At 45.0% G+C, this 72,089-nt stretch overlaps 1 protein-coding gene across 3 annotated transcripts; it reads left to right on the plus strand.

Moving 5' to 3' along the window:
• Positions 1-26,377: 26,377 nt before the first annotated feature.
• On the plus strand, positions 26,378-42,345 carry LOC123407247 (AUGMIN subunit 3). 3 transcript variants are annotated; one of them, XM_045100339.1, is made up of 19 exons: positions 26,378-26,699; positions 27,466-27,502; positions 27,949-28,052; positions 28,665-28,860; positions 29,471-29,537; positions 29,630-29,733; positions 30,380-30,464; positions 30,578-30,638; positions 31,473-31,604; positions 31,749-31,818; positions 39,220-39,277; positions 39,361-39,416; positions 39,999-40,151; positions 40,296-40,407; positions 40,490-40,631; positions 41,063-41,138; positions 41,213-41,308; positions 41,680-41,826; positions 41,917-42,345. In XM_045100339.1, exons 1-18 carry the CDS (start codon positions 26,524-26,526, stop codon positions 41,806-41,808), a joined length of 1,854 nt encoding a protein of 617 aa, XP_044956274.1. In that variant the 5' UTR covers positions 26,378-26,523; the 3' UTR covers positions 41,809-41,826; positions 41,917-42,345. The 3 variants fall into 3 exon arrangements, with proteins under 3 accessions (XP_044956274.1, XP_044956275.1, XP_044956273.1); XM_045100340.1 differs by having other exon boundaries at positions 41,990-42,345; XM_045100338.1 differs by having other exon boundaries at positions 26,379-26,699; positions 41,922-42,345.
• The last annotated feature ends 29,744 nt before the right edge of the window (positions 42,346-72,089 follow it).

Consider the following 72,089-nt stretch of genomic DNA (forward strand, 5'->3'; position numbering starts at 1 on the left):
CTACCTATGGTTTGAGTACCAAAGATGACTATACGTGATTCCATCACTTTCGCCTAGCTAAGGGCGTTAAACAAAAGCAGTTGTTGGGAGGCAACCCAACATATTTATCCTTTTTCTTTCTGTTTTGTGTTTTCCACACTTTCATAATTCTGTTATGATTGTGTTTTTTGTGTTTCTTTTTGCGTTTGTGCCAAGCAAAACCGTTATGATTAGTCTTGAGGATGATCGTTTGGTCATGCTGGGAAAGACAGAAACTTTCTGCTCATGAAAAGAATTTTCATTTTTTTCTGTAAGAGCTTTTGAGTTGACTCTTTCTGCTGCTGACTTCTATGCAAATTCTTCAGACTGTCGCAATTTTTCATAATTTGTGAAGTACCAGAGGTATACGAAACAGACATATTGCTACAGACTGGTCTGCTGTTAACAGATTCTGTTTTTGTTGTGTTGGTTGCTTATTTTGATGAAACTATGGATAGTATCGGGGGGGTATTAGCCATGGAAGATTGAAAGTACTGTAACCCAACATCAGCACAAGTAGAATTTAAGTTAGCTACAGTACCTAAGGAAGTGGTGGTTTGCTTTCTTGTACTAATGTTATCACGAGTTTCTGTTTAAGTTTCGTGTTGTGAAGTTTTTCAAGTTTTGGGTGAAGTTCTTATGGACAAAAAGATAAAGAGTGGCAAGATCTCAAGCTTGGGGATGCCCAAGGCACCCCAAGAGATTCAAGGATGTCGTAAAAGCCTAAGCTTGGGGATGCCCCGGGAAGGCATCCCCTCTCTCGTCTTCAATCCATCGATAACGTTACTTGGGGCTATATTTTTATTCACCACATGTTATGTGTTTTTGCTTGGAGCGTCTTTGTATCATAGGAGTATTTTATTTTTGTTGTGTCACAATCATCCTTGCTGCACACCTAGAGAGAGAGACATGCACACACCGTGATTTTGTCGAGCTTCACTTATATCTTTTGGTAGACAATTCAGCTCACATATGCTTCACTTATATCTTTTGAGCTAGATACTTTTGCTCTATGTGCTTCACTTATATCTTTTAGAGCACAGTGGTGCGTGGCTTGGTAGCTGATCTATGCTTTGAAAGTAGTCTCAAAAGGGGTAATTATCCAAAGGGATACGAAAACTTCCACCTTCATGTGCATTGAATAGTTAGAGAAGTTTGATTCATCTCAATTAGTTTTGAGTTGTGGTTATGGTAATATTGAAGTCATGCTAGTAAGGTGTTGTGGATCTAGAAATACTTGTGTTGAAGTTAGTGATTCTCGTAGCATGCACGTATGGTGAACCACTATGTGATGAAATCTGAGCATGATTAGTATATTGATTGTCATCCTTCGCGTGGCGGTCGGGATCGCGCGATGGTTTATACCTACCAACCCTTCCCCTAGGAGTATGCGTTGAATGCTTTGTTTCGATTACTAATAAAACTTTTGCAACAAGTATATGAGTTCTCCATGACTAATGTTTAGTCCATGGTTTAGATGCACTTCCACCTTCCACCATCACTATCTTCTTAGTATCATGCAATTTTCGCGGGTGCACAAAACCCACCATTAGCCACCCTCAAAACACCCACCATACCTACCTATTATGGCTTTTTCAAAGTCATTCCAAGATATATTGCCATGCAACTACCACCATGACATGTGCCACCATGTCTACATTGACATTGCATGATGTTTCCATTGATGTCCATGCCATGCTAGATCACTGCCACGGTACACTACCGAAGGCATTCCATAAAGAGTCATAGTTGCTCTAAGTTTTGAGTTGAAAGTGTGATGATCATCATTATTGGAGCATTGTCCCATGTGAGGAAATAAAAGAGGCGAAAGAAGCCCATAAAAAAAGAGGCCAAAGAGCCCACCAAAAAAAAGAGAGAGAAAAAGAGAGAAGGGACAATGCTACCACTTTTTCCACACTTGTGCATATTAAGCACCATGATCTTCATGATTGAGAGTCTCTCGTTTTGTCACCACCATATAGCTAGTGGGAAATTTTCATTATATAACTTGGCTTGTATATTCCAATGATAGGCTTCCTCAAAATTGCCTTATGTCTTCATGAGCAAGCAAGTTGGATGCACACCCACTAGTTTTTTTTAAGAGCTTTCACATACTCGTAGCTCTAGTGCATCATTTGTATGGCAATCCCTACTCATTCACATTCATATCTATTGATGAGCATATCCACAGCTCATTGATATGCCTAGTTAATGTGACTATCTTCTCCTTTTTGTCTTGCAACCTCCACCACATTCCACACCATCTATAGTGCTATAACCATGGCTCACGCTCATGTATTGCGTGAGAGTTGAAAATGTTTGAGAAAGTAAAGGTGTGAAACAATTACTTGGCCAATACCGGGGTTGTGCATGATTTAAATTCGTTGTGCAATGATGATAGAGCATAGCCAGACTATATGCTTTTGTAGGGATAACTTTCTTTTGGCCTTGTTATTTTGAAAGTTCATGATTACTTTGCTAGATTGCTTGAATTATTATTGTTTCCACGTCAATAGCAAACTATTGTTTTGAATCTAATGGATCTGAACATTCACGTCATATAAGAGGAATTACAAAGGACACCTATGCTAGGTAGCATGAAAGCATCAAAAATTCATTCTTATCACTTCCCTACTCGAGGACGAGCAGGAGTTAAGCTTGGGGGTGCTTGATACGTCTCAAACGTATCTATAATTTTTGATGGTTTCACTTTGTTATCTTGCCTTCTTTGTATGTTTTATGTACCTTTTTATATCTTTTTGGGACTAACTTATTAATTCAGTGCTAAGTGCCAGTTCCTGTTTTTTCCGTGTTTTTGACTCTTTTCAGATCTGATTTTGGAACGGAGTCCAAACGAAAGAAAAACCCCGAAATGATTTTTTCCCGAATGGAAGAAGTCGAGGGGGCTTTTGGGCCAAGCCAGGTGGGCTCCAGGGAGCCCACAAGCACCCACTCCGCCACCAGGGGGAGGCGGCGGTGGGCAGGCTTGTGGCCTCCCTGGCCGCCCCCTGACCTAGGTCTTTGGCCTATAAATTCCCAAATATTCCGCAAAAAAATGAGGGGAGCCTCGAAAATACTTTTCGGCCGCCGCAAGCTTCCGTTTCCGCGAGATCTCATCTGGAGAACCTTCCCGGCGCCCTGCCGGAGGGGACTTTGGAGTTGGAGGGCTTCTTCATCATCATCATCGCCCCTCCAATGACTCGTGAGTAGTTCACTTTAGACCTACGGGTCCGTAGTTAGTAGCTAGATGGCTTCTTATCTCTCTTGGATCTTCAATACAAAGTTCTCCATGATCTTCATGGAGATCTATCCGATGTAATCTTCTTTGGCGGTGTGTTTGTCGAGATCCGATGAATTGTAGACTTGTGATCAGATTATCTATGATATATATTTGAGTCTTTGCTGATTTCTTATATCCATGATTTGATATCCTTGTAAGTCTCTCCGAGTCTTGGGTTTTGTTTGGCCTACTAGATCTATGATTCTTATAAAGGGAGAAGTGATTGGTTTTGGGTTCTGCCATGTGGTGACCTTTCCTAGTGACAGTAGGGGCAGCAAGGCACACATCAAGCAGTTGCCATCAAGGGTAAAAAGATGGGGTTTTTATCATTGGTTTGAGATTATCCCTCTACATGATGTCATCTTGCTTAAGGCGTTACTCTGTTCTTACTGACTTAATACACTAGATGCATGCTGGATAGCGGTCGACGTGTGGAGTAATAGTAGTAGATGCAGAAAGTATCGGTCTACTTGTTTCGGACGTGATGCCTATAGAAATAATCATTGCATAGATATCGTCACGACTCTGCACAGTTCTATCAATTGCTCGACAGTAATTTGTTCACCCACCGTCTACTTGCTTTCGTGAGAGAAGCCAGTAATAAACACTACGGCCCCCGGGTCTATTCACATCCATCGTTTACAACTCCGCTTTTACTTTGCTTTGTTACTTTGTTGCTTTCAGTTCTCACTTGGCAAACAATCTATAAGGGATTGACAAGCCCTTCATAGCGTTGGGTGCAAGCTTTTGTGTTTGTGCAGGATCTTGAGATACTCCTCCGCTGGATTGATACCTTGGTTCTCAAACTCAGGGAAATGCTTACCTCCGCTGTGCTACATCATCCTCTCCGCTTCGAGGAAACACCAACGCAAAAGGATTCCTGGTGTCGTCAACATGCCCATTTCTCGCGCGAGTGGAAGGTCTTTTGTGCAGTAGCATAACGTACATCAGAAGCATTCCTGCGCCATTGCCGGGGATCCCTTTTGAAACATCAAATGTCTAGTGATGTTGATGCTTTGAAAGTTAGATGTGCTCCTCCCAAAATCAACATGGATGAAACTTTGAAAGCTATGCGTGTTTCCATGATTGAGAGCCAAGAAAGAACCACCCACATTCGTGCTAGACATGAATGGCTTAAAAAGGCGTGTTCTCGTGATAAGAATCACGAAGATCTTAAAGTGCTTGGTGTGACTCCAATTGAATCTTTGTTTTCTTGTGTCAAACCTAATGATTATGGGGCTGGATATGAATCCACTTTGGTTGAAAAGTGTCCCAATGATTCGGAGTCCATCTATCTTGATGCTAAAAGCATTGAAAGTGGAGTAGAAGATGTTAAAACTTTGAGTAGTAATGAAATTACTAGCGTGGATTTCAAGGAATTCAATTATGATAGTTGCTCCTTGATTGAATGCATTTCTTTGATGCAATCCATGTTAAACTCTCCACACGCTTATAGCCAAAACAAGGCCTTTACCGATCATATCGTCGAAGCTATGATAAAATCTCTTGAAGAGAAACTTGAATTGGAAGTCTCTATCCCTAAAAAGCTCCATGATGAGTGGGAACCTACCATAAAAATCAAAATCAAAAACTATGAATGCAATGCTTTGTGTGATTTGGGTGGTAGTGTTTCTGCGATTCCAAAGTCTTTATGTGATGTTCTGGGTTTTAATGAGATTGAAGAGTGTTCTCTTAATTTGCATCTTGCTGATTCTACTGTCAAGAAACCCATGGGAAGGATCAATGATGTTCTTATTATTGCAAATAGGAACTATGTACCCGTGGATTTCATTGTGCTTGACATTGATTGCAATCCTGCATGCCCTATTATTCTTGGTAGACCTTTCCTAAGGACTATCAGTGCTATCATCGATATGAAGGAAGGGAATATTAGATTTTCAACTTCCTTTAAGGAAGGGCATGGAACACTTTCCTAGAAAGAAAATAAGATTGCCTTATGAATCCATGATGAGGGACACTTATGGTTTGAGCACCAAAGACGACGATACGTGATTATATCGCTTTTATGCCTAGCTAAGGGCGTTAAACAATAGCGCTTGTTGGGAGGCAACCCAATGAATTTATCTTTTTCTTTCTGTTTTGTTGCGTACGCACCATCACAATTCTGTCGTGATTGTGATTTTTGTGTTTATTTTTGTGTTTGAGCCAAGAAAAACCTTTATGACTAGTCTTGGTGATGGTTGTTTGATCCTGCTGGAAAAAGACAGAAACTTTTCGCTCACGATATGATTTTTCATTTTTATTCAGAAAGAGATTTTGAGTTAATTCTTTTTGCTGCTCGTTGATATGACTTTTTCCCAGGAAGTCGTAAGTTTTCGGAATTTTTTAGGTACCACAAGTATATGAAGTATACAGATTGCTACAGACTGGTCTGTTTTTGACAGATTCTGTTTTTGTTGAGTTGGTTGCTTGTTTTGATGAAACTATGGTTAGTTTCGGGGGGTACTAGCCATGGAAAAGTGAGAATACAGCAACCCAACACCAATATAGATAGAATTCAAGTTTGCTATAGTACCAAAAGAGGTGGTAGTTTGTTTTCTTGTGCTAATGTTATCACAAGTTTCTGTTTAAGTTTTGTGTTGTGAAGTTTTCAAGTTTTGGGTGATGTTCTCATGGACGGTGAGATAAGGAGTGGAAAGAGATCAAGCTTGGGGATACCCAAGGCATCCCAAGCAAAATTCAAGGACACCAAAAAGCCTAAGCTTGGGGATGCCCCGGGAAGGCATCCCCTCTTTCGTCTTTAATCCATCGGTAACATTACTTGGAGCTATATTTTTATTCAACACATGATATGTGTTTTGCTTGGAGCGTCTTGTATCTTAGGAGTATTTTCTTTTTGTTGTGTCACAAGCATCCTTGCTGCACACCTTTTTGAGAGAGAGAGAGACATGCACTCATCGTGATTTTGCTAGAATGCTCATAGTGCTTCACTTATATCTTTTGAGCTAGATACTTTTGCTCTATGTGCTTCACTTATATCTTTTAGAGCACGGCGTTGCGTGACTTGGTAGTTGGCTTATGCTATGAAAGTAGTCCCAAAGGTGATAGGTACCCAAAGAGGATGCAAAAATCTCCATCTTCATGTGCATTGAGTAGAAAGAGAAGTCTTGATTCCTCTCAATTAGTTTTGAGACGTGGATTCGGTAATATTAAGAGCTATGTTAGTAGGGTGTTGTGAATCTAGAGATACTTGTGTTGAAGTTAGTGATTCCCGTAGCATGCACGTATGGTGAACCGCTATGTTAGGAAGTCGGAGCATAATTGATCTATTAATTGTCATCCTTTCTGTTGAGGTCGGGATCGCGCGATGGTTAACACCTACCAACCCTTACCCTAGGAGTATGCGTTTGGCACTTTGTTTTGATTACTAATAAAAACTTTCGCAACAAGTATGTGAGTTCTTCATGACTAATGTGAGGCCATGGTATAGATGTACTTTCACCTTCCACCTTTTCTAGCCTCTTTAGTGCCGCGCAATTCTCACCGGTGCACAAACCCACCATATGCCTTCCTGAAAACAGCCACCATACCTACCTACTATGGCATTTTCATAGCCATTCCGAGATATATTGCCATGCAACTCCCACCGTTCCGTCTCATGACTTGTGCCGTCACTCTCACGTTGCCATTGCACGATCGTAAGATAGCTAGCGAGATGTTTTCAACGTCATACGCCATGCTAGATCGTTGCACATTGATATGTCTCCAACGTATCTATAATTTTTGATGGTTTCATGCTATTATCTTGTCAAACTTTGGATGTTTTGCATGCCTTTTATATATTTTTTGGGACTAACTTATTGACTCAGTGCCAAGTGTCAGTTCCTGTTTTTTCCATGTTTTTGAACCCTTTCAGAGAAGATTTTGAAATGGAGTCCAAACGGAAAAAAAATCCCTGAAAAGATTTTTCCCGTAACGGAAGAAGATCGGGAAGCTTGAGAGCCAAGGCAGGGGAGCCTCAGGGGCCCCACAATCCCCCACCCCGCAGTCAGGGGAGTAGGCCGTGGCCCACAGGCTTATGGGCCCCCTGGGCGCCCTCTGCCTTAGGGGTTGCCCCTATATATTCCCTAAAAATCCCAAAAAATCAAGAGATCATCGATATCACTTTTCTGTTGGGGAACGTCGCATGGGAAACAAAAATTTTCCTACGCGCACGAAGACCTATCATGGTGATGTCCATCTACGAGAGGGGATGAGTGATCTACGTACCCTTGTAGATCGTACAGCAGAAGCGTTAGTGAACGCGGTTGATGTAGTGGAACGTCCTCACGTCCCTCGATCCGCCCCGCGAACAATCCCGCGATCAGTCCCACGATCTAGTACCGAACGGACGGCACCTCCGCGTTCAGCACACGTACAACTCGACGATGATCTCGGCCTTCTTGATCCAGCAAGAGAGACGGAGAGGTAGAAGAGTTCTCCGGCAGCGTGACGGCGCTCCGGAGGTTGGTGATGATCTTGTCTCAGCAGGGCTCCGCCCGAGCTCCGCAGAAACGCGATCTAGAGGAAAAACTATGGAGGTATGTGGTCGGGCAGCCGTGAGAAAGTCGTCTCAAATCAGCCCTAAAACCTCCGTATATATAGGTGGGAGGGAGGGGAGGAGGCAGCCTCAAAACCTAAAGGTTTGGCCGAAATTGGAGGTGGAGGAGTCCTACTCCAATCCTACTTGGAGTAGGATTCCACCTTCCCACTTGGAAACTCTTTCCACCTTGTGTTTTTTCCTTCTCAAACCTTATGGGCCTTAGTGGGAACTTATTCCAGCCCACTAGGGGCTGGTTTATCTCTTCCCATAGCCCATGAGACCCCTTGGGGCGTGACACCCCTCCCGATGGTCCCCGGCACCCCTCCCGGCACTCCCGGTACACTACCGATGAGCCCGAAACTTTTCCGGTAATGCACGAAAACCTTCCGGTAACCAAATGAGGTCATCCTATATATCAATCTTCGTTTCCGGACCATTCCGGAAACCCTCGTGACGTCCGTGATCTCATCTGGGACTCCGAACAACATTCGGTAACCAACCATATAACTCAAATACGCATAAAACAACGTCGAACCTTAAGTGTGCAGACCCTGCGGGTTCGAGAACTATGTAGACATGACCCGAGAGACTCCTCGGTCAATATCCAACAGCGGGACCTGGATGCCCATATTGGATCCTACATATTCTACGAAGATCTTATCGTTTGAACCTCAGTGCCAAGGATTCGTATAATCCCGTATGTCATTCCCTTTGTCCTTCGGTATGTTACTTGCCCGAGATTCGATCGTCAGTATCCGCATACCTATTTCAATCTCGTTTACCGGCAAGTCTCTTTACTCGTTCCGTAATACAAGATCCCGCAACTTACACTAAGTTACATTGCTTGCAAGGCTTGTGTGTGATGTTGTATTACCGAGTGGGCCCCGAGATACCTCTCCGTCACACGGAGTGACAAATCCCAGTCTTGATCCATACTAACTCAACTAACACCTTCGGAGATACCTGTAGAGCATCTTTATAGTCACCCAGTTACGTTGCGACGTTTGATACACACAAAGCATTCCTCCGGTGTCAGTGAGTTATATGATCTCATGGTCATAGGAATAAATACTTGACACGCAGAAAACAGTAGCAACAAAATGACACGATCAACATGCTACGTCTATTAGTTTGGGTCTAGTCCATCACATGATTCTCCTAATGATGTGATCCCGTTATCAAGTGACAACACTTGCCTATGGCCAGGAAACCTTGACCATCTTTGATCAACGAGCTAGTCAACTAGAGGCTTACTAGGGACAGTGTTTTGTCTATGTATCCACACAAGTATTGTGTTTCCAATCAATACAATTATAGCATGGATAATAAACGATTATCATGAACTAAGAAATATAATAATAACTAATTTATTATTGCCTCTAGGGCATATTTCCAACAGTCTCCCACTTGCACTAGAGTCAATAATCTAGTTCACATCACCATGTGATTCCAACGAATCCAACACCCATATAGTTATGGGGTCTGATCATGTCTTGCTTGTGAGAGAGGTTTTAGTCAACGGTTCTGAAACTTTCAGATCCGTGCGTTCTTTACAAATCTTTATGTCATCTTATAGATGCTGCTACTACGTGCTATTCGGAAATACTCCAAATATCCACTCTACTATATGAATCCGTTTCACTACTCATAGTTATTCAGATTAGTGTCAAAGCTTGCATCGACGTTACCCTTTACGACGAACTCTTTAACCACCTCCATAATCGAGAAAAATTCCTTAGTCCATTTGTTACTAAGGATAAATTTTGACCGCTGCTAGTGATTCAAACATGGATCACTCTCTGTACCTCTCAACATACTTTGAGTCAAGGCACACATCAGGTGCGGTACACAGCATGGCATACTTTAGATTCTACGGCTAAGGCATAGAAGACGACCTTCGTCTATTCTCTTTATTCTACCGTGGTCGGGTTTTGAGTCTTACTCAAATTCACACCTCACAACGCAACCAAGAACTCCTTCTTTGCTGGTCTATTTTGAACTCTTTCAAAAAACTTGTCAAGGCATGCATCTTGTTGAAACTTCTATTAAGCGCTTTCGATCTATCTCCATAGATCTTTGATGCTCAACGTTCAAGTAGCGTAATCCAGGTACTCCTTTGAAAACTTCTTTCAAACAACCTTGTATGCTTTACAGAAATTCTACATTACTTCTGATTCACAATATGTCAACCACATATACCTATCAGAAATTCTATAGTGCTCCCACTCACTTCTTTGGAAATACAAGTTTCTCATAAACCTTGTACACACCCAAAATCTTTGATCATCTCATCAAAGTGCTTATTCCAACTCCGAGATGCTTGCACCAGTCCATTGAAGGATCACTGGAGCTTGCATACTTGCTAGTATCTTTAGGATCGACAAAACCTTCTGGCTGTATCACATACAATGTTTGCTCAAGGAAACCGTCGAGGAAACAACGTTTTGACATCCTACGTGCAATATTTCATAAATAATGCAGCAACTACTAACACAATTCTAACAGACCTTTAGCATCGCTACGAGTGAGAAAGACTCATCATAGTCAACTGTTTGATCTTGTCGAAAACATCTTTGCGACAAGTCGAGCTTTTCTTAATAGTGACTTATCACCATCATCGTCTGTCTTCTTTTAAAGATCCATTTTACCCAATAGTCCCATGACCATCAAGTAGTTCTACCAAAGTCTACACTTTGTTTTCACACATGGATCCTCTCTCGGATTTCATGGCTTCCAGCCATTTGTCGGAATCTGGGCCCACCATCGCTTTCTCCATAACTCGTAGGTTCACTGTTGCTCAACAACATGACCTCCAAGACAGGGTTACCGTACTACTCTGCAGCAGTACGCGACCTTGTCGACCTACGAGGTTTGTAGTAACTTGATTCGAAGCTCAATGATCACCATCATCAGCTTCCACTTCAATTAGTGTAGGCGCCACAGGAACAACTTCCTATGCCCTGCTACACACTGGTTGAAGTGATGGTTTTAATAACCTCATCAAGTTCTACTACCCTCCCACTCAATTCTTTCGAGAGAAACCTTTTCTCGAGAAAGGATCCGTTTCTAGAAGCAAACACTTTGCTTTTGGACCTGAGATAGGAGATGTACCCAACTGTTTTGGATATCCTATGAAGATGCATTTATCCGCTTTGGGTTCGAGCTTATCAGACTGAAACTTTTTCACATAAGTTTCGAAGCCCCAAACTTTCAAGAAACGACAGTTTAGATTTCTCTAAACCTCAGTCTATACTGTGTCATCTCAACGGAAATACGCGGTGCCCTATTTAAAGTGAATGTGGTTGTCTCTAATGCATAACCCATAAACGATAGTGGTAATTCGATAAGAGACATCACAGCATGCACCATAATAAATAGTGCGTGGCTATGACGTTCAGACACATCATCACACCATGATGTTCCAGGTGGCACGAACTGTGAAACAATTTCCACATTGTCTTAACTGTGTACCAAAAACTCGCAACTCAGATATTCATTTCTATGATCATATCGTAGACAGTTTATCCTCTTGTTACGACGAACTTCACTCTGAAACAGAATTGAACTTTTCAATATTTCAGACTTGTGATTCATTAAGTAAATACTCCTGTATCTACTCAAGTCGTCAGTGAAGTAAGAACATAATGATATCCACTGCGTGCCTCAGCACTCACTGGACTGCATACATCAAAATGTATCACTTCCAACAAGTTACTATCTTGTTTCATCTCAATGAAAACAAGGCCTTGCTCATGTGGTATGATTTGCATGTCACTAGTGATTCGAAATCAGGTGAGTAAAGATCCATCAGCATGGAGCCTCTTCATGCAATTTATATACTAACATGACTCAAGCGGCAGTGCCACAAGTAAGTGGTACTATCATCATTTAACTCGTATCTTTCGGCACCAATGTGTAACACTACAATCGAGATTCAATAAACCATTGAAGGTGATTATTCAAGCAAATAGAGTAACCATTATTCTCTTTGAATGAATGATCGTATTGCAATAAACACGATCCAATCATGTTCATGCTTAACGCAAGCACCAAATAACAATTATTTAGGTTCAACACCAATCCCGATGGTAGAGGGGGCGTGTGACGTTTGATCATATCAACCTTGGAAACACTTCCAACACGTATCGTCACCTCGCCTTTAGCTAGTCTCCGCTTATGCCGTAGTTTTCATTTCGCGTTACTAATCACTTAGCAACCGAACCGGTATCCAATACCCTCGTGCTACTAGGAGTACTAGTAAAGTACACATCAACATTATGTATATCAAATATACTTCTCTCGACTTTTGCCAGCCTTCTTATCTCCCAAGTATCTAGAGTTGCTCCGCCTCAGTGACTGTTCCCCTTATTACAGAAGCACTTAGTCTCGGGTTTGGGTTCAATCTTGGGTCTCTTCATTAGCGCAGCAACTGTTTTGCCGTTTCACGAAGTATCCCTTCTAGCCCTCCCCTTTCTTGAAACTTAGTGGTTTTTCAAACCATCAACTATTGATGCTCCTTCTTGATTTCTACTTTCGCAGTGTCAAACATCGCGAATCGCTCAAGGATCATTGTATCTATCCTTGATATGTTATAGTTCATCACGAAGCTCTCAAAGCTTGGTGGCAGTGATTTTGGAGAACCATCACTATCTCATCTGGAAGATTAGCTCCCACTCGATTCGAGTGATTGTCGTACTCAGATAATCTGAGCACACGCTCAACGATTGAGCTTTTCTCCTTTACTTTGTGGTCAAAGAATCTTGTTGGAGGTCTCGTACCTCTTAACAAGGGCACAAGCATGAAATCACAATTTCATCTCTTTAGAACATCACTTATGTTCCGTGACGTTTTAAAACGTTTTCGGTGCCTTGCTTCTAAGCCATTAAGTACTTTGCACTGAACTATCGTGTAGTCATCAGAAACGTGTATGTCGGATGTTCACAGCATCCACAGACGACGCTCGAGGTGCAGCACACCGAGTGGTGCATTAAGGACATAAGCCTTCTGCGCAGCAACGAGGACAATCCTCGGTTTTACAGACTCAGTCTGCAAAGGTTGCTACTATCAATTTTCAACTAAATTTTCTCTAGGAACATAAAAAAACAGTAGAGCTATAGCGCAAGCTACATCGTAATTCGCAAAGACCATTAGACTATGTTCATGACAATTAGTTCAATTAATCATATTACTTAAGAACTCCCACTCAAAAAGTACATCTCTCTAGTCATTTGAGTGGTACATGATCCAAATCCACTATCTCAAGTCCGATCATCACGTGAGTCGAGAATAGTTTCAGTGGTAAGCATCCCTATGCTAATCATATCAACTATACGATTCATGCTCGACCTTTCGGTCTCACGTGTTCCGAGGCCATGTCTGCACATGCTAGGCTCGTCAAGCTTAACCCGAGTGTTCTGCGTGTGCAACTGTTTTGCACCCGTTGTATGTGAACGTTGAGTCTATCACACCCGATCATCACGTGGTGTCTCGAAACGAAGAACTGTCGCAACGGTGCACAGTCGGGGAGAACACAATTTCGTCTTGAAATTTTAGTGAGAGATCACCTCATAATGCTACCGTCGTTCTAAGCAAAACAAGGTGCATAAAAGGATTAACATCACATGCAATTCATAAGTGACATGATATGGCCATCATCACGTGCTTCTTGATCTCCATCACCAAAGCACCGGCACGATCTTCTTGTCACCGGCGCCACACCATGATCATCCATCAACGTGTTGCCATCGGGGTTGTCGTGCTACTTATGCTATTACTACTAAAGCTACATCCTAGCAAAATAGTAAACGCATCTGCAAGCACATATGTTAGTATAAAGACAACCCTATGGCTCCTGCCGGTTGCCGTACCATCGACGTGCAAGTCGATATTTCTATTACAACATGATCATCTCATACATCCAATATATCACATCACATCGTTGGCCATATCACATCACAATCATACCCTGCAAAAACAAGTTAGACGTCCTCTAATTTTGTTGTTGCATGTTTTACGTGGTGACCAAGGGTATCTAGTAGGATCGCATCTTACTTACGCAAACACCACAACGGAGATATATGAGTTGCTATTTAACCTCATCCAAGGACCTCCTCGGTCAAATCCGATTCAACTAAAGTTGGAGAAACCGTCACTTGCCAGTCATCTTTGAGCAAAGGGGGTTACTCGTAACGATGAAACCAGTCTCTCGTAAGCGTACGAGTAATGTCGGTCCAAGCCGCTTCAATCCAACAATACCGCGGAATCAAGAAAAGACTAAGGAGGGCAGCAAAACGCACATCACCTCCCACAAAAACTTTTGTGTTCTACTCGAGAAGACATCTACGCATGAACCTAGCTCATGATGCCACTGTTGGGGAACGTCGCATGGGAAACAAAAATTTTCCTACGCGCACGAAGACCTATCATGGTGATGTCCATCTACGAGAGGGGATGAGTGATCTACGTACCCTTGTAGATCGTACAACAGAAGCGTTAGTGAACGCCGTTGATGTAGTGGAACGTCCTCACGTCCCTCGATCCGCCCCGCGAACAATCCCGCGATCAGTCCCACGATCTAGTACCGAACGGACGGCACCTCCGCGTTCAGCACACGTACAACTCGACGATGATCTCGGCCTTCTTGATCCAGCAAGAGAGACGGAGAGGTAGAAGAGTTCTCCGGCAGCGTGACGGCGCTCCGGAGGTTGGTGATGATCTTGTCTCAGCAGGGCTCCGCCCGAGCTCCGCAGAAACGCGATCTAGAGGAAAAACTATGGAGGTATGTGGTCGGGCAGCCGTGAGAAAGTCGTCTCAAATCAGCCCTAAAACCTCCGTATATATAGGTGGGAGGGAGGGGAGGAGGCAGCCTCAAAACCTAAAGGTTTGGCCGAAATTGGAGGTGGAGGAGTCCTACTCCAATCCTACTTGGAGTAGGATTCCACCTTCCCACTTGGAAACTCTTTCCACCTTGTGTTTTTTCCTTCTCAAACCTTATGGGCCTTAGTGGGAACTTATTCCAGCCCACTAGGGGCTGGTTTATCTCTTCCCATAGCCCATGAGACCCCTTGGGGCGTGACACCCCTCCCGATGGTCCCCGGCACCCCTCCCGGCACTCCCGGTACACTACCGATGAGCCCGAAACTTTTCCGGTAATGCACGAAAACCTTCCGGTAACCAAATGAGGTCATCCTATATATCAATCTTCGTTTCCGGACCATTCCGGAAACCCTCGTGACGTCCGTGATCTCATCTGGGACTCCGAACAACATTCGGTAACCAACCATATAACTCAAATACGCATAAAACAACGTCGAACCTTAAGTGTGCAGACCCTGCGGGTTCGAGAACTATGTAGACATGACCCGAGAGACTCCTCGGTCAATATCCAACAGCGGGACCTGGATGCCCATATTGGATCCTACATATTCTACGAAGATCTTATCGTTTGAACCTCAGTGCCAAGGATTCGTATAATCCCGTATGTCATTCCCTTTGTCCTTCGGTATGTTACTTGCCCGAGATTCGATCGTCAGTATCCGCATACCTATTTCAATCTCGTTTACCGGCAAGTCTCTTTACTCGTTCCGTAATACAAGATCCCGCAACTTACACTAAGTTACATTGCTTGCAAGGCTTGTGTGTGATGTTGTATTACCGAGTGGGCCCCGAGATACCTCTCCGTCACACGGAGTGACAAATCCCAGTCTTGATCCATACTAACTCAACTAACACCTTCGGAGATACCTGTAGAGCATCTTTATAGTCACCCAGTTACGTTGCGACGTTTGATACACACAAAGCATTCCTCCGGTGTCAGTGAGTTATATGATCTCATGGTCATAGGAATAAATACTTGACACGCAGAAAACAGTAGCAACAAAATGACACGATCAACATGCTACGTCTATTAGTTTGGGTCTAGTCCATCACATGATTCTCCTAATGATGTGATCCCGTTATCAAGTGACAACACTTGCCTATGGCCAGGAAACCTTGACCATCTTTGATCAACGAGCTAGTCAACTAGAGGCTTACTAGGGACAGTGTTTTGTCTATGTATCCACACAAGTATTGTGTTTCCAATCAATACAATTATAGCATGGATAATAAACGATTATCATGAACTAAGAAATATAATAATAACTAATTTATTATTGCCTCTAGGGCATATTTCCAACAGTCTCCCACTTGCACTAGAGTCAATAATCTAGTTCACATCACCATGTGATTCCAACGAATCCAACACCCATATAGTTATGGGGTCTGATCATGTCTTGCTTGTGAGAGAGGTTTTAGTCAACGGTTCTGAAACTTTCAGATCCGTGCGTTCTTTACAAATCTTTATGTCATCTTATAGATGCTGCTACTACGTGCTATTCGGAAATACTCCAAATATCCACTCTACTATATGAATCCGTTTCACTACTCATAGTTATTCAGATTAGTGTCAAAGCTTGCATCGACGTTACCCTTTACGACGAACTCTTTAACCACCTCCATAATCGAGAAAAATTCCTTAGTCCATTTGTTACTAAGGATAAATTTTGACCGCTGCTAGTGATTCAAACATGGATCACTCTCTGTACCTCTCAACATACTTTGAGTCAAGGCACACATCAGGTGCGGTACACAGCATGGCATACTTTAGATTCTACGGCTAAGGCATAGAAGACGACCTTCGTCTATTCTCTTTATTCTACCGTGGTCGGGTTTTGAGTCTTACTCAAATTCACACCTCACAACGCAACCAAGAACTCCTTCTTTGCTGGTCTATTTTGAACTCTTTCAAAAAACTTGTCAAGGCATGCATCTTGTTGAAACTTCTATTAAGCGCTTTCGATCTATCTCCATAGATCTTTGATGCTCAACGTTCAAGTAGCGTAATCCAGGTACTCCATCAAGGGTAAAAAGATGGGGTTTTCATCATTGGTTTGAGATTATCCCTATACATCATGTCATGTTGCTTAAAGTGTTACTCTGTTCGTCATGAACTCAATACACTAGATGCATGCTGGATAGCGGTCGATGTGTGGAGTAATAGTAGTAGATGCAGAAAGTATCGATCTACTTGTCTCGGACAGGATGCCTATATGTATGATCATTGCCTTAGATATCGTCATGACTTTGCACGGTTCTATCAAGTGCTCGACGGTAATTTGTTCACCCACCGTGATATTTGCTATTTTGAGAGAAGCCTCTAGTGAACACTATGGCCCCGGGGTCTACTCCACACCATATTTTCAGCCTTACATTTTTTACTTTGTTGCACTTTCCGCCTTCAGATCTCACTTTGCAAACAATCTTGAAGGGGCTGACAACCCCTTTGAAGCGTTGGGTGCAAGCTTGTTTGTGTTTGCGCACGTACTCTGGACTTGACGAGACCCTCCTTCTGGATCGATACCTTGGTTCTCAAACTGAGGGAAATACTTACTGCTCATGTGCCGCATCACCCTTTCCTCTTCAAGGGAAAAAACCAATGTAGTCTCCGTCAACGTGTCAATTTCTCGCGCTGTTGTTTGAGAAGTAGCACACATCCCGGTACACTATCGGAGGCATTTCCTATAGAGTCATTATCACTTTGAGCTTTGAGCTGTGAGTAAATAAAAGTGTGATGATCATCATTATTAGAGCATTGTCCCATGTGAGGGGAAAAAAAGAGGCCAAAGAGCCGAAAAATAAAAAAAATAGAGAAAAGAAAAAAAGAGGCCTAAGAGCCCAAATAAAAAAGAGAGAGAAAAAGAGAGAAGGGACAACGCTACTATCTTTTTCCACACTTGTGCTTCATAATAGCACCATGTTCTTCATGATTGAGAGCTTCTTGCTTTGTCACTACTGTTGGGGAACGTCGCATGGGAAACAAAAAATTTCCTACGCGCACGAAGACCTATCATGGTGATGTCCATCTACGAGAGGGGATTTCCGATCTACGTACCCTTATAGATCGCACAACAGAAGCGTTAGGAAACGCGGTTGATGTAGTGGAACGTCCTCACGTCCCTCGATCCGCCCCGCGAACCGTCCCACGAACCGTCCCACGATCCGATCCGATCTAGTGCTGAACGGACGACACCTTCGCGTTCAGCACACATACAGCTCAACGATGATCTCGGCCTTCTTGATCCAGCAAGAGAGACGGAGAGGTAGATGAGTTCTCCGGCAGCGTGACGGTGCTCCGGAGGTTGGTGGTGATCTAATCTCAGCAGGGCTCCTCCCGAGCTCCGCAGAAACGCGATCTAGAGGTAAAACCGTGGAGGTATGTGGTTGGGCTGCCGTGGCAAAAGTTGTCTCAAATCAGCCCTAAAACCCCACTATATATAGGAGGGAGGGAGGGGAGGAGGCAGCCTCAAAACCTAAAGGTTTGGTCGAAATTGGAGGTGGAGGAGTCGTACTCCAATCCTACTTGGAGTAGGATTCCACCTTCCCACTTGGAAACTCTTTCCACCTTGTGTTTTTTCCTTCTCAAACCTTATGGCCCTTAGTGGGAACTTATTCCAGCCCACTAGGGGCTGGTTTATATCTTCCCATAGCCCATGAGACCCCTTGGGGCGTGACACCCCTCCTGATGGTCCCCGGCACCCCTCCCGGCACTCCCAGTACACTACCGATGAGCCCGAAACTTTTCCAGTAATGCACGAAAACCTTCCGGTAACCAAATGAGGTCATCCTATATATCAATCTTCGTTACCAAGCCATTCTGGAAACCCTCGTGACGTCCGTGATCTCATCCGGGACTCCGAACAACATTTGGTAACCAACCATATAACTCAAATACGCATAAAACAACATCGAACCTTAAGTGTGCAAACCCTGCGGGTTCGAGAACTATGTAGACATGACCCGAGAGACTCCTCAGTCAATATCCAATAGCGGGACCTGGATGCCCATATTTGATCCTACATATTATACGAAGATCTTATCGTTTGAACCTCAGTGCCAAGGATTCATATAATCCCGTATGTCATTTCCTTTGTCCTTCGGTATGTTACTTGCCTGAGATTCGATCGTCAGTATCCGCATACCTATTTCAATCTCGTTTACCAGCAAGTCTCTTTACTCGTTCCGTAATATAAGATCCCGCAACTTACACTAAGTTACATTGCTTGCAAGGCTTGTGTGTGATGTTGTATTACCGAGTGGGCCCCGAGATACCTCTCCGTCACACGGAGTGACAAATCCCAGTCTCGATCCATACTAACTCAACGAACACCTTCGAAGATACCTGTAGAGCATCTTTATAGTCACCCAGTTACGTTGCGATGTTTGATACACACAAAGCATTCCTCCGGTGTCAGTGAGTTATATGATCTCATGGTCATAGGAACAAATACTTGACACGCAGAAAACAGTAGCAACAAAATGACACGATCAACATGCTACGTCTATTAGTTTGGGTCTAGTCCATCACATGATTGTCCTAATGATGTGATCTCGTTATCAAGTGACAACACTTGCCTATGGTCAGGAAACCTCTTGACCATCTTTGATCAACGAGCTAGTCAACTAGAGGCTTACTAGGGACAGTGTTTTTGTCTATGTATCCACACATGCAGTGTGTTTCCAATCAATACAATTATAGCATGGATAATAAACGATTATCATGAACAAAGAAATATAATAATAACTAATTTATTATTGCCTCTAGGGCATATTTCCAACAACTACCATATGCTAGTGGGAATCTTCATTATATATGTTGGCTTGTATATTCCAATGATGGGCTTCCTCAAATTGCCCTAGGTCTTCATGAGCAAGCAAGTTGGATGCACACCCACTAGTTCTCCTTTTGAGCTTTCACATACTTATAGCTCTAGTGCATCTCTTGTATGGCAATCCCTACTCATTCACATTGATATCTATTGATGGGCATCTCCATAGCCCTTTGGTACGTCGAGCCAATGTGACCATCTCCTCCTTTTTATCTCACAACCACCACCACACTCTATTCCACCTATAGTGCTATATCCATGGCTCACGCTCATGTATTGCGTGATAGTTATAAAAAGTTTGAGAAAGTAAGAGTGTGAAAACAATTACTTGGCCAATACCGGGGTTGTGCATGATTTACATTAGTTGTGTGAGGATGATGGAGCATAGCCAGACTATATGATTTTGTAGGGATAACTTTCCTTGGCCTTGTCATTTTGAAAGTTCATGATTATTTTGCTAGTTTGCTTGAAGTATTATTGTTTTCATGTCAATAGCAAACTATTGTTTTGAATCTTACGGATCTGAACATTCATGTCATGTGAAAGAAGTTGCAAAGGATAACTATGCTAGGTAGCATTCCACATCAAAAAATCATTCTTTATCACTTCCCTACTCGAGGACGAGCAGGAGTTAAGCTTGGGGATGCTTGACACGTCTCCAACGTATGTATAATTTTTGATGGTTTCATGCTATTATCTTGTCAAACTTTGGATGTTTTGCATGTCTTTTATATTTTTTTTGCGACTAACTTATTAACTCAGTGCCTAGTGCCAGTTCTTGTTTTTTCCATGTTTTTGACCCCCTTCAGAGGAGATTTTGAAACGGAGTCCAAATGGAATAAAATCCCCAAAAAGATTTTTTTCGTAACAGAAGAAGATCTGGAGACTTGAGAGCCAAGGCAGGGGGTCCCCAGGGGCCCCACAAGCCCCCTCACCGTGGCGAGGGGGGAGGCCGCGGCCCACAGGCTTGTGGGCCCCCAGGACCTCCTTTGCCCTAGGTTTTGCACCTATATATCCCCAAAAATTCCACAAAAAATCAGGAGATCATCGAAAGTACTTTTCCTTCACCGCAAGCTTCTGTCTCCGCAAGATCCCATCTGGGCACATTCTAGTGCCCTGCCGGAGGGGGGATTCGGATACGGATGGCTTCTTCATCAACACCATGACCTCTCCGATGATGCGTGAGTAGTTCACCATAGACCTACGGGTCCATAGCTAGTAACTAGATGACTTCTTCTCTCTCTTGGATCTTCAATACAAAGTTCTCCATGATCTTCATGGAGATCTATCCAGTGTAATCTTCTTTTGCGGTGTGTTTGTCGAGATCCGATGAATTGTGGATTTATGATCAGATTATCTATGAATCTTATTTGAGTTTCTTCTGATGTCTCTTATGCATGATTTCATATCCTTGTAATTCTCTTCGAGTTGTGGGTTTTGTTTGGCCAACTAGATCTATGATTCTTGCAATGGGAGAAGTGCTTGGTTTTGGGTTCATACCGTGCGGCGACCTCACCCAGTGATAGAAGGGGTAGCGAGGTATGCATCGTGTTGTTGCCATCAAGGGTAAAAAGATGGGGTTTTCATCATTGGTTTGAGATTATCCCTATACATCATGTCATGTTGCTTAAGGCGTTACTCTGTTCGTCATGAACTCAATACACTAGATGCATGCTGGATAGCGGTTGATGTGTGGAGTAATAGTAGTAGATGCAGAAAGTATCGATCTACTTGTCTCGGACGTGATGCCTATATGTATGATCATTGCCTTAGATATTGTCATGACTTTGCGCGTTTCTATCAATTGCTCGACAGTAATTTGTTTACCCACCGTGATATTTGCTATTTTGAGAAAATCCTCTAGTGAACACTATGTCCCCCGGGTCTACTCCACACCATATTTTCAGCCTTACACTTTTTACTTCGTTGCACTTTTCGCCTTCAGATCTCACTTTGCAAACAATCTTGAAGGGATTGACAACCCCTTTAAAGCGTTGGGTACAAGCTCTTTTGTGTTTGCGCAGGTACTCTGGACTTGACGAGATTCTCCTACTGGATTGATACCTTGGTTCTCAAACTGAGGGAAATACTTATTGCTCCTGTGCTGCATCACCCTTTCCTCTTCAAGGGAAAAACCAACGCAAGCTCAAGAGACGACAGAAGGATCTCTGGCACCACTGCCGGGGAAGGACTTTTGTTGCCGTAGCACATATCACAAAAAGTATACTTCAAAAAAATAGTACATGCAACTAACTGCTCATATACATAGAAACTAACTCCTCATCTACTTATGAATCTATATAGGACTAACTCCTCATCTACATAGGACTAACTCCTCATGAATCTACATAGGACTAACTCCTAAAATCCAATCAAAAGTGTCTCTCAACCTAACGAACCCAAATCTAAAAAATACACAATCCTATTTGGATAGATAGATTGGAAACGGAAGAGATTACCTCGTACACAAGTTTGGGGGATCAATCCACGGAAGAAATCACCAGATCTGAAGCATTTAGAAGAGTGGATTCGGATGAGGAGAAGAGGCACACACCGGTTTCAAAACAGGATGGGAGGGGAATGAGGAGGGGGTGGGGGAGGGGGCTCGCCCGTGGCTGGATAAGTCAGTGTGTGGCGCCTAAGCCTTCGGCGCCACACTTTAGATGGTGTGACGCGTGAGGCTTAGGCGTCGCACTGCCTGCGGGTGGGGCCAACTGCGCTAGCGTGGCCAGGCATGTGGCGCCGACGTCTTAGGCATCACATAGTGTATTATGGCGCCTAGGTGTCGGGCGCCACACGAAAGGGTCGTCCGGGTGATTTTTTTTCGTTCGGGTTCACGTCGTGAGTTCTTTCGCTCCAGAGGTCGTTTTTGTCAATTTTGCCTTGTTGTCATGCTCGTCGCCGTCTTCAGGCACCGCCGTTGTCGTCATCATCGCCAGTGAGGTCTCCCTCGTCTGTTTCCTTCTCCTCCTCGTCGGACAGCAAAATTCTCTCCTTGCGACTGGTGTTGCTGCCCCTTCCTTTCTTCTGCCTTGCAACCTTCCGTTGTTTGGCACTTGCCGATGCTCTTTTCTGTCTTTCCTTGCTCACTGGTTGAGGCGTGCCTCCAACCCATGATGCACTTATTGCTGCCACTTGAACCTCCTCCTCCTCCAGCTTGCCCACGCCTTGAATGAACTTCCCCATTTCGTTTGATATTTAAGAGCACATGTCGTGCACCAACAGTGACATCTTTGTTTTAAATTGAAACAACAAAATGCAAATGAATCAAAAAATGACTGAAACTATATTACACAAGTATGAAAAAAGAGGGAAATGTGGTTTCATATAATGAAAAAAGAAACAGAAAAATACATTGATGTTGTAGTTTTGAGGAATTCTTGCGACGACAAATTTCTCGATGTGATCCATGTTCCGAGAAAAACTTTCTTCTGCGCACCTTGAAAACTCACCTTTCAGCTATTTTTTTAAAGAATGCGCGTGAAAACAATAAGCAAAAATGTTACAGAAAACAAAAAATGTTACTAAAAATTAGTAGTTGAGCAACTGCATCCCTAACTTAGGGCAACATAAGCCACATTGATGAGCAACTCCAATTATGATCATAAAAAAATGCGGCGTTTTCCACGCGTAAGTGATGGAAAAAGCTCTTTCAACTTAAGAACATACAAATTATAAAACAAAACAATGCTCGTCAAATTACAACAACTAGAAACCCCCAATGCTCCGCAACGCCGAATTATGATCATTGGCATGTGTAAGGTTGAAAAAATAAAAATGTTGGTAAAATTAGCATGATTGCCATGCTAATTTTCACTAAAACATTCATTTAGTAGCTGAGCAACTAGCTCCCTAAATTAGAGAAACAATAGCCCTAAAAGATGGGCAACTACAATTTTAATCATGCAAAAAAGAAAATATCTTACTCGTCAAATTAGGGCAACTACAAAACATGATAATAGGCAACTACAACTCTAATTATGAGCAACTGTATGATTCAAAAAACAAAAGAATGTGCAATAAAAAAGAAATAAAAACTTACTCACAGCTTCCCGTAAACCCCCTTCCTAATCTTGTCCTTCTTAATGACGGCCTTGATGACACCCTCGTTCTGTACTTTAACCCTCGGAAGAGCATTTTACGTACTCGCATCCACAAATTTCTGGTTGATTGACCTATAGTCCACATTGAGCGAGTCGAGGTAAAGGAGTTGTTTCAAACACCAAGAGACAAAATACATACATATGTCTGTTCTATGGAAAAAGGGATGGAATAAAAAAACAATGAACCGAAAAAGAAGGGGGGGGGTATAGATCATTTTACCACTAGGTGGAATAAGCAACAACATATGGTATTCGTCCTACCTCCCAGCCCCATGAAAGCAATCCTAAGTTGGTCGACTACGAATTGGTAGACATCTGAATTCACGATGTCGCATGGATTCAACACAACTGTGTAGGCACGCATGGACACCTTCAAGCTAGTTGTCGACGCAAGGAAACAAGTGAAAAAACGACAATTCATGCACTCAAAAACTTGTCGTCATCAACAACTCCCATCTCCCTTATCATATCACAACATGTGGTAACTGATGGCGCGGACCCTCTGGAAAGGTTGTACATCTCATTGAACACCCTAACTATGTTGGGTTCCATTTCGTACACAACCTTCTTCCGCCCCCTTGGCAATCCCCATATCCTTTCGACACTGGCTGTGTCGACTGCGATCTTCCCCCTCTCGGGAATGACAAGTTAAGACAACTCTGGATCATGACGCTTCATGACAAACTTCATGAGATCCCCTTTCATCGTTCTTGTTCCAATTTGCAGCACGCCGCCAAGACTTATCTCACCAATGGCATCATTTTGTATCGGGGCGAGAGAACTACTTATCATGAATAGTCTTGAAGGTGACACCATGTTCCTTGGTGTCGACACACTACTACCAACCTAAAAAAATATAGAAGAATTCAAACTAAAAGTAAGGACAAGCTACTATGTGATAAACTAAGAAACTACAAATACATTACAAAGCAACTGCTACTATTGTGTTGGGCAACTGCTACTATTGTACTAGGAAACTACTATGCTTCTTGTCCCAAACAAGGTGAAGACACAAACAAAAACTAACATGATGATTTTTCAACCTACGATCATATTATCACACCCCACACATGTGATGCTTGTCAACCCTAGAGATTTCAAGTTTTTTGAAAAATACCTCATGTCCGCCTTTCTTCTCACGTTTCACATGCCCCCTTCTTCATCACAAGGGGCAGAATCAGTGCGCCGTTTCCCCGCCCGTCCACCTCGGACAGGATTCTGATTCGCCCTCCCACGCTTGCGTCCAACAATGCGTGTCGTTTGAGCCTCCTCCTCTTCTCCATCAATTCTTTTCGCAATCCTTTTGCTCTTTCATGTCATTCTGTAAAACAAAAAATCACAAAAGACATAAGAAAAAATGTCATGTTGGTGGAAGCAACTAAGCAGAAAAAGCAACTACCGCCCTATTTCCTTACAACTGACGCCACGAAGTACCGCCTTTGCCCCCTTCCCATCTGCAACTAGATGAAAATCAAAACTAAGCAACTACACTCATATTTCTATACAAACTGCATATGGAGACTCAAGCAACTCCACATTGCAACTATCGACACGGAGAATTACCATTACCTGCTCTACATATGCAAATTGGACAAAACAAAAACTAAGCAACTGCATTCAACAATACTAAACAAAATTGCGAGTGTATATTCAAGCAACTCCGCGAAAAAACAAAAATGGACACCTCCATCGCGAGAAACCTCAGCACCCGAAGCACAAGATCTCGGTGGCTTCGTGATGCTAGCCCGCCGCATCGCGACCAGCACATCCTCCTTGAGCTCGAGTTCCTCGAAGCGGTCGACATACTCGATCTCGACGGGACTCGTGATGCCAGCCTCTCGCATCACGGACAACACCTCCTCCACGAGCCCGAGCTCCTCGAAGCTCTCCACCTCGAGACTCATCTGTTGTTCCTGATGCGAGCCCCTCTCCCCGCCCCTGTCCCTCTCCTTCAACGGCCTCGGGGCAAGTGGTATCCGCGGACGTGCCGCATAGCCTTCGTGCTCACACACCCGTAACCTCGCCATCAGCCCGTCACAATCGCCCACCACACCACCTAAATCTTAACCTCGCCATCCCAATCGAGATGTGGAGCAGATGCACACTAAGAGTGTCGAGATTTACCTATGTGTGTAGGTGACGGCACGCCGCGGCCCCGGGCGGCCTCCCACACCGCCATATCTTCGGCCAAACCACCACCGGAGCCCCGCGTCCGTTGTCGTTGTGGGAGATGGCGATGGAGGAGGGAGGGGCAGAGGGGGGAGGGGAGTTCGAAATGGGGAGGCACGGTTTTTTCGTCCGTTTTTTTTCTTTTTTTTAATGAAAAAAAAGTTCGTCAAAACCTATCAACATGCGATCTAGTTTTAAAGATCTCGACGCGAGAAAGCCATCGATGAAAACGGTTCAAGATTGAACGCATGGTTTAGGAGATAAAACGTTTTGAAAATACGGATCTACGAAAAAAAGGAAAAACTTCCAGGTTACGACAAGTGACACGCATGAGTGCGTCACTTGTCAGTTGTCACAACCTGTGAAGGTGAAAGTAATCGTTCAAAGGTGTATTCGCTAGCTAGTGATTTCGGCTTCACTTTTAAGATTTGGGATAAACAATTAGGCCTGACATCTATCGGGCCCAAACTATCTGGGCCTCCAACGGCAGCCCGAGAGAAATTGGGAGGGACGCGCCGGCCGGCAGGCAGATCTCACCATTTTGGTTGTTGTTGTTTCGAACGCACTCCACTCCTCCTCTTCCGGCTACCGCTGCCGGCCGCGGCCGTCCCCACCCACCACCACCCCAACCACACTGCCGCCGCGACCAGCGCCGCCCCTCCGGCGAGCACAGACGCCCGGAGGAGGGGAGGTAGCGAGGGGACGATGAGCGGGGCGGCGCTGTGCGCGGCGCTGACGGAGCTGGGGTTCGACGGGGAGGACCCGCTGGACGCGGACGCGCTCGAGTGGCCCTTCCAGTACGAGGAGGCGCGCCCGCTGCTCGCCTGGATCTGCTCCTGCCTCCGCCCCTCCAACGTCCTCTCCCCCTCCCACCTCTCGCAGTGAGCCCCGAAACCCCCCCCACCCCTTCCCTTTCCTCCCCCCAGCCTGGTTCCTCTCTCTCTCTCTCTCTACCGCAACGACTTTCTTGCGTTGCGTGGGTCTCGATCTCATTTGGTTTCCGCTGCTGGCGAGGGCGATTGCGCTGCTGACGCTATAAGTGCGCTTTGTGCGGAATGCGGTTCTGCTACTCGACGTGCGGTTTGATGCTTGGGATTGGAGGGGCTCGGCGTCTGAGATTCGGGGAGCTTTGGTGCTGATTTGCACCGGAATTTCTGCGGTTTGCTCGGGGAGCTGCGGTGCATCACCGGTTCTAGTGGCGGGTTTCCGTATCTGTCAGGGGGGATTTTGGAGATTAGCTTGAAATGCCAGAATTTTCTGATCCCCGCGAGGGACTGCTGTACTGTTCTGAGCGCAGTTTGACTAAGCATGGGCCGTGTATCATACGCATCTTGTGGTTCCATTATAGCCCTTCAATAATTGACTTTTGAATCACCCAAGAATGGACTTCTTACAAATTAATTAAGGAAAGCTGTGTTAACTAGTACTCCGTAGTACATGCCAGTCTTGTGTTAAGCAAAAAATAGGGTTTTTTGCTGTATCATACTCGGGGAATTTTGAATTTGTTTGCACTTTGTGGTTATATATAGCCGGATGTGTTTATAATATTCATCAGATACCAAATAGAATTGCACTTGCATTGATGAATTTTTGGCCTTGCTCTCGCCTGAATTATGTGTGCATGGTTACATTTTTAATGACTGACAGGTATGAGCAACTCGTGGAAGAGGGAAGACTGCTAGAGGTACGTCCACCCACTGGGACATTTTTGTGCCGTCTACTGTTAGTATTTCTGTAATCTATTAGAGTACAAGGTGTGCTGTGGCCTTAGAAGTGATTTCAAGATAATATATCGAGTCTGTAATCGAATAAAGTATTGAAAGAACCTGTACTATTTCTTGGAAATAAACTAGGAACTGGTCAATTCTCAGTGGTTGAAAATACAAACCATCTATGAATTGATCCCATCCAATACCTGAAACCCTGCTTGCAAACGTTTGAGTTAAAAACATAAATTGAACTCTTGCCAAATCTTTGGATTTTGCACGCATATACTGTATCATTTAAGCGAGTCGTTAGCAGTCTCCTGTAATATTGTCTTCATGCAGCAGCTTTTGTGTGCATTATAAACACCTAATTCTCCATTGGTCAAACCTTTAACTCTTGCAATGCCCTGTATTATTTGCTCAGGGTGAGGATTTGGACTCTGCTTTTGATAGTATTTCAGCCTTTTCGAGCAAGAAAGACAATCAAGAGGCTGTCTTTGAAGCAGAAGAAACTATTCTTGACATTCGGTATGCTCCAACTTTCACTTTTTATAAACTAATAGTGAAAGCCATGACATGCTTGAATTGTTGTGCATTTACTTTGATGTACTTATACTTGTAGAAATGTCCCTTGAGTGAGCGACCATGCTGATTGCTTAGGCTTTTGATGCCTGATTGAAAAAGAGGCAACAATACTATGGACACCTTTATTATATTCAAAGCTTAATCTCCCTATCCGCCTGCTATCCTGATACGCAAGGAACACATCATTGTAGAGGACTAACCAAACAACTCAAAGAACTAAGAAATGTTTTTATCCCTAACACTTAGGACTGGCAAAATCTTTTATGACTGAAAGGGCAATTAATTGCTGCCTTCCAAAGGCCGAAGGGAGCTGACTGCCTCATGTCATGTCTGCCTGCTGCATTTAGGACCTCACCCATAAGCCCGTAAGATCTGGTTATAGCCACATCAGGATATTAGTCTTATCTGCTTGAACTTTGGCTTTTGAACCTTCCTCTGCTGTACCAAGTTGCTGTCAAATACTAGTTAGGTGCAACTACCAATTGCAGAGTAAAATATTTCTTCCTACTCTTATGTGTTTTTATTGACAGAGTTGTTTTGTTTGCTTGCTTGCAGAGAAGCAAAATTAGCATATAGAGCTGAAGTTTTTGAGTTGCAGAAGCAGCTTGCACGACAGCAAGCACAATTTGATATGCTTGCGGGGCAAGCATCTTCGCTTATTCAAGGCAGACGAGCACGTGTATCAGCTATGTCTGCAGTTAGCGCGCAACTTATATCATTAGATGAGATACTTTCATCCAGAAATTTAGAGGTAATTCTCATTCTTTAATCTTTAATGATTTAATTCATGCTGTACCATGTTTTTACTTTTGATTGAATTAGTATGCACAACATGATAAAGGGCATGTCGTCTTCTTCCTTGTTGTTTACTCCAATCATGATTCTTTCACCTTAGTTTTTGTTGTGAACTTCTTTTTAATTCTGATGGTATGAACTTTGGTTCATTGTTATGTTCGTACAACAACACCCTTCCAGGTGGGCATCAAGAGGATAAACACCCAAAACACACCACACCACACCTTCAAACCTGAGTGTTATTCCATGATAAGGCTTAAGTAAGAACATGCGTAAACAACATGTTTCTTAACGTTCCATGAAAATGTATCTCCTTTTTTTAAACACGCCATGATTTATTCCGTACACCTTCCATGGCCTCTGGAGAATCTTTTTTAAAATATCTGTTCGTTGAAGAAATCAAGAGTGTGGTTATAGTTCTATTTCCAATATGTGCACTTCATTTGGTTCATATAAATAACTTGATTAACTGCTTTGGATCTCTATCCCGTTATAGCGGATATTCAGAATGCTTTCCAAAAATAATTGTTCAATAATTTTGATTTGATGTTTTTGCTAACTTTCAGATGAATGCAGTTCTTGGAAGAATTACTGCTACAACCCAAGAGTTGGCACATTATCATTCAGGAGATGGTATACACTCAAACTTCTGCATACAATTATACATAACATTGTATTGAGCAGTTCTTTATAGTTTGATTAATATTCATGATATGCATATGCAGAGGACAGTATATACTTGGCATATTCAGACTTCCATCCTTATGTTATTGGAGACTTGGCTTGTACGAAGGAGCTAAACCGGTGGTTCTCCAAGCAATTTGAGAAGGTAAATTCTTTGTGGTTGTCATTGTTTGCAACAATCCAGCTAACTTCTGCTTGTTCCATAGCGGGCAAGCAGTGAACCTTGTTCGTGATTAATTATCTCACTTTCTTTATATTTCAAACTCCTACTATCTTGCTGGCTCCCATCTCTTGTTGCAAATCAAACATAGGTAAATAGTACTCCCTCCGTAGAGAAATATAAGAGCGTTTAGATCACTACTTTAGTTATCTAAATGCTCTTATATTTGTTTACAGAGGGAGTACAAGATAGTTAAAAAAAATCTGGTGGTACACTTTTACCTATACTCAATTTTATTTTGTATTTTACTTGGTAGTACCTTTTGTTTTAGGTTTTTAGGTGCAAAAATAGCACATTCATTATATTTTTTTAAAGCATCTGCCTGTGAAGTTGGATATTTCCCAGCTTTCAATGTTCAATGAAGCTTTTATTCTGAATAATATGTTTGCTCTTATGCATAATTTTTGCCACCTGATTTTGGGTACCTATTTATCATCTCCTCGAATTTCCAGAACCAACATGCTGCACAATTGTGCATCTCTGTTGCAGCCATACCTTTTGTCTTGTTTCAGTACCACACAACCACTTCGAACTATTTAGTTGTTTCATGTTTGTTCTGTTATGTTGTCAGGGACCATTTCGACTTGTTGCCGAGGAGGGAAAATCCAAATGTTCTTGGGTGAGTCTTGATGACATCACAAATGGCTTGGCAAGAGGTAAAAACCTTATGCAGTAAATTGTTTGTTGTTCATAGCTGTACTGTAGTACTGTAATGGCATGATTGTGCTCAGAGATGAACAGGTTATAACAGCCATGTTCTTGTATGCAGGAGATTCTGAAAAATCTCATCATCACCAACGTGTGGCTGAGTTGCAACGACTCCGTTCGATGTAGGTGTCTTTCGCTTCAAAGCTTTTCTTAATCTTTCTGTTAGCACCATTATATCAAGTGAAAACTCACGTTTAGGTACAAAAATCTCTATCTTGATGTATGATAAATATAATCACATGATTTATCAAGTGAAAACTCATGTTTAGGTGCAAACATGTATGCTTTCATGTGGATTGTATATGAGCGATGGATTAAGAAGATCCATGAAATATTTTGGTCATATGGATGTGAAATTTGTGAATGATCCTTGGAAACCTTTACTAGAGCTCTCACCACTTCATGGTCCACTAAATCTCTAGTATCCATCATTTATTCAATGGTGCACATGATTATTTTCATGTTTGCACGTGATACCTCCCTTTAGGGCTAGTTTGCTTTTGCAGTGTTGTGTGACCAAAAGGTCCAAAACTGACGTGGGGAAACAATTGCCGAGAATTATATTGAAGTTCAAAATTCTAATTTTATGTGATAACCACTCCTAGCTATTCTTCTGTTATCTAGAAACCCTCCAATGAAAAGCAGGTAGCCAAACAAGGTAACATTTCAAGGTGACTCTACCTGACCAGATCTCGTGACCAGTTGCAATGAGAAGCGGGCATGAGTTGTATCACATTGAGATGTCCAAGTAATAAACACCTGCAGTTTCTCCTTGTATGCTGCATTTTGTATTTGCTACCGGTTCATTGGTATATGTGTGTTTGTGGCATTGCATTGCCATTGTGTGTTCTTCAGCGTTAAGCTCTTGAATGCTTAAAAGTGTTCATTTGCAGCTTTAACTTAATTTTTAGCAGTCATTTAATGTGGTATATGGGCTTACTCTATTTTATGAACAGATTTGCTACGAGTGAACGGCAATGGATTGAAGCACAAGTTGAGAATGCTAAACAGCAGGCTATTCTCCAAATTTTAAAGTCACAAGTATCCTCCGATGAGGCTCACATACATAGGGATATCCATTCTCTTAGGTATATGTTATGTTACTGACCTTGATTATGGTTCTATCTGTTTTTCAGATGTGTTCCTTTTATGTATCTGTGACATAATATCTGAAGAATAAGAAAGATCTGTCTTATCTCAGTTACCTCTTATCATTGCCTTTTTCTCTTCAGGAGAAAAAGTTCTGAGCTTGCTGGAGAACTCTCGACTCTTACTCAAAAGGTGCAGCCTTTCATATCTGAGGTATGTGAGCAAACACAGTTCCATCTTTAGAAATGCATTTTGGTACCAAGTGAAATTTAAATTTCGATCTGATAAACTGAAGTTCTAAATCTTTAATGTACACCCATGTAAAATATTTTGTTTCTTAGAGGAATAGCACAAATTTAACAGCAGAATGTATAGTTTCTTTGTCGAATATCAAGTGTTCGACAACAGATTGGTTTGCGGCGGTTGTGGTTTCAAACCCAGACTGACAACTAGTTGTGTTTTTGTAATTCTCCCAAATCCATGTAGTTACCTCTTGCATGACTAGAAACTACAAAACGTATTATTACTTACGTTTCAAAGACGTATGGTGGTATTGTGAAATTGACTATTCGCTTGGGGTAATCTATGTGCTCATTTTTGGAGCTACCTTCTGTTGTTCAGGGAATATGTTGGAAGTGCAATTAGTTCTCATCTAGGATCTGCGTGCCACAACTACAGGGTTATCTGTGTACGGATGGCTCTCCGCTCCGCCCCCGCGCCCCGCTAGCCTGACTACTGCGCCGCGCTCCCATCGCCGCCCCCGTCTCCGCCGGCCGGACCTCCCCCGCGGCCCTCTCCTCCCGCGTCATGGCTCCCGCGGCCTTTTCCTCCCGCGACATGGCTGCAGTTGGGGCTGACCCTGTCGACCGCCGCGAGACCCTCTCCGGCGAGCGTGTCTCTTACGGGGACCGCTGGTCGAGCTCGGAGAGCGAGTCCTCGGCGTGCTCGTACAGAGACGTCGCCCGCACTCCGCCGGCCGCTGCTGCGCCGCCGACCGCCCTCGCCCCTGGTCGCCTTGCGCCTGCAGCCCGCCCCCCCGCCAAGGAGCGCCTAGGACCCCGCTTGGAGGTGCATCGCGTCTCGGGTGGCCCAGTGCTCGACGCCGACGGCTTCCAACAGGCCCGTCGCAGAGAACGGCCTCGTCGCCCGCGTCGCGTGGCGCCGGCCGCGACCTCGCCTGCGCGCCGCCGCAGTCCCTCCCCGGAGGAGCTCGCGGGCCTCTGCTTTCGGTGCCTTGATCACCGCCACTGCGTCAGGGACTGCCCCAACGACATCCGCTGCCGCCGCTGTCTCGCCTCTGGCCACGCTTCCCGCGACTGCGATGGACGGCGCCCCGCGGCCGCGCCCCAGCGCTCCCAGCGCGCCAGCGGGGAACAGCAGCCCAGGCCCCCTCGTGGTGCTCCGGCCAGGGCGTCCCCCCCGGCGACGCGCCTGCCCGCTCTGGCCCCCACTGCTGTAGTACCTCCCCCTCAGCGGCCTCGCCAGGCTAACGATGCCCCCGCCCGCGTGTTCCTGGCCCAGACGGAAGAAATGGACGAGGCGGAGCTCGTGCTCGGCCGCGCAATGGTGGCCACCGTCACAGGCACCCGGCCAGCCGTGTCCCTGATCGAGGTGGCCGAGCTCGTCATGTCCTCCCTGGAGCTTGAGGAGGGCGACTTCTCGGTCCATCAGCATCGCCCGGAGGACTTCCTGATCCTCTTCTCCTCCCTCGCTACCATGAGAAGATTCCGCGGCGAGCACTTCCTCAGCTCGTCGCGCTTTGCCCTGTCCCTTCGGCCCTGGTGCAAGCTTGCCCACGCCGGCAATGGCGAGCTCGAGTACCGCGTCGAGTTGGAGATCCGCGGCATCCCCGCCCACGCCTGGCTGCTCTCCACGGCGGAGCACGTGCTGGGTGGCAGCTGCTGGATCGAGCGCCTGCACCCTCGTACGCGCTCTCGCGAGGACATGGCCGTCTTCCGCGTCACCGGGCGCGCCCACGACCCGGCGGACATCCGGCGCGCCGCCACCCTGGAGATCATCGAGCAGCTGCCCGGCCGTACCCCGTTGGAGGCGCCCGACATCCGCACGCTCACTTTCCCCGTCTCCATTGCTCTCACGAAGGCGGAGCTGATCAGGGCTGCTCCGGCCATCGCCCAGGACGCCGCGGGCAGCGCCGGAGACGGTGAGGACGGTGGCGAAGGCGGCCAGCATGGCCCCGGCGATGAGCACGGCCATGGTCCTGGTCCGGGGCTTGGGCGCGCTCGCCGACGTGGCCGCAAACGCCGTCGTACGTCCGACGCACAGAACGGGCGGGCCGATGGTATGGCAGTGGACGCGCTCGCGCCGCTCGCACACGCACGAGGCCGCTCCGGCCGTGCAGACGGCGCCGGCGTGGTGGCTCCCTGGCCGTACCCGGCCGCGCCGCGGCAAGGGAGGTGCCCCAAGCGGGCTGGCATGCTGACCTGGCCTGGGCAGCAGAGCCCAGCACGCCCCCGTCACGGCGTCAGAAGAGGACACCAGCAGACGCGAGCCGTGACGACCAAAGCGACTTTGTCCGTGGGTCCCTCGCGTAAAGTGACGACCAAAGATGTGGAGGACGGTTCGGCTGTTCGCTTTGGGACAGTTGGCACCCCCCCGTTCGTCGCTCAGGGTCACGATGCGGCCGGGGCGTCGTCCTCGCGCGCGACCGAAGCAGATACGGACGGGGCCACTCCTGCAGCGGCTGATCTTATGCCCTGTCGGGATCGGTGCCTGCTGCGCCTAGGGCCCGCCGTGCAGCGCGTGAGGTCACCGCCTGCGCCCCGGTCGGGGCAAATAGAGCAGATCCCACCCCTCGCCGCTGCCGCACCAACGATGCCCACGTTTGACCAACCCCCCCGGCTCCTTTCCCGCGCCTTTGAGGAGAGGGCGGGACGCGCATCCCCCCCCCACCAGGCCTGCTGACGCCGCCCCGTCCCTACCAGCCTGCTCCCTGGAGGTGGGGCCCGCTGCCATCGTGACTGCCATCGCCGTGCCAGCGCCCTTAGGTGCCGCTGGGACCGAGGCCTATGGGCTGGTGGCTGACGTCGCTGCTTTTGGGGTGCTGGCCAACGATCTCCTGCCCACTAAGGCCACGCCTGCTCCTACAGAGACGCGTGCGGCAGAAGAGGCGTACACAGTAGAAGGAACGCCTTCGCCCGAGGGCCCGCCTGTTCTTCGACCTGTTGAGCCCCTGGACGCGCAACAAGAGCAGAGACCAGGTGAGGAGTCACCCCGCGGTCGCGGCCACATCTCTATCCTGCCGAGGCCTGCCGGCCAGCCGGACCCTGGGGCGACCCCTATCAGCAACCGGGCGCAGTCTTCGCTACCAGGGCGCTTTGCGTCGCCGCCGCTTACTATGCAGAGACGCAGACCTTGTGTAGCCACCGGACAGACTTGGACGCTGGGAGCGTTCCTGTCCGCAGCCACTAAGCAGCTTGATGCGATGCTGCCATCTCCCGGGAAACGCCAGCGGCCCCCTCTCAACTTCAGCCCCAGGAGGGGGCGTTCCGCCGCCGTCATTGCTCCGGCACCCGCGGCCTGCACTACGGACAGGAGGGCGGTGGTGCAGATTCTTCGCACTCTAGGGATCGTCGGCGGGCATCAGCAGATCACCCCCGTCGAGATGAAAGCATACGACGACATGTTCGCCGCGCCGATCAAGCTTCCAGCGCTGCATGCCATAGCCGCCCTCATAGACCGTGCGATCCCTGCAGGCCTGTCTATGCCGGCTGGTGATGCCATGGCTTGCGCGCGCTAGGTTGGTGGTGCCTGTTGTCGACCTCGTGCTCATGTATCCAGGACCCCAGATAGTGGTTTGGAATGTCAGGGGCTTGAACTCGCGCGCTAGGCGCTGCGCCATACGCTCTCTGATATGTACCACCAGTGCGGCCATTGTATGCCTCCAGGAAACTAAAATGACGTTGGTCTGCTCGTCGATTGTGCTAGACACCCTCGGGTCCGAGTTCGATGGCTCTACTTATCTCCCGGCCGACGGCACCCGCGGCGGCATTCTCATCGCTTGGAAGAGTAGGGCTCTCACCATCTCCGATCCCCTATTCACCCAAAACGCGATCACGGTTAAAGTGTGCGCACCTAGTGGTGCACCGTGGTGGCTTACCACGGTGTATGGCCCTCAAAGCGACCCAGACAAGATACTATTCCTGCAAGAGCTGCGGGACATCCGGGCTGCTTGCCCGGGCCCTTGGATGCTATGCGGCGATTTCAACCTCATCTACCGGGACGCCGACAAGAGCGCCGGTACCCTGAACCGCCGCATGATGGGAAGGTTCCGTCGCGCCATTAACGATCTTGCCCTGAAGGAGGTATACCTGAATGGGCGCCGCTTCACTTGGTCTAATGAGCAGACCCCGCCGACGCTTGTGCACCTCGATCGAGTTCTCTGCACCTCGGACTGGGAGGATTACCACGGAGAGTGCCACCTCAGATGCCTTGCATCTGTCGTGTCGGATCACTGCCCACTGTTGTTGGACTGCTCCCCCATGCCCACGGCCTGCAGACGCTTCCGTTTCGAGGCCTTCTGGCCCAGCCGCGATGGATTTCAGGACACGGTCGCCACAGCCTGGAGCTCGGTGGATGACCCCGACCCCTTCCAGCGGCTGGTCCGACGACTGCAGGCCACCGCCCGCGCCCTGACGAGTTGGAGTGCTAGGTCCACGGGCAATGTCCGGGACAAACTGGCCATATGCCGAGAGCTGATCGCCCGCTTCGACCACGCGATGGAGAGTCGCCTGCTCGCCCCGGCAGAGGACTGGCTGCGCAAGCAGCTCAAGGTGGCGTACCTTGGGCTGGCTTCTCTGGAGCGCACCATCGCGCGGCAACGTGCCCGCATTTCCTTCCTGGCCGAGGGCGACGCCAACACGAGCTTCTTCCACAAGCAGTGTACGTTCAGGCGTCAGAAGAACCGCGTGCACAGCCTCCTAGTTGACGGACATGTGCTATGTGAGCATGACGAGATGGCCCACGCGGCATTCACGCACTTTGACGGGCTGCTGGGCACTGCTGTAGACCGTGAGCACACTCTGGACCTCGAGCAGCTCGTCACGGCTGATGACCTTGGCAGCCTGGATGCGCCCTCCACCCCGGAGGAGATCTGGGCTGCGGTGCAGCGCATGCCGGCGCATAAGGCACCAGGGCCAGACGGGTTCTCCGCTGAGTTCTTACGGGCCTGTTGGGGCGTTATTAGGCAGGATATCCTGGATGTTTTTGACCAGTTATTCCTGCTGCGTGGGAGAGGGTTTGCTAAGCTCAACCAAGCCCTCCTGACCCTGCTGCCTAAGCGCGCGGATGCACAAAAACTGGGCGACTACCGGCCTATTTGCCTGATCCACATCATGGCCAAGCTATTCGCCAAAGTTCTATCATTGCGCATCGCCCCCAAGCTGGACAGCCTAGTCAGCCGTAACCAGAACACATTCATTGCCGTCCGCTCCCTCCACGACAACTTCATGCTAGTCCGGCAGTCTCTCCGGATGCTTCACCACTTGGGCGCCCCGTGCATCATGCTCAAGCTCGATCTCACTCGGGCTTTCGACTCCATATCTTGGCCGTTCCTCTTCGAGATGTTGCGCCAATATGGGTTTGGGGACAGGTTCAGGGAGTGGATAGCCATACTACTCTCCTCGGCCAGCACGCGGGTCATGCTCAATGGCGTGCCTGGCCCCCCGATTTGGCACCGTCGAGGGCTGCGTCAAGGGGACTCCACATCACCGCAGCTATTCGTCCTCGCTGTCGACGCGCTGGGCCGCCTCATGCATCGGGCTCTCCAGGCCGGCATACTCCGGCGGCTGCACCCCCGACGTACTGTTCCGGCCGTTTCGCTCTACGCCGATGACGTGATGCTGTTTTGCCATGCTGAGATGGATGAGGTGCTCGCGGTGAAGGGCATCCTAGGTATCTTCGAGGCCGCGTCGGGCTTGCGGGTAAACTATGGCAAGAGCTCGGCCACGACCCTGCACGGCGACGAGGAGAGCGATGCCCTGATAGAGGCATTGGGCTGCCAGGTGGCGACCCTGCCCATCACCTACCTGGGCATACCGCTCACCACCCGACGACCCACGCCAGCTCAGATGCAGCCGCTAGTCGATGCGGTGGCTGGCCGCCTCCCGACATGGAAAGCATGGCTCATGAACAAAGCTGGGAGGTTGACATTGGTCAGATCGGTCCTCAGCGCGATCCCAATCCACCAGATGCTCACCCTGACACCACCGAAGAAGACCCTGAAACAACTAGAGAAGATACAGCGCGGCTTCCTCTGGGCTGGCCGTGCGGCTGCTCAGGGAGGGCACTGTCATGTTAACTGGCGCACGGTCAGCCGGCCTCTCGCTTTGGGAGGGCTGGGCATCCGAGATTTGGAGCGGACTGGGCTAGCACTTAGGCTGCGGTGGCTCTGGCTATCTAAGACGGACGCCGACAGGGCCTGGAAAGGTATGGACCTGCAGTTCTCCAATGAGGAGCTCGGCCTCTTCTATGCCTCCACCTTCATGGTGCTAGGCGATGGCCGCACGGCGCTGTTCTGGGAAGACAGATGGCTGCATGGGCAGTCGATCCGCGAGCTAGCTCCCATGCTGTACCGATGTATTCCCAAGAACAGGAGGAGGGTGCGGACGGTGGCGGATGGCCTCGCCGGCAACGCGTGGGCTCGAGACATCCGCGGTGTAGTGGGGCTGCAAGAGATTGGCCAATACTTGACGACATGGCAGCGCGTCACGCACACCGCCTTGTCCGCCGAGCCAGACAGGCTCGTCTGGAAATGGACTGCTAATGGAGACTACTCGGCGCGATCATGCTATCAGGCCACCTTCCACGGATCCCTCGCTTGCCACTCCTGGAAGCTAATCTGGAAGGGATGGGCTCCGCCGAAGGTCAAGTTTTTCCACTGGCTGGTGAGCCTAGACCGATGCTGGACCGCGGACAGACTCGCCCGCCGCGGCCTACCTCACCACACTCGATGCCTGCTTTGCGGTCAGGAGCCAGAGACCATTCACCACCTGCTACTGGCATGCCCCTTCTCGCGGCAAGCCTGGCATGAGGCTCTTTCCTGGCTGCGCCTACCAGCCCCCGCACCGGAGCAGGATATCTCCATTCAGGACTGGTGGATCAGGGCGAGAGATGCAACACCACCATCACTCCGCAAGGCGCTGAGGTCCACCACACTGCTAGTCCCATGGATGATCTGGAAACATAGGAATGCGTGTGTATTTGATCATGCCACTCCGTCGCTCCCCGAGCTCGCGGAGGGGATCAAAGATGAGATGAGATGTTGGGCTAGAGCTGGGGACAAGGGGCTTAGGGTAGTTTTGCCCCCATCCTGGGATGTCCACTGAATTGCGTGTAATCTGTTGTAACCGTCTCCTCTGAGACCGACTTTCTACCTTTTCAATACAAAGAAACTCACTCTCTGCGTTTTCTCGAAAAAAAGAAGTTCTCATCTAGAGCACCATCTCACCAAATTTTAGCATTTGAGAGGGCATCGATGCCAATTACGAATTGTTAGTGCAGTTCATCAGTCATGCCCCAATTCTTCTTTTAGCATATGATAAATCTTTCATGGCATAAACTTGTGTGTTTGATCTATCTACTTGTTCTCTCCTCCAGACCATACCATGCCTTTGTTCAGAACTTGCTCAACTTCAAGGCACATATATTTTGCAAGGTTTGCACAAAATATTTCTATTTCTATCCTTTTTTGTAAGATTTAGTTTTCCCTAACATGCTTATGAACACTCAAATATTTAGGTGATTATGATTTAAAGGTCATGCGCCAGGAATATTATATCAACAGGCAGAAAACAGTAAGCACATCCTGACAGTATATGTCATTCCTACAATCTTTGATCTGTCCTGTTTTTGTATTTTTTTATTGGTGGTATACCCTCTAGTGTGATGAAACTAAGATGTGACTTAGTTTCCTATTGAGGAGTATGATTTCACTCAAGCTGTGTAAAAATTTATTCCATATTTTCTCTTTTGGTTATAAATTTCTGGAATAATTTAAGGCAACTGCTTGAAATAAAACGATGGAGCAGCAATCACGCGGCGTTTTGGTGCTTTATTTTAAATTCATTTGGTGGTGTGCGTTAGAAAAACTGGTTTTGTACTACTGTTGGATTTTTCATTGCATGCAGAAGGTGGTCTACTGGTCAATGAAATGCCAATGTGCTTGCCTGTTAGGTACTGTGCACCAATAGATGCCAATCACCTTCAGCAGATGGCGTTTTACAGCCAGTAGAAGTAGTGATGTTTACATGTTTATTGAATTTTGGTCTTCAACAAACTGTTCTTTTATAAGTTCGTGTGTTGGCTAGACTTCCTATTACATTTATACGTTCCCACACCCCTCTTCTGATACTCTTGGCATTTTATTAATTTTACAGTTCATCAACCACTTGGTTAATCAGCTTGCTAGACACCAATTTCTGAAGATTGCTTGCCAACTTGAAAGGAAGCACATAGCCAGTGCCCACGCATTGCTTAGAGTCATAGAATCTGAGTTGCATAGCTACCTATCGGCAGTCAACACTCGTCTGGTAAGTAATCTCTGATATTGCTGACTTTGTCATCGCTTCTTTAGTGTATATTCACGTCCTCACTTCTTTAGTGTCTATTCATGTTTCATTCTTATTACCTTCATAGAGAATTCTGATTTTATGTGTGTGTACTTCATCTTTTAGGGCCATTGCAGTTCATTAATTCAAGCTGCGGCCGAGGTACGTGAACAAGGAGCAATTGATGATCGTGACACTTTCCTCCATGCTGTGCGAGATCTACTATGCATTCACTCAAGTAAGCAGATAACTCCAGTCAGTATGCAATTTGATTTATTTTTTATTCTCATATCCTTCATGTTGCCTACTCTTTTCTACAGATTCCCAAGCAGCAGTACCAACATATATGTCGGCACATGCTTTAGTTCAGCAGATATCGGCACTTCAATCGGACTTGCTTTCTCTTCAGTCTGAACTTGAAAACACTCTTCCAGCTGACAGGAAAAGATGTATCAATGAGCTGTAAGTTACAACAAAGGCACCACCTTGTTTCATGTCTGCAATATGATTGCTTTTAGTGCTTCTTGTATGAACCGACACATTCTTAGTTTGGCGTATGCTGTATACTCCCTCCGTGCTCCGTCCCATAATATAAGAGTGTTTTTGACACTACACTAGTGTCAAAAACGCTCTTATATTATGGGGCGGAGGGAGGAGTAGTAAACAATAAGGCTGACCTCCAAAAAGATCCAACAAACCACTGAGTTGGATGCTATTTCCCTTGCATGAAGTCAAGCTGGCAATGAGCATGGTGCTTGGTGTGCCAGCTTGACTTATTTTATACAAGATTCGTGATATGCAAAGTTATTCAATCTGTTGTATCCTGCGTATTCACTTTTTAATGTGCCAATTCGTATCCAATTGGAGCCATTTCACACGTCTCAATTCTGCAGATGCACCCTGATTCAAACAGTTGAACAGCTCCTATTTGCATCATCAACAACTGCAGAACCAGTATTGACACCCTGGGTACACTCTTTGAGCCATCAGACTGTTATTTATTGTATGTCCTGTATTTCATCACATCCCTGTTCTTGTTACAGCCACTGATGCGAGCACTTGATGATATGGAAAATGCTAATGCTCAAGTTGAAGTTGCTGTTGAAGAAGTAACCAAGGCTCGCACGCAAAAGATAAAGGTAGACTTGCTGGCATACTTAAGATTATTGATCAACATCTGCTGCGTGTTATATATTGGAATCGATATGTTTGCTGGAATCTTCTTTACATCTGAAAGTTTCTTCAAGTTGGTTAACACAAGTGGGGAAATTCTTTGTTTTCATCCGGTACAACTTTGGCAGAAGAGAGGACTTAAAAACTTCAGTATAAAGAGCTTTGAATAATACTCTCTACGCCCCATATTAGTTGTTGCTAAAATGGATGTATCTAAATGTATTTCAATGCTAGATACATCCGTTTGAGCGACAACTAATATGTGACGGAGGAAGTAGTATTATTTGTCACTCCTGCATATGTACCTCTAGACCTCATGTTACAAACAAATTTGCAGATCTTTGAAAATCGCGCACATGAGGTGGGGAGGGAAAGGCAGGTGTTTGTTGATTTCTTCAGCAACCACGAGCGTCTCAAGAATCAAGTTAGAGAGCTGACCTCCTGCGTGAAAGCTCTCCAGGAATGAAGCCATTTTTCCAGTACGGTAAGCACAGGATACTTAACCTATCGACCCCCCAACTTACTTCCGGTCACATTACTTCTCAGAACTGGACTCTCAGTTCTAGCTTCTCAGGCCAGGTCTTAAGAAAATTGGAAGCAATGGCTCAAAGCTCACGTCTCCTGTGTGGCAATTCTATTTCTTGTAGAGAGCTCCAGCGTAAAATTGGGCATGTGTGTGGTGCCGGTATGCAACATCGAGTGACTTAGATGAATATTCGGGACATATAGGCCAGTGGCCACCTGAATGGTTGGCATCGTTGTTGTATTTATGCTCCTTTGTATGTTGTAAAATATGATAGAGATCACGAGCAAGCTTGGACTAGGTTGTGGGGGTGGTGTGTTAAATACAATTGATTTAGTTTGTATTAGGTGGTTGGTTTAGTTTTTTATTTTTATTTTGGTGAGTTGGGTGGTTGATTTAGTTGAGCTAACATCCCATGTGTCAAATATTGGAAGTTACTTCAGTTCAGAATCATTATAAACCTAACTGGTGTTGGAACTACTCCGATCAGCTCAAAATTACCGGCGTGTCTTCCTACCTCAGCCCTGTTAATAAAGGTGTTGCTGAGAACAACAGAGCTAAGGCTTTCTTTGATTTTAGAGAACTAGTGTACCCTTTGATTTGTAGGAATTCATAGGATTAAGAAATTCAGTTCAATCTTGCTGTGAATTGAATGTGCACTAAGTGAAGCCAAATACAGTACTCCCTCTGTTCACTTTGGTAAGATGTTTAAGACAACTGAAATTGAACTGTTTTAGGCGTTGTCTTAAATATCTAAAACGTCTTACAAAAGTGAACAGAGGGAGTAGAAACTTAGTAGCTCACCAGACTTAAGGTAAAAGACCTGTCATTTGAAACCGGATCCTCAAGAAGGGATGTTAGAGAAGTTGCAATACCCTAACTTGCCTTCGTTCAATCCATATTATTAAGGCTAAAATGATTTAAATTAGTTTGCAAATTACAGATCTGCTATATACATTTATAGTAATTACATACAAACAAATTGATGATGAAATAAAATTAATTTTAAATTATTTATATCCACAGTAAATGACCTGCTAATATTCCCTAACTTTTCTTTTGCATTTTACATTAGGCTAACACTGTAGCACGATGACATCCCTTCTTAAAGTTAGAGGATTCGATTTATTGTTCCCGAGTTGTTTCTGGGGATGCCAATGAAGATATTATCTAAAGAAGTGCTTTAGATAATACCTGACTAGTACCTGGCTCGCACCCGCCATGCAAAATTAAGTGTGTTTGGTGGCCTGTGTGGCCTTCTCAGCCTGGCCCAACTGATGCAAAAAAAGCCCTCCCAGCCAGGCTGAGGGGTACGCAGGAATCGAGCGTAGCTACGAGCCTGGCTCGCACTTGCAACCGCAAATCTGGTCGTCTCCTTTTCCTCCTCCTATCTCTCACGCATCAGGGGTAGTGGCAGCCGGAGCCCCAGCCGCCGCTTGCTGCCGTCCCCGTCGGCCAGTGAGCCACCATCGGCCGCCTCGCCACCGGTTGCCACACCGCCGTGCCCTCCCGCCTCCCGTTGGTCTCCGGCCGCCAGCCCCGCCGTCGAGGGCCTCCGCTCCCGTCGCCCCGATCTGGATCGGGGAGGGAGATTGCCTCGCCTCTGGTCAGGAAGGGAGATCGCCTCACCTCGCCGCATCGAGCTCTCGCCGCTCTGGCGAGGCTGCACGGGCCAATCATGCACCTGGCCCTCGGCAGGCAGGGCGTCGTGGTGGCCTCCACGCCGGACGCGGCGCGCCTCTTCCTCAGGGACCATGGCGGCAGCTTCCTCGACCGGCCCGCGGACGACGTGGCGCCCATGGTGGCGCCGCCTGCGCCGGGAGTGCAGCCTCAGCCTGCTCGGCCCCCAGGCGCTCGTCGACTGGGCCGGCGAGCGCGGCGAGGAGATTGGCCGCATGGTTCGCACGATGAGCCGGCGGGGAGCGGCGGTGGAGGTGCCGGAGTTCCTGTTCTGCGCGATGGCCAACATCATCGGGCAGGCGGTGGTGGGCCGGCGGGTGCTGGACGAGGCAGGGGGCGAGGATGCCAGGGAGTTCAAGGAGATGGTGGTAGAGCTGATGACCACGACCGGGCTGGTGAACCTCGGCGATTTCCTCTGGTCGGGGACGAGCAGCTGGCCGATTGAACCGAAATCTTGTTCCAGTTCACAGACTTGAGCTCAAATGCAGTCTACCAAACATCATCTGTTGTATATAGCATCTCTCATGCAGTAATATCATACAGTCCACCAAACACACATCTCAACCAATCTCTGCATCAACTCAACCAGGCCACACTCACCCAGGATCCCCCATGCGATGTAGGCTAGAGCCACCCAGGCAACCAAACACGCCCTAAGGGCAACATCTCTTTAGGGGAACATCTAAGCAAGGTGGTCTGCCCTTGGTTGTGGGCAACATCTCTTTAGGGGAAAAAACAGGAGCCAAGCGAGGAAGCATAGCTGCGAACATGTCTACTTAATTTGTGTGCGAATAAGCAAATGGAAATCATATCACCATCCCGAGGCTTAATAAAACAAGACTGTCGAAATTTTTAACTACTCCCTTTGTTTTAGATATATGTTTTTTAGAGGTTTCAGTAGGAAATTACATACGGATGTATATAGACATATTTTAAAGTATAGATTCATTCATTTTGTGCTTCGTATATAGTTTTCTAATGAAATCTTGAAAAAAAATTATTTAGAAAAGGAAAGGGTAGAATTATAGAATATGGAGGCATATGTAACTGATGATAGCACTTGGCGCCTTGGTACCACAGAAGTAAAACCATCTATTACAAAGTGTTGCATTTTAACGTATTTGACCTTAACGGAGTAAATGGCCATGGTCAGTGGGTAGACAAATGTCTATACATACAAAAGTTTGTCGGACAAGAATGTGCACATACGAGTAAGAATATTATTGAAAAAGGCTTTTGTCCTGTTTTATATATAAAGCAACGATCAACAACATCCGAAACAAACGCATGTCTCCACAATACACGCGCACACACACAACCAACACTACCGAAATAGGGTTTTATGCCGACGGCCCACCACCGTCGTCATAGGGGCAAACTCCGTCGGGATACCCCTATCCGACGGCTGCCGTCGGCAACGTGTGCGTCGTCGTATCCAGGCCGAGCCGTCGGCCTAGAAAATTCGTTGTGATAGCGCGCTATGCCGATGGCGTCCGTACAGCTGTCGGCATGTAGCGCCATCGCTAGCTTCCTCCGTATGACGGCAACTGTCTGCGTCGTCGTCAAGACGGCTCCAACCACGAGCCGCCATGTGGCACGGATATGCCGATGGCCAGGCCGTCAGCATCACTACAGACCAATGCCGACAGTCGGGCATCATCATCATCATCACAACATAATAGAGAAGATAATCATGTACACAACAACACCATCATCATCGTCGCAACATAACTCATCATCATCACAAGTTTATCATCATGACAAGTTCAACATCATCACAAGAAAAGTGACAAATCGTGTCGTGTAAAGAAGCATAAAATACCGTCAATTTCGTCACCGCCAAAGGCTTAAGCACCATCACGTCCACCACCACCGCCAAAGCCAAGACCACCAAAGCTGAGATCGTCACCGCTACCGCTACCGCCACCGCCACCGCCAAGGCCTCGCCAGACCGAAGTGGCCGGGCTCCGTGACTCAGGAGTGTAACCATTAGTAGAACTACCACCGTCGGCACCACCGACGGATGATCCACCGGTTCCCTGCATGTTTAAAAAGAGATGGTAAGGTGATATATGATTGTATTGAATAAACGATAGGTAGTGGTTGAATAGTTTGGTGATTAACTAACCGGGGTCCAATTGTGTTGTGCCACAAATTGTTCGAATGTAGGCAACACTAGTTGTGGTCCAGCAGATAGTGGTGGTGGTTCCATTGTAGGAACCGTGCCGCTTGCCATACACACAAACATAAGTTGTGTCATGCGACTATTGTGGTCCACTACTGCTACAACTCTCTGGTTCCACTCGTAGAGCTCCCGACGTGTGAACTCAATGTAGGCCTACAATATGACATGATAGAACTCATAAAACATAGCAATGCGTAAAATAAAGGTCGAAAAAGGAAGATAAGAGGGAAAATACTTACAGAGTGCTGTTACTCCTTGCTGATTGCATTGGTTTTCCTCCAAGATTAAACGGTGATCTAGCACAGGGACGACAAGTATTTCCCTAAGTTATGAAACCAAGGTATCAATCCAGTAGAAAGATCCACAAGACTATGTAAGCGGTACCTACACACAAATAACAAATCCTTGCAACCCAGCGCATGTAGGGGTTGTCAATCCCTCATGGGTAAAATAAAGCGGTAAAATGATAGATTGATAGATGCAAATAAAGTGATGGCAAATAAAACACAACAAGGTATTTTTGGGTTTTTGATAATATAGATCTGAAAATAAATGAGCAAATAAAATGGAAACGCAAATAGCAAAATATATCTTGCAAATAGATGATGTAAAATAGATCCGGGGCCGTAGGTTTCACTAGTGGCTTCTCTCGAGAAAATAGCAAACAGTGGGTAGACAAATTATTGTTGGGAAATTGATAGAAGAGCGAATAATTATGATGATATCCAAGACAATGATCATGTATATAGGAATCACGTCCAAGACAAGTAGACCGACTCCTGCCTGCATCTACTACCATTACTCCACACATCGACCGCAATCCAGCATGCATCTAGCGTATTAAGTTCATGGAGAAACGGAGTAATTATTTAAGAACGATGACATGATGTAGACAAGATCTATTCATGTAGGAATATATCTCATTGTTTTATCCTTAATAACAATGATATATGCGTGTTATGTCTCTTTCTGTCACTGAGATTGAGCACCGCAAGATCGAACGCATCAGAAAGCACCTCTTCCCATTGCAATATAAAAAGATCAAGTTAGCCAGACAAAACCAAAATATCGGAGAAGAAATACGAGGCTATAATAATCAAGAATGGATATAATTTCGTAGATCTGATCATAATAAGCTCACAGTTCATCGGATCCCGACAAACACACCGTAAAAGATAGAGTTACATCAAATAGATCTCCAAGAGATCATTGTATTGAGAAGCAAAATGAGAGAGAAAGCCATCTAGCTACTGCCTACGGACCCATAAGTGTGATATGAACTACTCACGCATCATCGGAGGAGCACCAATGTGGATGATGAACCCCTACATGACTGTGTTCCTCTCCGGAACGGGCTCTAGATTGGATCTCGTGGCTTCTAGAACTTGCGGTGACCGAAACAATTTTTTGTCTTCTCTTCTAGGGTTTCTGGAATATTAGAGTATTTATAGAGTTCAGAGGCGATGGAGGAGGTGCCCGAGGCCCCCACTACCCACCAGCGCGCGCCAGGAGTCCAGGGTGCGCCCTGGTGCCTAGTGGGCCGGCTTGCCCTCCCCTGGTTGGCATCCTTTGATCCTCAAGTTTCCTTGTGGTCCAAAAAATAACTACAAAAAGTTTTGTGGCATTTGGACTTCATCTGGTATTGATTTTCTGTGAAGGAAAAAAATAGCAAGTGGCACTGGGCACTATGTTAATAGGTTAGTCCCAGAAAATGATATAAAGTTGCTACAAAATGATTATAAAACCTCCAAGAATGATAATGTAACAGCATGGAACGATAAAAAATTATAGATACGTTGGAGACGTATCAACATCCCCAAGCTTAATTCATGCTCGTCCTCGAGTAGGTGAATGATAAAAACAAATTTTTGATGTGGAATGCTGCCTAACATGTTCACCATATTCATTTCTTTTTAGCATGGACATATGGACTTGTAGATGATGCAAAGCAATATTCTATAATTTCACATGAAAACTTCAATACTCAAGCATATCAACAAGCAACCAAGTCTTTCAAAATATCAATGCTAAAAAACACTATCCCTAGCCCATCATGCTCCATCATTGATCGATTCATGTAACACACCCAAATATTAGCTACATCCGATGCTCAAGTATGACAACAGTGTTCCTTAGTTTGTGCTTTATAAGAGAAGATGGATACTCATGTTCAAAATAAAAGTTGCATAAAGTAAATAGATAGGCCCTTCGCAGAGGAAAGTAGGTATTTGTAGCGGTGCGACATCTCAAAGAGAAAAATTTAGAGATAAAATATTTTGGGTGGTATGCTTTTCCTGTCAACGAAAACGACTAAGAGTTCCCAATATCTTCCGCGCTAAACAAATCATAGGCGGTTCCCAAACTGAAAATAAAGTTTGTTCGTTTTTCCACCATTCTTTCACACTCCACGGCTAGCCGCATCCACGGGTACCGCCCATACCAACACTTTCCAAGGAATTTATTATTTGATAACATAAAATAAATTTTCTTTGCATTTCGGGACCGAGCATCCCTATTACCGCCATACTCTCATGCAATGACAAGCGAATAAACACTCATCTTGAGAATAACCTATTTAACATGGAAGATACCAGTCACCCCTTGCCGCTTCATGAGCGGTATGGGCACACAAAACATAAATTTATTTTAAACATTAGAGTTGGCACTTGCAAATTTACTTAGAACGACGTTGAAATACCGCATATAGGTAGGCATGATGGACTCGTTTGGCACAACTTTGTGTTTAAGATTTGGTTGCACAAGAAGTATTCCCGCTTAGTACAAATGAAGGCTAGTAAATAGATTGCGAAGTGCCCAACCAAGGAACGAAAACCATCATAAGAGAACATTAAACATAACTAACACCGAATAATACAACACAAGTAGAATGTAATTTCATAACATTATTATTGACTTCATGTGCATGCGTAGGAAATCACAAACCTTAACACCAATATTCTTACAAAAGCATGATTACTCATCAACATAACTCACATATCACTATCTTCATATTGCAAACTATTGCAAAGAATCAAGTTTAACATCCAATGATCTTCATGAAAGTTTTTATTATATCTTCCCTGTATATCTACCACTTTGGGACTAATTGTATTTAAAGAAAATTGCCATTGCAAATAACAAACTCTCAAACAAATATAAGTGAAGAACGAGAGCTCAAGTTTCTTTAAAATTTCCAACTCTCAAAATAATATAAGTGAAGCAGGAGAGGATTTCTTCAAAATTTCTACTAACTCTCAAAATAATCTAAGTGAAGTATGAGAGCAAATTTCTTCAAAATAACAAAACCATCGTGCTCAGAAGGATATAAATGAAGCACTAGAGCAATTCCATGGCTCTAAAAAATTTAAGTGAAGCATAAAGAGCGATTCTAACAAATCATAGCATAATTTGGCTCTCTCAAATAGGTGTTTCCAACAAGGTTTATTATGAAAAACTAACCAGCAAAGCAAGCAAAGACTTATATAATACAAGACGCTCCAAGCAAAACTCGCGATATGTGACGAATAAAAATATAGCTCCAAGGAAAATTACCGATGGTTGTCAGAAGAAAGAGGGGATGCCTTCCGGGGCATCCCCAAGCTTAGTTGCTTGGTACTCTTTGGATATTACCTTGGGGTGCCATGGGAACCCCCAAGCTTAGGCTTTTATCACTCCTTATTCCTTCATCCATCGTGATCTCACATAAAACTTGAAAACTTCAATCACACAAACTCAGCAAAACCTTCGTGAGATCCATTAGTATAAGAAAACCAAACTTTACTTTAGGTATTGTTGAAAATATATTCCAATTTGTTTTTGCATTATACCTATTGTACTAAATTTACCATGGCTTATACCCCCCGATACAAACCATAGAATGATCAAAATAAGCACAGAACGCAAAGAAAACAGAATCTATCAAAAACAGAACAGTCTGTAAAGACTCGAATTTTACTCATACTTCTGTAACTCGAAAAATTCTAAAAACTTAGGACAACGTAGAGAATTTGTATATCAATCTTGTGTTAAAAATTCAGATACTTTCGTCGCTTCTGTGATTTTTAGAATTTCAGCTACTGTAGGCAAAAGTTTATGTTTTCAAACAAGATCAAAGCCACTATCACCCAACATGATCCTAAAGGCTTTGCTTGACACAAACACTAATTAAAACATGAAAACCACAATTATAATAGTAGCATAATTGTGTAAACACTCAAGAACAGAAAGAAAAAATGAAAAATAAATTTTGTTCATTGGGTTGCCTCCCAACAAGCTCTTTCTTTATAACCATTGAGATAGGCTTGAGATTTTATTGATGCTCACATGAAAGATTGTAGTTGAAACACAAAGAGAGCATCATGTATCATAATTCAAACACATTTAAGTCTAACATACTTCCTATGAATAGGCATTTCATAAGCAAACAAATTATCAAGAAAAGAATTGTCTAACATGTGCATGGAAGAAGAAAGAAACAATAACAATCGCAACATGAAGAGAGATAATTTAGTAACATGCATATTTATATAACCATATTTTCCCTCTCTCATAATAATTACATGTAGGATCATATTCAAATTCAATGATATAGATATCACATAAAATATTCTCTTCATGATCCACATGCATAAAAGTCTTATAATCTTCCAAGGTAGTGGGATTAACATTAACTAAAGTCATGACCACTCCATACCCACTTTTATCGAGAAATTCATGAGATAGATAATTCTCCAAAATAGTGGGATCATTATTACCTAAAGTTGACACTATTCCAAACGCACCTTCAATACTATTGCAAACATTATTATCAGTATCATATTCATCGCGAGGATTAAATAAAATTTTAAGATAATAAGAAGCATCACCCCAATCATGATCATTACAGTGAATAGTGGACATGACAAAATTGACATCCCCAGTCTTGTAGTTTTGCACATTATTAGTATGATTGACATTGATAGAATTAATAATAACATCATTGCAATCATGCTTTTCATTCAAGGACATATTATGAATCTTTTTATAAACTTTTCTTTTAAACACTTCATCACAATATTCAGATTCATGATTTTCAAGCAAAACTTCACAAAAATAATCATGAGCACTCAACTCACTAGCAACTTAGATCTTTTGAAAAGATTAGCAAGTGGATGAGGATCCATATCTCTTTACTTTTCCTATTTATTTTTCTGTTTTCGAGTGATGACATGAAGGCAATAGAAGCAAGCAAGCAAGAAAATGGCAAAATGAAAGAAGGCAAATAAAAAGGAAAACATTTGTGAAGTGGGGGAGAGGAGAACGAGAGGCAAATGGCAAACAATGTAATTGCAACGAGATGACAATTTATGTGTGGGAACCTCATAGATCTTGACTTGATCTTCCCCGGCAACGTCGCCAGAAGTCTTGACTCCCCGTTGATTGCGTTGGTTTCCCTCCAAGCTTAAAGGGTGATGTAGCATAGCGACGACAAGTATTTCCCTCAGTTATGAAACCAAGGTATCAATCTAGTAGGAAGATCCACAAGACTATGTAAGCGGTACTTGCACACAAATAACAAATCCTTGCAACCTAACACGTGTAGGGGTTGTCAATCCCTTGTGGGTAAAAAAACAGTAAAAAGATAGATTGATAGATGCAAATAAAATGATGGCAAATAAAATGCAACAAGGTATTTTTGGGTTTTTGATAATATAGATCTGAAAATAAAAGAGCAAATAAAATGGAGACACGAATAACAAAATAGATCTTGAAAATAGATGACGTGAAGACCCAGGGGCTGTAGGTTTCACTAGTGGCTTCTCTCGAGAAAATAGCAAATGGTGGGTAGACAATTTTTTTTTGGGAAATTGATAGAATAGCGAATAATTATGACGATATCCAAGACAATGATCTTGTATATAGGCATCACGTCCAAGACAAGTAGACTGACTACTGCCTGCATCTACTACTATTACTCCACACATCGACCGCTATCGAGCATTCATCTAGTGTATTAAGTTCATGGAGAAACGGAGTAATGCTTTAAGAACGATGACATGATGTAGACAAGATCTATTCATGTAGGAATAAACCCCATCATTTTATCCTTAATAGCAACGATATATGTGTGTCATGTATCTTTCTGTCACTCGGATTGAGCACCGCAAGATCGAACCCATCACAAAGCACCTCTTCCCATTGCAAGACAAAAAGATCAAGTTGGCCAGACAAAATCCAAATAACGTAGAAGAAATACGAGGCTATAATAAACAAGAATGGATATAATTTCATAGATCTGATCATAAACTCACATTTCATCGGATCCCAACAAACACGCCGCAAAAGATAGAGTTGCATCAAATAGATCTCCAAGAGACCATTGTATTGAGAAGAAAAATGAGAGAGAAAGCCATCTAGCTACTGCCTACGGACCCATAGGTTTGATATGAACTACCCACACATCATCGGAGGAGCACCAATGAGGATGATGACCCCCCCCCCCCGGGTGACCGTGTTCCTCTCTGAAACAGGCTCTAGATTGGATCTTGTAGCTTCTAGCACTTGCAGCGACTGAAATGATTTTTTATCTTCTCTTCTAGGGTTTTTGGAATATTGGGGTATTTATAGAGCTCAGAGGCAGTGGAAGAGGTGCCCGAGGCCCCCACTACCCACCAGGGCACGTCAGGGGCCCAGGGCGTGCCCTGGTGCCTAGTGGGTCGTGTGGCCCTCCCCAGGTTAGCATCCTTGGTCCTCAAGTTTCCTTCTGGTCCAAAAAAATCTCCAAAAAGTTCCGTGGCATTTGGACTTCATGTGGTATTGATTCTCTGCGTAGGAAAAAAACAAGCAAAAAACAGCAACTGACACTCGCAGTACGTCAATAGGTTAGTTTCAAAAAATGATATAAAGTTGCTACAAAATGATTATAAAACATCCAAGAATGATAATATAACAACATGGAAAAATAAAAAATTATAGATACGCTGGAGACGTATGAGTGTACTCTTAAAAAGTCAATCCATATGGACCCTGAAGTTGTCAAGGTTAAAACATCGACTTAAGTCATGTGAGAGTCGGCTTACACAGAGCAAGGATAAACCATGGGCTATCACGCCGGCTTCATTGAAGCAAGATCTGAGCCTTCAAAGCCGGTCTTATGTCGAGCCTCTAAAGCCGACATTTTTATACTTAGTTATCATATACATACATCATCCTGCATTGCATCATTGCACAATGCATCATATATACGTATCTATATTTGTTTATGTTGCACAAAGCCGGTCTTCAAACCGGGTTACATTGTAATTTCTGCAAGAACAAATAAATCTTTGATAGCCAAAATGGTAGGATCTTCATCATGGTTTATCATAACGAGTATTAAATGACTAGGGTTTTCAAGCCAGCTCAGAAGAAATGGATGTTCTCAAAGAACCGACCTATCATATATTGCCGAGCCATCATATTACATATTGTGGAGCTCGCCTATTACATATTGCTGAGCCGGTATATTATATATTGCTGAGCCGGCCTATCACATATTGCTGAGATGACATATTTCATATTGCTGAGCCGGCCTATTACATATTGTTGAGTCAGCCTATCACATATTGTCTAGCTGGCCCTTGGGGGCTACCAATTGCTTGTATCAAAGTTCAGAAGTTCAAAAATGCAAGCTTTGATCCACGATATTAATAGTGACCCGAAGCTTGGGGTTTACACCATTCATTTTTGGCATGATTCAGCATGGCTTATATAAATACAGATGTGCTATATTCTCCAGTCCCAAGTCGTTGCACGCATGCAACCCGACACTTGGGGGCTTCATCATATGATGCTATTCAAAGAAGAAGTACATGTAAGTCCCGAGTCGCTGCAGGCATGCGACCCGACACTTGGGGGCTACACTACTCAGTTCAAGATCTACAAATTTTCTAAAAAAATCAAAAGTTGTTGCGGGCATGCACTCGGCACTTGGGGGCTACAACATTCAGTTCTTTAAACAATTCATAAGGTCCAAATTGAAGATCGGGCCCATCACATATTGACAAGCCGACCCTTGGGGGCTACACATGTGAAATGCAAATCATTCCGTTTATAACTCGTGACTCAAATGGACAACCCAGATTTCTCCAAGATATATATCTACAACATTCAAAACTAAGTTCAAGTCCCGGGTTGTTGTAGGTAAGACAACCCATCCGTTGGGGGCTACGCTGGCTGAAGTTTTATGAGTATAAGATCATTACAAGTCCCAGTCTGATGTAGGCAAGACAACCTGGCACTTAGGGACCACACAACCAAGATATTTTTCTATGCAAAGCACCAAGTCATCATGAAATGATAAACTTGGATCTTGGGGGCTATAGGTAATATGGAGATAAAAAATAGAAGAACACCTTCAAGCTATCAATTTTGAGCAAGCGAGGTCTCATTTCTTCGTGGAGGTTTGCAAAGATCATCTTCTCCAAGTTATTCATAGAAAGGCCCAAAGACTGGCTCAACATCAGATGGATCTCTTATTCCCAATATTTTTATCTAGTTGAAGCATTGAAAGCGAGCTCAACATCACATGGATTTTTTATTCCCAATAATCTTATCAAGTCGACTAGAGTCCAGTTGTTTGACTTGGCAGCACTAACGATCATGACCCGACATCATCAACCGGGCAGAGTCTATATATGCAACCCAATTTCACAAGTTGGTAATTTCTACATCCATATATCAGTGATATTTTCATCCTAATTCAGCATCCACTACGTCCAATGACCCGGCAAGAGCCCCGCGACCTAGAAAGCTGATTCAACAACACAAGAATTTCTATTCCCAATATTTTCATCAAAACCGAAGCACGAGGAGCTGGATTGATGTTAGATGCATTGTTATCACCATTTTTCTGCGAGGAAACCATGTCACAAAGTGGGTTATGAAGCCAGTCCAATGATATGACAAAGAGAGACCCAAAATTTTGAGGATCCACTTCATTGAAATAAGCCGACCATTGGAACAATTTGGTCCCTCGGCATATTTATTATTCTTATTTCAGGATCTTACCATGAATAAGTTCAAACTAACCTGGGGGCTAATGTTGGATATTCCTAGGGTTATAACCCGGCTAAAGGTTTGACCTGACCTAGAGCTTGAAAGCTCTATGGGTCGCCCCATTTTTCGGGTTGAGATAAGATGACAAGGAGGAATCCAGGGCTCAGTGACAAGACCCGGCAGGAGGCCGGCTTGATAGGAACCTAATATTCCGGTTCACAGAGAAGGGTTCAAAGGCCCAAAATGAGACCTGGGCGAAGGCCGGCTCATGGAGGGACTCCGAAGGGCTGACTCGTGGAGAATACTCAAGAGGGATTCTCAACTTGGAAGATAAAGAAGTTCCTTCACAAGGGAAGAAAGACACAAACTAGGATTCAACTTGTAATAGAAAATCCTTCCCCTTCAACTTAAATAAGGAGGGGCAAGGCACCCTAAGAGGGAGAGGAACAAGTCATTAGAGGCAGATAAAAGTAGAAACCCTCAAGACTAGAGCACTACTGGAATTTATAATTTTGCCGTTTGCCATGGCTGACGGCAAAGGAGGGAACCACGGACGACAAAGGCTTTTCCGTCGGTCAGCAGACGGCAAAAACAAATCCGGTGAAGAGGTTCTTTGCCATGAGGGGGCAGACGACAAATTCAATGGGACGACAGATACACCAACGGTCCCGTTAAGTGTTAACGACAGGCCTCCTCTCTTTGTCGTCTGCCCTCCCCCCTTTTCCATGAAGGGGCTAACGGCAAAGGGGGGAACTAAGCCCCTCTCTCTCCCCTCTTTGCCGTATGCCATCCCCCCTTTGCCATGTGGGGGCAGACGACAAAGGGGGGGAACCAAGCCCCTCTCTCTCCCCTCTTTGCCGTCTGCCATCCCCCCTTTGCCATGTGGGGGCAGACGGCAAAGGGGGGAACCAAGCCCCTCTCTCTCCCCTCTTTGCCGTCTGCCATCCCCCCTTTGCCATGTGGGGGCAGACGGCAAAGGGGGGAACCCAGCCCCTCTCTCCCCTCTTTGCCGTCTGCCATCCCTCCTTTGCCATGTGGGGGCAGACGACAAAGGGGTGAACCAGCCCCTTTAAATTTTATTTCTTATTATATCCAACATTTTTCACAATAATCAGGATATATATATATATATATATATATTTGACACAAATAATTTTGTTTCCATACTCATAACCATATTAAAATAACTTTCATCCATAGTACATACATATTATGCAAGTTCCATCCGTACCAAACCATATATTACACCAGTTTCATCCACATGCATACAAAGTTTCATATATATATATATATCCATATACTACAATAGTTTCAATACAAGCTTCCGTGAAGCCATGGTACAAGAGATCATCTTCAAGCATTCCATCAATATAATCCAAGCTTCCCGTGAAGTGAATGTAATCTGCAAAATGACAAATAAGAAAGTTAGAAGAATAATACTAGATGAAGAAGTATATAGGTTATTTCGAAGAGAAATTAGCTAAGTATAGGCCATTTAATAGATAAGTTAGGTGGAATAGGTCATCTTGGAGCTACATAGCCTTATTATGTCATTTAGGAGAGAACTTAGCTAAGTATAGGTCATTCTAGAGCTAACTTGGATAAAATATGTCATTTTGTAGCCAACTATGATTATTAATCCATTTTGACCTTATTATGTCATTTTGGAGCTAAATTAGTCATTTTAATGAGCTAACCAAGGTTCTTATGATGTTTTTACCTAACTATACTAATTATGTCATTTTGGAGGATAATTAGCTAAGTATGTCTTTGTTGGGGAAAATAACCTACGTAGAAGAAGAAAGAGAAGAAGCAAGAAGAGAAGAAGCAAGAAGAGAAGAAGAAGGAGAAGAAAAAGAAGAAGAAGAAGAAGGAGGAGGAGAAGGAGGAGGATAAGGAGAAGGAAGAGGAGAAGAAGAAGAAAAGAAGAAGGACAAGAAGAAGGAGAAGAAGGAGGAGAAGGAGCTTCTCTCCTCCTTCTCCTTCTCCTTCTTATTCCTCCTTCTCCTTATTCTTCTCTTCTTCTTCTTCTTCCTTCTTTTCATTTTTCCTCTTTCTTCTCCTCTTGTCCCCTTCTTCGGGCTAAATTAGCTAAGAATGCATTTTTGGAGCTAATTATGTCATTTCGAGGATAATTAGCTAAGTATATTGAATAAACCATTTTGGAGCTAACTAAGCTAATTATGTCATTTAGGTGGAAGCCTAGCTAACTATAGGTCATTTCGGAGCTACTTGGGTAAAATATGTCATTCCGGAACAAACTATGCTTATTAAGCCATTTTGGATCTAGCTAAGCGAATTATAGGCCATTTAATACCTAAGTTAGGGGGAATAGGTCATCTTGGAGCTACGTAAGCCTTATTATGTCATTTAGGAGAGAACTTAGCTAATTATAGGTCATTTTTTATAAAATAGGTCATTTTGGAGCTAACTAAGCTAATTATGTCATTTAGGTGGAAGTCTAGCTAACTATAGGTCGTTTCGAAGCTCACTTGGGTTAAATATGTCATTTTGGAGCTAACTATGCTTATTAAGCCATATTGGAGCTAAATTGGCTAATTATATCATTTAGGTGGAAGCCAAGCTAAGTATATAATATTCATGAGCTAACCAAGGTTCTTATGCCATTTTGAGCTTATTATTTCATTTTTAGCTAAATTGGTCATTTTAATGAGCTAACCAAGGTTCTTATGATGTTTTCACCTAACTAAGCTAACTATGTCATTTTGTAGGATAATTAGCGAATTTAGTCTTTCTTGGATGAGTCTAAGCTACGTAGAAGAAGATAAAGAGAAGAAGCAAGAAGAGAAGAAGAAGTAAAAGAAGAAGGAGGAGGAGGAGGAGGAGGATGAGGAGGAGAAGGAGAAGGAAGAGGAGAAGAAGAAGAAAAGAAGAAGGAGAATGAGAAGGAGGAAGAAGAAGGGGAAGGGGGAGCTCCTTCTCCTTCTTCTCCTTCTTCTCGTCCTTCTTCTCTTCTTCTTCTTCTCTTCTTCTTCTTATTCCTTCTTATCATTTTTCCTCTTTCTTCTCCTCTTCTTCCCTACTTCGGGATAAATTAGCTAAGAATGCCTTTTTGGAGCTAATTATGTCATTTCGAGGATAATTAGCTAAGTATAGGTCATGTTTTATTAAATAGACCATTTTGGAGCTAACTAAGCTAATTATGTCATTTAGGTGGAATCCTAGCTAACTATAGGTCGTTTCGGAGCTCACTTGGGTTAAATATGTCATTTTGGAGCTAACTATGCTTATTAAGCCATATTGGAGCTAAATTGGCTAATTATATCATTTAGGTGGAAGCCAAGCTAAGTATATAATATTCATGAGCTAACCAAGGTTCTTATGCCATTTTGAGCTTATTATTTCATTTTTAGCTAAATTGGTCATTTTAATGAGCTAACCAAGGTTCTTATGATGTTTTCACCTAACTAAGCTAATTATGTCATTTTGTAGGATAATTAGCCAATTTAGTCTTTGTTGGATGAGTCTAAGCTACGTAGAAGAAGAGAAAGAGAAGAAGCAAGAAGAGAAGAAGAAGTAAAAGAAGAAGAAGGAGGAGGAGGAGGAGAAGGAGAAGGAAGAGGAGAAGAAGAAGAAAAGAAGAAGGAGAAGGAGAAGGAGGAAGAAGAAGGAGAAGGAGGAGTTCCTTCTCCTTCTTCTTGTCCTTCTTCTCTTCTTCTTCTTCTCTTCTTCTTCTTCCTTCTTTTCATTTTTGCTCTTTCTTCTCCTCGTGTCCCCTTCTTCGGGCTAAATTAGCTAAGAATGCCTTTTTGGAGCTAATCATGTCATTTCGAGGATAATTAGCTAAGTATAGGTCATGTTTTATTAAATAGTCCATTTTGGAGCTAACTAAGCTAATTATGTCATTTAGGTGGAAGCCTAGCTAACTATAGGTCATTTCGGAGCTAACTTGGGTAAAATGTGTCATTCCGGAGCAAACTATGCTTATTAAGCCATTTTGGATCTAGCTAAGCTAATTATAGGCCATTTAATACCTAAGTTAGGGGGAATAGGTCATCTTGGAGCTACGTAAGCCTTATTATTTCATTTAGGAGAGAACTTAGCTAACTATAGGTCATTTTTGATTAAATAGGTCATTTTGGAGCTAACTAAGCTAATTATGTCATTCAGGTGGAAGCCTAGCTAACTATATGTCGTTTCGGAGCTAGCTTGGGTTAAATATGTCATTTTGAAGCTAACTATGCTTATTAAGCCATATTGGAGCAAAATTGGCTAACTATATCATTTAGGTGGAAGCCAAGCTAAGTATGTAATATTCATGAGCTAACCAAGGTTCTTATGCCATTTTGAGCTTATTATTTCATTTTTAGCTAAATTGGTCATTTTAATGAGCTAACCAAGGTTCTTATGATGTTTTCACCTAACTAAGCTAATTATGTCATTTTGTAGGATAATTAGCCAATTTAGTCTTTGTTGGATGAGTCTAAGCTACGTAGAAGAAGAGAAAGAGAAGAATCAAGAAAAGAAGAAGAAGTAAAAAAAGAAGAAGGAGGAGGAGGAGGAGAAGGAGAAGGAAGAGGAGAAGAAGAAGAAAATAAAAAGGAGAAGGAGAAGGAGGAAGGAGGAGGAAGACTCCTTCTCCTTCTTCTCCTCCTTCTTCTCCTTCTTCTTGTCCTTCTTCTTCTCTTCTTCTTCTTCTCTTCTTCTTCTTCTTCTTCCTTCTTTTCATTTTTCCTCTTTCTTCTCCTCTTATCCCCTTCTTCGGGCTAAATTAGCTAAGAATGCCTTTTTGGAGCTAATTCTGTCATTTCGAGGATAATTAGCTAAGTATAGGTCATGTTTTATTAAATAGACCATTTTGGAGCTAACTAAGCTAATTATGTCATTTAGGTGGAAGCCTAGCTTACTATAGGTCATTTCGGAGCTACTTGGGTAAAATATGTCATTACGGAGCAAACTATGCTCATTAAGCCATTCTGGATCTAGCTAAGCTAATTATAGGCCATTTAATACCTAAGTTAGGGGGAATAGGTCATCTTGGAGCTACGTAGGCCTTATTATGTCATTTAGGAGAGAACTTAGTTAACTATAGGTCATTTTTTATTAAATAGGTCATTTTGGAGCTAACTAAGCTAATTATGTCATTTAGGTGGAAGCCTAGCTAACTATATGTCGTTTCGGAGTTAACTTGGGTTAAATATGTCATTTTGGAGGATAATTAGCTAAGTATATGTCATTTTGGAGCTAATTATGTCATTTCAAGGATAACTAGCTAAGTATATGTCATTTTTATTAAATAGACCATTTTGGAGCTAACTAAGCTAATTATGTCATTTAGGTGGAAGCCTAGCTAACTATAGGTCATTTGAGAGCTAACTTGGGTAAAATAGGTCATTCCGGAGCAAACTATGCTTATTAAGCCATTTTGGGTCTAGCTAAACTAATTATAGGCCATTTAATACCTAAGTTAGGGGGAATAGGTCATCTTCGAGCTACCTAAGCCTTATTATTCATTTAGGAGAGAACTTAGCTAAGTATATGTAATTTTTTTATTAAAACACTAGAAATAACATACCATTATCGTCATCACGGCGGTGAAGCACGGTGGCTTTGGCTTGTTTCACATGGAGAAGGCTGCTCTGGAGAAGGCTTCACTGTAGAAGGGTCGTGCGATGCGTTTCGGGAGATATTCTGCACCAAACATCGTTTGCAATGTGTCGTTAGCATGAGGACACTCTTAAGATGAGTGCACTGAAATGAAACTCACCGTCCCCGCCATGTTAATGACTGGCATCGGCGGAGGGACTTGGCCGGTCTTCTCGCACATAGACTGTACATTTGGTTTCGACAAGTCAAACTTTTTATTTATTAATGAAAGGACATTAAAATGCAAGATTTGAAATAATATGAAGAAGAAACTTACCACGAAGAGCTCGTATATGGCCCTGTTAGACGCATCATTCCGTGCCCTCTCCGCCTCCACCAATGCAGTCATCCTCTCCTCCAGCTCCCTCATCTCCTTATCCTTCTCCGCCATAGTCGCCTGCATTGCCTCTCTCTCTTTCAGAATAGCAGCCTGCAACACAACTCATTTTTATCATTGTAATCATATTGGTTCCAACGCACAACATAATGCGGAAAGATAGTTGAGTCCATTAAACTAACCTCGATGGCGAGCTCGACTGGCCGTGGACGAGGTGTTATCTCCGGACAGGAGCTCGTTTGGCGTGCCTTATCTGCCGAAGAGTGCTAGGACAACGTATAAGGCCGTCTCCAATGGCGATCGAGCCATGGGGCCTCCCGTTGCCAGCTATCATCACCAGCTCTGGATCAATAGGCCCCTCGCTCGGGTTAAAGTCCTCCCCTTTCCTCGCCTTCCCGTGATCTATGTACTTCACAAGCTTGTGGTGGGAGGAGATGTTGGTGAAGTTTTCTGGATGCTCGAGGTCAGACTCAGAGAATGCCTTGACCTTCTTGTACGAGGCAGTATGGGCCATCGCATACAGGTCGTACATCTGTGGCACCTCCGTCTTATTGTGACGCGCCTAAAAGAGAGAGAGAGAGGAAAATTGTATTAGTAAAGGGCTCAAGATAGCATTAAGAATTAATTGCATGAGGCATGAAGCAAACCACATACCCAGTTCTCACCAAATTGGATTAAGTTGACGCTCCCTTGATGGTGTGGCACACCAACCATTTTGCCACGCCTCTCCTTGGCATTGTTGTGGCTGGCCTCCCACGTTTCAGAGCACCACTGATCCACCAAGGCCTCCCAACAATCCATCTTATCCACACACCATCTCGGGGGCACCTAAGTTAATAAAGAGAAATTTGAGCGCGTAAGAACCAAATCAAGGAAACTAACTACAAAGCCTTAATAATATGTAATTACCTTCATGTAATGCTCCTTCTCCATCTTAGAATCACGGCACTTCGCCTTGTCCTTCCTAATACGCCACGTGGCATAGTAGTCTCGAACAGCCTGCACCCGAGCCTCGTGCCGAAAGTTTTGAAGTAGGCGGCAACATTCGGTTTCGATAACCTTTGTCGTGTCCTCCTCGTATCCCTCCTCACACCTGTAGTAGGTCTACAAACGAGAAAACACCGATTAGTACAATAACTAGCTACGGTTGATTTATAATTGTGTGAAGGAGAAATTACCCAGAACTGTCGGATCACCATGTCGGCCCTCGTGTGGCACAAAACACTGTCGATCTCCACCTCCGGCGGGGCCGGAGCACCCAAGTAGTGCTCCCAGGTCATTCCTACCTCTCGCTCCCGAACGGGCAACGTAACAAACCCTGGGAAGTTTTTACGGCAAAGCACAACAAGGACGCTGTTGGGCTTGCGGACATCCTTGGCAACAATCCAACCCCCATGGTATGACAAATTAAAGCCAAAACATTAGATATTTGAGAAAACGTGAAGGCAAAAGGTAAAATAAGAGTAAATTAACTTACTTGTTCCCATTTGGCCTAATCGACCACCTCTGCTCGGGGGTCACCGGCACGAGCGGGAGCCTCGAACTACCACGCTGGTAGACGCTAGCCCCCTCACCCAGCTCCTCGTTGCTACCAGCATGGCCACTTGGCTCAGCCCAGGTATCCCACTGGGTCTCTGGGGACGTACCCTCATCCCTGCTTTGCTCCGGAGTCGCCTGGAACGAAGCCTCTAGGACATGAGTCTCGTGGGTCGAAGGCTCGTCGACCCGAGGCTCGTGAACCGGAGACTGTGTAGCCTCCACCTCAGACAAATCCACCCTAGAAGTCTTGTGCTCAGGTGAATCGGCTTGGGGTGGTGGCGGAGACCGTGTAGCCTCCACCTCAGAAGGCGTGGCAGCCACCACCCTACCTCTCCCGCGGCCACGTGTACCTTTAGTACAACATAAATACCAACATGAGTAATAAAATGTATATAAATACCAATATGCATACAACATGAGTACAACATAAATACCAACATGAATACAACGTGTACCTTTAGTACCTCTCGACTTCGCGGGGGGTCGACCTCCTCTCACGGGGGCTGCTCCTTGCAGAGTAGAGAGCAACACTCTCCGAAGAGGCGAGGCAGGAATGGAAGTACCCATCCCATCACCCGCCGATGAAGAAGGAGCCGCGGAGTGCTTTCGACCCTTTCCCACCATCTTTCAACACCTGTCATGACAAAGAGTAAATGAAATTAGTACAACATAAATACCAACATGAGTAATAAAATGTATATAATTTAAGTGTATCATCGTCAGAAATACCAACATGACTAATAAAAATTGAATACCTAACATGAACTCAAAATTTATATATAGTATAATAGTTGAATACCTGACATGAACTAATAACAATCGTGCTCGTCTATATATGCTTCGGGGTCAATAAATGCATCATGATCATCACTATCATCAATAAATGCATCATCATCATCACTATCATGAAGAACATGTGGAAGGCCACCATTATGTAATTGGTCAAGAAGTGACAGGTCATCCGCAGCAGTAACCTCTTCTTCTTCCAGCTCTTCCTGTTCGGGCTCAGGGGTTAAGACGGATTCACTGTCGCTGTCTACTTCAATGTTCCGGGGTGAAGTAGAGCGGTTCTTGAAACGTTTCTTGGACATACGTGTTTCTTGGAAGAATTCTCCTTCATATGTGTCTGGGTTAACGTGAGGTTCGTAATCCTCTTCATTGAGGGTAGGTGGTCTAACATGTGGTGGCACTTCATAAACGACATCCCAACCTTTGAGATTTGGATCAGTTTGGTAGGCCCACGGTAGATAGAAAACTTGTGTCGCATGTTGAGCCGTAATATAGGGAACATCTAAGTGGGTGTTTTGGTTGATTTCGACTAGTCTTATATGTTCATGAGTCCTTCTAGTCTCCCTTGGCTCAAACCAATAACATTTGAAATCTACGACGGTCGGTGGGTTTTCACCATAGAATAGAAGTTCATAAATTGCTTCAACTCTTCCATAATACTCGATGCCTCCTTCGCTGATAGCAGAAACAAAACAATTTGTAGTCTTTAGGTCGGGCATAGATAGCTCTTTTCCAAAGGTACGAAAGTGATACCCGTTGATGTTGTATTTGTCAAATGAACGGACCTTATAGTCAAAACCATTAGAGACTTGTCTCAACTTGGCGTCCATAGACTCTGCATGAGCCTACAAGTTTAATACGAAAGAATGGATGCATTAGCCGCAAATTAGGCCAAGAAATCAAATGGGCCCTTAATGGTAATTAATTACCCTTTGTTTGAACCAAGATATGAAATTGGGATAGTCGCCTCCATGCTTTGCGAGTAGCTCATACTCTTCGACGGAATCCTTTTCGATCACCGCTCCATCCGAGAATTCAGCGACGTATCGACTACATCAAATATCCGGGAATAAGAGTAGTTCAAAGCAATTAGAAGTTGCAGAACAATAATTTACCGAGAACTTACTCAATGTATGGCCGCACTTCTGTTAGGTTGGTGAAGATATACAATGAAATGGTCCGCCATTCTTCGACATCCAATGATTTCCCTTTCGAAGCAGCGGATGGTGCGAGCTTACCTTTGAATAGGCTGAGGTTGGATCGAACTTTTTTTGGATCGCCATCATTGTACCGAGGCTTCGGGTTATGCAAATGATGATTTTTGGCTTCGTAGTGTGCTGTCACGAAGTTTGCCGCCTCCTCAGTAATGAATGCCTCGGCCATCGATGCTTCAATTCTACGTTTATTTTTACACTTAGCTCGAAGCGTCTTCTGCATCTTCTCAGTTGAGTAGCACCATCGATTTTGAATGGCCCCCCATTCTTGCCTCGGTCGGGAGATGCAAAATCAAATGTTGCATTGGATTAAAGAAGCCCGGTGGAAAGATCTTTTTCTAATTTGCAGATCAACTCCGGCGCCAAGTCTTCCATTTCATCTAGCACGCCAGGCGATAGTTCTTTCGCACAAAGAGAACGGAAGAAATAGCTCAGCTCTCCAAGTACTAGCCATTCATCCTCAGGGATAAAGCCACGCAACATCACCGACATTATCCGCTCAATCCATATGTGCCAATCATGACTCTTGAGACCAAATATTTTCAATTTCTCAAGACTCGCTCCCCTCTTTAGATTCGCAGCATACCCATCGGGGAACATGAACCGCATTTTCACCCACAATAGCATTTCCCTCATAGCTGGCCTTTCAAGATTGAACCATGCCTTTGGCTTTGCTATGCTTTGCTTTCCTTTCCGTTGTCGCAAGTTTTGCAACGGTCTATCACATAGAGCCTCCAGGTCGATTCTAGCCTTAGGATTATCTTTTGACTTCCCCTCTATGCCGAACTATGTACCAAAAATGGCCTCCGCAATATTCTTTTCAGTGTGCATCACGTCGATGTTGTGTGGGCAAATGAGGTCTTTGAAGTAAGGCAGATCCCATAAGCATGACTTGTGAGTCCAGGCGTGTTCCGTATTATACCCTTTGAAGTATCCTGGACGCAAAGGATCAAGCTCGAGAGCGTTAAACTGATCAAGGGTCTGTTGGCCTGTCAACGCAGCTGGTGCAGTGTTTTTGACAACTCTACCTTTGATGAAATTCTTCTTGTCTTTTCTAAACTTATGGTCAGGATCCAGGAATTGTCTATGCATGTCGAAGCAAGAATACTTGCGACCAGCCTACAGCCAACGGAACTGAAGAGCTGCCTTGTCACGCCCAAGATGCGACCCTATCCTCAATTGGGAACGAGGGCCTCGTCAGGGATAGAAGCGCATCTCGTCGTGTCGCAAGAATGGATATCGTTACAAGTACATGTACTGAAAAGAAGATATATATATATATATATATATATATATATATATATATATATATATATATACAGAATTGGCTTACACTCGCCACAAGCTACATCAGAGTCACAGCAGTACAATACACAATCATCATGAATAAGAGCAGGGTCCGACTACGGACGAAAACAAACGAGAAAAGAAGAACGACGTCCATCCTTGCTATCCCAGGCTGCCGGCCTGGAACCCATCCTAGATCGATGAAGAAGAAGAAGAAGAAGCAACTCCAAATGAAAAATCAACGCGCTCGCATCGAGTAACCTTTACCTGTACCTGCAACTGGTGTTGTAGTAATCTGTGAGCAACAGGGGACTCAGCAATCTCATTTCCAAAGGTATCAAGACTAGCAAAGCTTAATGGGTGAGGCATGGTAAGTGGTGAGGTTGTAGCAGCGGCTAAGCATAATATCTAGTGGCTAAACTTACGAGTACAAGAAATAAGAGGGGGATGATCTACGCATAACAGACGTGAACTACTGATGATCAAATGCATGATCCTGAACACCTACCTACTTCAGACATAACCCCACCGTGTCCTCGATCGGAGAAGGAACTCATGAAAGAGACAGTCATGGTTACGCACACAGTTGGCATATTTTAATTAAGTTAACTTCAAGTTATCTAGAACCAGTGTTAAACAAAGCTTCCACGTTGCCACATAACCGCGGGCACGGCTTTCCGAAAAGATTTAACCCTGCAGGGCTGCTCCAACTAGTCCATCACAAATTACCACAAGCCGCATAGAAATCCTCAATCATGAAACTCGTGATCTCGTCGGATTCCCTAGTGGAAAACCTCAACTCTGAGATTACCCAAAGCATCACCGGAATCCCGATGCACAAGATATATCGTCAAAGGTAAAACTAATCCAGCAAGGCCGCCCGACGTGTCGACGATCCCGATAGGAGCCGCGTATCTCGTTCTCAGGACACGGCGGATGAGCTAGACGTCGGGATCGCTAAACCTCCGGGTGACCAGAGGGGCGCCGGACATCGCTCATGTGGGACCAACACTCATGAGGAGCACTGGCCCGGGGGTTGATTAAATTCCTCGGGTTAATTACTCCCTATGCAGTTCATTAGTTATTAGGCAAATGTAGTACCAAAGTTGGGCCTTGCTAGACCAGCTTTAATCTAAAACGAATTATCAAGGGGGTCCCCATAACAACCCCGAACGTGTTAGGAGCGCTCATTTATGGAACATAACACCGGCAGCCGAAAACTAAGGAGGCAAAGGTGGAACAAAACACCATGCTAGAAAGGCCGAGCCTTCCACCTTTACCAAGTATATAGGTGCATTAAATTAAATAGCATATAATATGGTAATATGACAAGGAACCCATGTTATCACATGGAAGCAACTACACCTGCAACTAGCAACGCTAACACATGGTTAAGCAAGCAGTAACATAGCCAATCAGTGGTTTGCTAGGTTGAACAGGTTGAAGGTTGTCATGGCATTGTAGAGAGGCTGATATTTAACATGTGGTAGGCAACGAGACATAAACGATAGAAGCGATAAAACTAGCATGGCAATGATAGTAATGGTATCTGGGGAAATGGTCATCTTGCCTGAGATCCCGCTTGGAAGAAGAACAACTCCGTGAAGCAGTCGAACCGACGTAGTCGAACGGGCCCTCACATTCTGACACGCTTGCGGAACTCTATCGAGACGGAGCAAACCGGAAACAAACATCAACACAAATATTCACCACACGATGCACAACATGACGCATAACCTTCTATGATGCATGATCAGTTCAATGATGCTAGGCATAGCATGACAATTCACCTCACACAAACTCTACACATTAAGTGAAGCTCGATATGCAACGAGTAGCATATCGACGAAACTCCACGTTTAATTAATTAGTTCACTCCTGATTATTTACACGGCAATATTAAATGTGGTTAACATGGCAAGGGGTGAAGCGATGATCCTACATGCCATCCTAGTCGGTTAACACGCGGGACTTAGAACGAAGCTAAGTTACAAGAGACATGCAACACAAGATGTTATGCCATGAATGCGTCATGCATGCAAGTTACAACAACACGGGCAAGAAGAGAAAGAAGCATGTGTCGCCACGGCGAGCGAAAGGGAACCATGGCGGCAAAAACGGAAACGATGCCACGGCAACATTCCTATCCCGATACTCAACGAGAGGTCGGTGCCACGAACTCGAAGCGGGTGCGTGACAAGCCAAATAATGATGGGGTGATCCCGATTACCGGGTTCCCATGTGTCGGGGGTACAACAAAGGAGGGCCAACGTGCAATGGGCAAACGTACGACGCAAACATACATACATCTCATACATCACATGCACACGGTTCACGACACGTTCCAACGGTATACCTTCGAAGCATGCGAATCGGAGGGGTTCGGTTCGGTGAAGGAGAACAACGGTCGTCGTGGACGTCGGGTCTCGTCGACGGTAGTCGTACTCTTGGCGTCGGTACACTGGTCTTCGGCGTCGTTAGCCGATCACGTTTCCGAGGGTCGTCGAGGATGTCGTGGTACTCGTGGACTTGTCGATTCCACGACGGCGGGGATGGTGCACGCAGCGACGGCAAGCGGCAACACAAGCAAGCAACACACAACAAGCGGGCGCGGCAGGCAGGCAAGCAACAGCAGCGGCAAAGCAGAGCAAGCTATAGCAAGCCGCAAAGCAAGCAGCAAAGCATCTACAAGCAGCTACGCCAGCAGGCAACGCAAGCAACTAACTAGCAACACCTACCACTAGCAACTAACAACAGCAACACACTACGGCAGCTACTAACAGCAACTAACAACCTAGCCTAATCAACTACAGCTAGCAGCAAGCAATCAGCAGCAACAGGCAAACAACAAGGCAGCTAGCAAAGCGGCATGCATCGGCAGGGCAAGCAACAACAACTAGCGAACGGATGCTACATCAAGCTAGCATCCGTCTAGCAGCAACAAGCAAGCAAAATGGCAGCAAACATAGCAGCATGAATAACAACAGCAACCTGCAGGCAACAACCACGGCAGCAAGAGCAACAACAAGAGCTTCGGCACAGCAACAACACAGCGAGGCAGACATCATCTCGGTAGCAAGCAAGAGCTAGCAAGCAGGCCAGCAAGCAAATCGGCAGGGGAACGGGCGACCATGGCGAGCACAGGGACGGAGGAGGTCGGCAGCGCGGCAACGACGGAGTCCTCGGGCCGGCCGGGAGCTTGGCGGCGACGACGCGGGGAACGGCGAGCCGAGGGAGGAGCGGCGACGGGGCGAGCACCGCGGGGTTGTGCTGCAGGCGGGGAAGAGGGAGGAGGCCGAGGCCGAGGGCGAAGCCATGGCATGACGGTGATGAGCACCCGAGGAGGAGGGGCGAGCCACGGCGGGGCGAGGGAGGCAGGCACAGCTGCAAGCCGGCGGCGGCGCGCGGCCATGGCTCCGGGAGACGACCACGGCAGAGGAGGCGGCTGGCGGGGTGAGCAGCGCGGCGGAGGGGCTGCTCGGCGGCGGCGCAAGCCGGCGGCGCGCAGGGAGAACTGTTGGCGACGCGCAGGTCGAGGGGGCCTGGAGGGGATCGACCATGGTAACGGGAAGAGGGGAATCGGGGCAGAGGGAGGTCGACGTGCACGGGGGGAAGACGACGCTGCGAGGGAGGGGGGTACGAGGGAATCGGGAGGCTAGGCTCTGGCTCGCTAGGGTTAGGGGACCTGGGCCTCGCCGGCTGGCTCCCTCCTCTCTAACTCTTTTGTCTTTTAAAAAAAATCAGAAAACAAACACAAAAGAAAAAGTTTTTTAACAAAATAGAAAACTGCTTTTGGCTCCTTTGAAAATAATATACCCCAACTATAAAATAGCTTGGGCATTTTTTAAAACGAATAAAAATAAAACCTTTTGAAGAATCAAAATTAAAACCCTTTTAACAAGAGAATAAAATAAAACCCCTTTTTTATACATGAAATGGGTCTCTTGTTTTAAATAAACAAAAGAAATAAAGAAAACCCAAGGGGTTGCCCCCACATTTAATAAAATGATTTTAAAAGACGACGAACTTTTAAAGGGGTTTAAAACTGAAATCTTTAACGCGGCCACAAAATAAATAAAAGAGGAGAGAGGGGGAGTTCCTATTGCACCAAAGACACCGAGAGCACTTGAAGCACACACACTCAAAACACCACACGCAACAGATGATGCAAGATGCCATGATGCAAACTACATGATGATGCCACAAAATAAAATAACCACACGACGGAAACGGAAACAAAGGGGAATCTTCCAGGGCGTCGGCATCGGACTGTCACATGCGTTGCATGTGGTGCACGGGAACCTTCCATGCGCACACCAGCCAGCGGATAGCGCAAACGCCGGATAATCATGCGTCGAGTACATGTACCACACATGTATTTTGAAATTTGTTTTGGTAGCCGCGTCGTAGGTCTTGATCCCATTATCCCAAGCTTCTTGCAACTCATCCTTAAGCGGCTGCATGTACACATTCATATTCTTCCCCGGATAGTTGGGCCCTGGAATTATCAACGTCAGGAAAATGTTCTTTCTTTTCATAATCTCTCCGGGTGGCAAATTTAGTGGAATGAAAAATACATGCCAACAACTGTATTGTGCTGCCGTCATACCATACACATTGAACCCATCCATGCTGATGGAAACTCTAGGTTGCCTTGGATCTTCCGATTTATCCTGATGTAATGCATCAAAGTGCCTCCACGCAAAACCATCTGAAGTGTGTACCAGCATCTTGTTCCCATCCGCATCTAGTTCGGTTCTTTTGCCCAATTTGTGCCATGTCATATGTCTGGCCGTCTCTTCGACCATGAAAAGACGTTGAAGTCTTGGTACGATTGGCAGATACCGAAGAACACTAATGGGGATTTTGGTCTGATTCTTCTCACCCATACCATTGTCTACCACAATATACCTGGAAGAATTGCAAATGGGGCAATAGTTCAAGGCCGCATACTCAAGCCTAAATAAGGCACATCCATTCTCACAGGCATGTATCTTCTCATAGGGCATCTTAAGTACACGAAGGATTTTCTCTGACTGGTACAGGTTTGCAGGCAGTACATGGCCTTTGGGTAGAAAGCGTCCAAATATCGTCATCATCGCATCGTAGCATTCTCTTCCTAGGTTGAATTGAGCCTTCAGAGCCATTACTTGCGCGATGGCATCCAGCTGACAAAGCTCAGTCTGCTCGTGGATAGGACGTTTTGAAGACTCCAACATTTCATAGAAGACCTTTGCAGATTCCTCAATCTCATCATCCGAATCCCGAGCATCATCAAAGTCTTGCACCATGTCTTCAATCCCGGTACCATGCTCGTCGGTGCAACGACGAATCACCTCAGCTCTGGCACGTTGGTCAGACTCACCATGAAAAGTCCACACCGTATAATTAGGCGTAAAACCCCACTTCTGCAGGTGTTTACCCATTTTAAACTATGTCTGCTTTTTCCAGTTGTCGCAGTTGAGACAGGGGCACCATGTTTTTTGCTGGCCATTTGCAAATGCGGCTCTCACAAACCCCCTGGTTTTTGTTAACCATTCATGGGTCATGTCTTTCTGACTAGGGTGACCAGTGTACATCCAAGCACGATCACTGATGTTGCCTAGCTACCTATGGGCGCACAAGAAATAAATATATAATTCATCATCTATATTCATACGCTAATCAAGTTTGTCAGTTTTATTACGTCCATGCAACCTACACGCTATTAGGTAAAGATAGGTCCTAATCCCACCTGAGTATGTGTAGATTGGGTTCGTTTTCCCATGCTCTGCTCCAGATGCGACGCAGAATTTCGGCAGCACCTCCCCGCTGTTCTCCTGATACACGTCTCGGCAATAAGCAGAGAGAATGTGTACCCGGAGAATAACAGGGAGGCACTGACAAAATTCTGCATCGGATCCAGAGCACAACATACGGGAAAACGAACCCAATCTACACATACTCGGGCTGTCCATGGATAATGTTGGACAATTCGAAAGGATGGCGGTTATAAATATGCAACGAAATGCATATTTGTAGATGTCGCCCTTTCGAACGGGAGATGCATACTGGTCACGCATACTCATGATTGAAGAAACCTATAGCTAGCAAGTTCCATCGACACGAAGACCGGGACAGAGCAAATTAAGGGGGTAGGAGGAGAAGTCATTTGTGCTCACCAACAAACGCAAGGGCGGAGCTCGTCCAACGCACGGGGAGGTCGTCGAACAACTGCACATTGAAATTCACACGATCACCACAAATATGATGTTTTTATAATTAACATAACTATATGACCTAACTCATAACTATGTGGGTCAGTGTCGTCGGGGGTCGAGGGTCACTGGCGTCGGGGGTTGGGGTCTTTTCGGTCAACAAGAGGCCGAAGAGGTGTCGGGGCTCGGGAGTTGGCGGTCAGTGGCGTCGGGGGTCGGGGTAGGGGGTCGGGGGTCGAGGGTGAGTGGCGTCGGGGGTCGGGGGGTCGAGGGTCAGTGGCGTCGGGGGTCGGGGGGTCGAGGGTTCGCGTACTACGGCATCTCCTCCAACCACATCAACTACCCGACCGACCCGCTCGGGGAGAGCACGGCCG

The sequence above is a fragment of the Hordeum vulgare genome, chromosome 7H (genome assembly GCF_904849725.1).
Source record: "Hordeum vulgare subsp. vulgare chromosome 7H, MorexV3_pseudomolecules_assembly, whole genome shotgun sequence".
Lineage (NCBI taxonomy): Eukaryota > Viridiplantae > Streptophyta > Magnoliopsida > Poales > Poaceae > Hordeum > Hordeum vulgare.

Coding starts and splice junctions, on each gene's coding strand:
- LOC123407247 (XM_045100339.1), top strand. CDS start 26,524: ATGAGCGGGGCGGCGCTGTGCGCGGCGCTGACGGAGCTGGGGTTCGAC. Junction 26,700..27,465: donor TCCCCCTCCCACCTCTCGCA/GTGAGCCCCGAA, acceptor AATGACTGACAG/GTATGAGCAACTCGTGGAAG. Junction 28,053..28,664: donor GAAACTATTCTTGACATTCG/GTATGCTCCAAC, acceptor GCTTGCTTGCAG/AGAAGCAAAATTAGCATATA.